The sequence below is a fragment of the Nicotiana sylvestris genome, chromosome 4 (assembly GCF_000393655.2).
Source record: "Nicotiana sylvestris chromosome 4, ASM39365v2, whole genome shotgun sequence".
NCBI classification, from domain to species: Eukaryota; Viridiplantae; Streptophyta; class Magnoliopsida; order Solanales; family Solanaceae; genus Nicotiana; species Nicotiana sylvestris.
In genome coordinates, this window is record NC_091060.1 from 157778388 (window position 1) to 157850476 (window position 72089).

Genomic DNA, 72089 nt, shown 5'->3' on the forward strand with positions numbered 1-72089 from the left:
AAAAGCAAACATTCTACTTTAGAGATTAAAGTAATTCTAAATTCCCACCTTTTGTCATTCTTTTTTGCTTCTGGTAATTCTTTCATTCATTCTATTTAGTTAAGTTCTTGTGATTAAAGAATCAAAGAGTACTAATTTAAATTGATACTAACAATGGTCACAACAGTACAACCGTATTAGTAGAAAAAACATACACCAAGACTATTAAGTAAGATATGACTATTATATATTTGTATCTTATGGGACAGATTAATGTACTTAAAAATATTTAACTAACTTAATTAAATGCTTCTTCATTGATGATCCATATGATATTTAAAACTTTTGAATTCATGTAGCAGTTTAGCTTTGATTTGAATGGCAAAGTCACGTTAGTTTTGATTTAATAAATATGTTACACGTCAGTTGATTCTATATATTAAGTTTTATATATAGTTTAAATAAAAAAAGTTAATAAGTAAATTTTTTGCTAATTTTAAAGTCCTAAAAAACTAGAAAAATAATTAAATGATTGTTTTGAGTGTAAAATTAATTTTCTAAGAAAAATACATCTATTGAGTTGCGGCACACGCGCAACGTGCGTGCCGAAAGACTAGTATATATATATATATATATATATTGTTTGACTTAAAAGATATTAAAATCTTTTTGAACAAATCAATCAAAGAAAATGAAAGGGTAAATCCTAGTTTAAGATAATTAACTCTAGATCCGAGATGAATAATATGAATAGAAAAACATAGCCGAGTATAAATATTGTCCGTGATTATGGCCAGATTTAATAGCATAAAGAAAGATGCTTTAAGTAACATTAAGTGGCAATAAAATATAAATAAAGGAAAAGATTCACCCAATCTTGAGTGAGACGGATCTTCTTTTATTTGATAAAGATGAATGATAGACAAATACAAGAACTTTAGGATCCTTTTTGGATCCGATGAAGGTATGGGATCACAGATCCTCCAGAGAGGTGTGTTTACATATTTTCTAGAGGGAGGGAGAGAGAGAGAGAGACCCCCTTTATGGAGGTCCTATCTTCCTATTTATAAGGGGTATCCATAGAAAATCCTAAAAAAGTACAATTAGAGGGAATATTTAGTAGAATATTCCCTTTGAGGATTCCAAAGCAAACTAGTTATTTCATCACTGTCCGACCTCAGCCTTAGTGATGACTGTCCGACCTCGGCCTGTCCGACCTTGGCTATTGACGACTGTCCGACCTCGACCTTATATCTCCACGTGCCGAATTTCTCTGATCTAATTTTGACCCATACAGTTAGTCCCTCCGCTTATTGAGGTCGTCTCGTGGTCAAGCTCGGTGAGTGGACTTCATTAATCATAGTTCCAAGAAATTCAGATGGGGAGGTTGACTAGTGTGGATCGCGGGTGAGGGTGCCGATCTTTAGGTCAAAGTGGTATCCCCGCGGGCTGAACTTTAGCAGAGTTCAATCAGGGCCAATGACTCGAGTGATGAGTCGATCGAGAAGACGGTAGAGTTGGGGAAGGCCGTCGAGGCCGGGATGGTGGCATCGGAGGAGGTTATTCGCGTCCTCGGATCTGGACGGGCGAGTAGGCCGAATGAGAATTCGGGCAAGGTCGCCGAATGTGAATTCGGACGAGGTCGAAGGTTGATTCGGTCGAGGCCGAAGGTTGGTTTGGTCGAGGTCGAATATTGATTTGGACGAGGCCGAATTCTTCTTTTTGGCAATGGCCTTTGGCCGTAGGGGTGTTATTTCGAGCTTGTAGAAATGTTAACCCGTCGTGGTTCGAACGAGGTCGACCTCCTCTTTTTGGCGATGGCCCTTGGCCGTAGGGGTCGACCTCCTCTTTTTTGGCGATGGCTCTTGGCCGTAACGGGTCGACCTCCTATTTTTTGGCGATGGCCCTTGGCCGTAAGGGGTCGACCTCCTCTTTTTTGGTAATGGCCCTTGGCCGTAGGGGTCGACCTCCTCTTTTTTGGCGATGGCTCTTGGCCGTAGGGGCCGACCTCGTCTTTTTTGGCGATGGCCCTTGGCCGTACGAGGTGTTATTTCTAGCTTGTCAAAATGTTAACCCGTTGTGGTTCGAACGAGGTCGGTCTCCTCTTTTTGGCAATGGCCCTTGGCCGTAGGGGTCAGCCTCATCTTTTTTGGCGATGACTCTTGGCCGTAAGGGGTCGACCTCCTCTTTTTGGCGATGGCCCGTGGCCGTAAGGGGTTGACCTCCTCTTTTTGGCGATGGCCCTTAGCCGTAGGGGTCGACCTCCTCTTTTTTGGCGATGGCTATTGGTCGTAGTGGTCGACCTCCTCTTTTTTGGCGATGTCCCTTAGCCGTACGAGGTTTTATTTCGAGCTTGTCGAAATGTTAACCCGTCGTGATTTGAACGAGGTCGATCTCCTCTTTTGGGGGATGGCCCTTTGCCGTAGGGGTTGACCTCCTCTTTTTTGGCGATGGCTCTTGGTCGTAAAGGGTCGACCTCCTCTTTTTTGGCGATGGCCCTTGGCCGTAAGGGGTCGACCTCCTCTTTTTTGGTGATGGCCCTTGGCCGTAGGGGTCGACCTCCTCTTTTTTGGTGATGGCTCTTGGTCGTAGGGGTCGACCTCCTCTTTTTTGGCGATGGCCCTTGACCGTACGAAGTGTTATTTCGATCTTGTCGAAATGTTAACCCGTCGTGATTCAAACGAGGTTGACTTCCTCTTTTTGGCGATGGCCCTTGGCCATAGGGGTCGACCTCCTCTTTTTTGGCGATGGCTTTTGGTCGTAAGGGGTCGACCTCCTCTTTTTTAGCTATGGCCCTTGGCCGTAGGGGTCGGCCTCCTCTTTTTGGCGATGACTCTTGGCCGTAGGGGTCGACCTCCTCTTTTTTGGCGATGGCCCTTGGCCGTACAAGGTCGACCTCCTCTTTTTTGGCGATGGCTTTTGGCCGTAAGGGGTCGACCTCCTCTTTTTTGGCGATGGCCCTTGGCCGTAAGGGGTCGACCTCCTTTTTTTTGGCGATGGCCCTTGGCCGTACGTGGTTGACCTCATCTTTTTTTGCGATGGCTCTTGGCCGTAAGGGGTGTTATTTCGAGCTTGTCGAAATGTTAACCCGTTGTGGTTCGAATGGGGTCGACCTTCTCTTTTTGGCGATGGCCCTTGGCTGTAGGGGTCGACCTCCTCTTTTTTGGCGATGACTCTTGGCCGTAAGGGGTCGACGTTCTCTTTTTTGGCAATGGCCCTTGGCCGTAAGGGGTCGACCTCCTCTTTTTTGGCGATGGCTCTTGGCCGTAGGGGTCGACCTCCTCTTTTTTGGCGATGGCTCTTAGCTGTAAGGGGTCGACCTCCTCTTTTTTGTTAATGGCCGTTGGCCGTAAGGGTTGACCTCTTATTTTTTGGCGATGGCTCTTGGCCGTAGGGGTCGACCTTCTCTTTTTTGGCGATGGCCCTTGGCCTTAAAGGGTGTTCCCTGGGGGAGTCCCAATTTGCTTAATTTTGCTTTAATTGAAGAATATGATGCATTTCCTGGGGGAGTCCCAGTTTGCTTAATTTTGCTTGCGCTGGAGAATATGATGTATTTCCTGGGGGAGTCCCAATTTGCTTAATTTTGCTTGCGCTGGAGAATATGATGCATTTCCTGGGGGAGTCAGTTTGCTTAGCTGCTGCGTTTCTTGGGTGAGTCCCAGTTTGCTAAATTTTGCTTGCATTGGAGAGTACAATGCGTTTCCTGGGTGATTGCTCCTGCTTCTATTCCACTTAGAGAAATAGTCAGTTAAAACAAATTAAAGCGTTCGTTACCTCGATTTGATCGGTCGACGAGTGGAGAGGAGTGACCGCATTCCCTCCTCCGGTTATGTTTTCAGTGGCCGCTACCAATTTGGCGTGGCTGTCTACTTTAGTAAAGTTTTATGTCTACTATTGGGTTTGTTGTAGAGGCTATGAAGATTTTATCTTCTGCGGAAGATGAAACATATGTTTCCATTGAGTTGAATAAACTGTAACTTGGTATGGCAGCTCAGATGGGTCTGTGAGATATGGGCAGAGAGGTTCCATTTTTGGTGTTTGGTTCTCCGTCTCACAAGGCTTACTGACGCTTGTCGTTTGTCAACTAAGGATCCTTGGATAATGCATATTTCATCGCGTGGATGGTGTAGTAGTTCAAGGATAATGTCAACCAACAAAAATTCTGTTACCAAGTTAAGATATGTAGGTCCAACCAGTATATCCTTCTTTAGACTAATAATGTTTTGGTCCATTTTTCCTGTGGAGCTTTCTACTAAATTTTACTTAATAAATGGCTTTCTGAAATTACAGTGCCACTTGATAATCGAGGGAAAATATTGGAAAAACCCAAACCACAAAAGAGTTTCTTAACGGAACTAACACAAGTTGCAAATCAAGATAAAAAGCTGAGAATCAAGGAAAGTACTCATTGTGTAGCAAAAACGATTTCTTGAAATCACGATTCCTTCTTTCCATGTTATGGTAGACAGTTGTACTAGGAAATATCTACCATGAACAGAACGTGGAACTAGAATTGAATTCTAGATCTAGAGGAAACTAAAGTTTTAACTAGAAAATTCCCACAGACAGAGCCAAATTGTTTGACTCAAAAGATACTAAAACTTTTTTAAACAAATCAATCAAAGAAAATGAAAGAGTAAATCCTAGTTAAAGATAATTAACTCTTGATCCGAGATGAATAATATGAATAGAAAAACATAGTCGAGTACAATTAGAGGTCCTCTCTTCCTATTTATAAGGGGTATCCATAGAAAATCCTAAATAAGTACATTAGAGGGAATATTTAGTAGAATATTCTCTTTGAGGATTCCAAAGCAAACTAGTTATTTCATCACTGTCCGACCTCGACCTTAGTAATGACTGTCCGACCTCGGCTTGTCCGTCCTCGATTATTGACAATTGTCCGACCTCGACCTATCCGATCTCGACCTTATATCTCCACATACCGAATTTCTATGATATAATTTTGACCCATACATATATAAGAAAACGTGGTCAAATAGCAATCTCGTAGACTTTGCAAATAGTAATAATGTCAATATTTTAAAAATAGGGGGGAATATATATCAGTAGCATTAGTATTCAAGTGCATCTTAGACTAAAAGTTATTAATAACGAATTTCGAGGAAAATTTGATCAGAGGGAGGCATGTTGTGTTTAAGTGGATTCAGATTGAAAGCGACTGATAATAGATGCGTAAGAGAGCCGAGGCTCCGACAAACTCATACTGTCGTACACATTGCGGAATATGTAATGATGATACATCCAACTGATATAATGCTTGTCTTGTACATGCGAAGTTCTGGCTAGAATTCAAATAGGCGAGGATATGAGGAGGGTTAGGTGAATCTGCCCAAGGAAGAACTCGTACCTTCTACAGAAGCCAAGAATTATAGGGTTCACCGGGGTGAGCGTGAAGAGATAAGTGTAAACACTTAAATACCTCTCCACCTGAGTGGTGATGTCCTCATCGGACCCAGAAAGAGCCACCTCCTTGCCCTCCCAGTTGCAGTCCACCCGGACCGTGGGGAGTATATCTTCGGTAATAGAGGATATATACCTCCCTACCCCCTCGCCTTAGAAGATGCCTGGCCAAATACAGGACATAACACCTGATGACCTTAAAAATTGATGGTCTTAATATTTTGATCCTCACTTGCCCCATGGGCAAATCATTAAGGTCATAAGTCAAAAGTACAGACCTCTCTATAATAACATACTTATATAACAACGCTTCTCTATAAAAACCAAATTTTTTTGGAACCAAATCTCTTGCTCTATTATAATATATGTTTTCTATAACAGTAATTCGCTATAACATCCAAAAATATTCGGAACAAACGAGCCTGTTATAGAGAAGTTTGACTGCTTCGAAGGGCAACACTTGTTAAAGTTGAAGTTCGGCCGGTTAAAAAATCAAGATCACCTGCTTCGAAGGCCGTTCTTGCAAATCACCAGGCAAAATAAGATCACAGGCCCAGTCAAGAAATACTGGCGTGAAACTACACTATTCCTGCAAATCCAGCACTCATTTAAATGTAAAAACTTGGGCCTAAGCCCAACTTAATTTGTAGCGTATTGGAAGGTAAACAAGCAAATGAGCGCCAATTCTCACTTAAATTTTACAAAAAAATAATAAATGCACGAAAATTAATTTATCAAAATTATACACTAAAGTTAAGATATAGTATTAATATTATAAAGACATTACATAAACATAATTAGGTATATATAAAGAGATAAATTAAATAATAAAATAATAAAAAATAATTAATGAATAGTAACGGAGAGATGAATACTGTAGCATATTTGATGGAACATTATTATAAAAATGGAGGAGGGTTGTAAGCTAAATTCCCCGAAAGTTTTCCATTATGGGGATGGGGTAAGGTTGGAGATGGCGTTATAGCGAACTCCTCAAGTTCCCTCTCGGACAGAATCAAAATCGGTATGTTCTACTTTTCCCTTGCGTTCAGATATTTTCCTCTCTGTCTGGTTTCCATTCGTAGAATTTCAAGTTTACAATTGTGAACATAAGGCTTCTGGTGTAATTTTTTTTCGTCTTTTCTTTTCAAATTTTTCAATTCATGGTCTAACAGAGTTTGAAAGTGATTCTCTCTGTGAATACCGTTCAATTTTTAATTTTTTTAAGTATTGGTATGATAGAATTTTCAGTTTTATTAGGTCGACAATCTGTATTAGCTTGGAATTGAATTTTGCATTTTAAGGTCTAAGGTACTATGTTTTAGGCTAATGAGGGCTCGTTTGATTTGATGTATGAGTTTCAGTATAAACTTTATGCAGTAATGTATGTATTATTTATGTTATAGTGGTATATGAATTGTGTATTAGCAATCTATTTAGATAAAAGCACCTAAACATGAACAAAATTCTCTTATAGCAAATTCTTTAGCTTGGTATTGTAATTCAATTTTTGACTCAGTTCTTTGCTCCATGTATGTGTAAAAATTTGGCGCAGATTTATTAGTAAAATATGCTAGTTTGTCATCTGGAAAACATTATATGATGTAGTCAATATTTATTTTCTTTGTTAATCCGGGCCACTAATCATTTGATCCAACTGGTCTGAAAAACATTTATGGATAGGTTCATGTATGTGCTTAATTAAAAGAAATGAGTAGTGTCATTGTTATAACTATATTTAGGAATGGAAATAATATCTATTGGTTGCTACCCTGGTTTTGCTTCTCAAAGTTGCAACATGTTATTCCAGTATGGTTTGCAAGTTCCTTGCTTTATAATTATTGCTTCTATTGTCCCCAGATTCCTCTATTGATTCCCAAGAATGATGGAATCAAAAATCACAGAAGTGTCACGCCGAAAATCTTCTGATATAATTAGCAACCTTCCAGGCGATGTGATTAATGCCATTTTAATGTGTTTGCCCCTGCGAGATGCTGTTAGGACTAGTATCTTGTCGAGGAAATGGCGGTATAACTGGGTCAAACTTCCAAAACTAACACTTGATCACACACTGTGGAAAGAAACCAAGCAAAACATATCAACTACTAGAGTTAAATTTGCAGTGATTCTCTATCAGCTCTTGTCACTTCATCAAGGACCAATTACTAAGTGTATACTCTCCATTCCTGATCTGAAAGATTGCCCTGAGATTGACAACTTTATGTTTTTCCTGTAAAAGAATGGGGTCGAGTCTCTCGTTCTTGAACTTCCGGAGGTGAAAAATACAAATTGCCCCCTGCAATTTTCACGTGTTCAAAGGTGAGGTATTTGGTTCTGCACCATTGTCAAATCAATCCACCACCTTCCTTTGAAGAATTTAGTAGGCTACTTTGTCTGAAATTGTTTAACGTCGCTATTTCTGCCAAATCGCTTGAGAATTTAATCTCTTGTTGCCCACTTCTCGAGTGTCTGGAGCTGGAAATCTTAGACCCCTTGAACTTTATCGAAGTCAATGCTCCTCAATTAAGATACTTTTACTTTGGAAGCAAAATAAATTCTTTATGTTTCAAGAATACCACTCTTCTTGCTGATGTTGCAATAGCAATGGGACATCCTTTAGATCATGGATCTTCTGTGGAGAGAGGAAAATGTGATTTTGCCGAGTTTTTTGGTTCCTTGCCTGCTGTTAAGGATCTCCGCTTGGATATATGTATTATCAAGGTAAAAGTGAATGGAACTAATAATATTTATCATGTTCTTTCACACACCATGTCTCTGCTGCCCTGACTTTAGTATTTTCTTTGGAAGGCCATGATAGCAGGACTAGATGAAATCCCAGTAAGGCTTCCCATGCCTCTTCTCTCTCTTCGACAGTTTTACCTGTTCGATATTTGTCTAAGTGGATTTGATGAAGTTTGCTGTCTTGTTTGCTTGATTAGAAGCTCCCCATATTTAGAAGAAATTGAAATTGAGGTTTGAAACAACTAACTTGATTTAATTCCTCCTTTTCCTTTGGTTTCCTCTCGCTGTATGTTCTAGTTTATTGTGTTCTTTTCCTCATTTTGTGATCTTTCTTCAGACATTTAATGACAAAGGAGATGAACTTCCTGCTCAGGAATTTTTGGAAGCTGAATACTATTCTGACATAAAGCTGAATCAGCTTACCAAAGTTAAACTGAAAGCAATTAGTGGCACAAAGCCTGAGATTGAATTGATCAAGCTTCTGTTGGCCAAGTCTCCGTTGTTGGAGACAATGATTATTGAGACTTGCACATTATCTAAGCAAACATTGATCGATATAATGAAACAGGTTACGAAATTCGGAAGGTCATCACCTCGAGCAGAAGTCATCTTTTAAGATGGAAATGTTAATCTGGTATGATCTCCGAGCTACCTCTATTTGAATTATTTGAGTGCTATTGATTATGTAATATGCTACGGTAAAGAGATAGATACATTGGTTAAATTAGGTTGCAGGTGAGGCTTAAAGTCAGCACGCATGTGCTTGCTTAATATTAAAACTTGGAAATCTTAAGCAGAACAATGTGTTAACGCACTGACTGTCTTTCTGTAGTATGGCTTAGTAGGTTTACTTTACTATTATGGAAAGGGCACAATAGCCTGGGAAATCCTTGTACTTGTTCCAGATTGTCATCCCGGTCCCTATACTCCACAAAGTTTCATCCAGACACCTCAACTTGATCAAAACAAGACTTTTAAATGAGTGATTCTTCTTCGTTAGATTTTTTCCTTGGTATGTATTTTTTCTTCCATCATGTCATCTTCCCCTTCTATGTGGCTCTTCCATATTTTCCGATGGACTAAGTGTCACGACCCAAATCCTACCTGTCGTGATGGTGTCTATCGTGATACTAGGCAAGCCGACATTTCCAAAATATTTCCAACATTTAACAGAAAATGAATCAAGTAATTTTAAATAACCAAAGTTTTCATAAAAACGGGGTAAGAACCCAAAACACAAATGCGGAAAACAACTCCCAAATCGGGGTGTCACTAAGCTCATGAACGTCTATATATCACCAGTCTAGAAAAGAAATGTCTATGGAAGTCTGGATCAAAATACAATAAAAGAAAATGATAAGGAAGGAGAAACAAGGACTGTGAACGCCGGGCAGCTACCTCGAAGTCTCCGACGATCAACCGTGCGAAAGATCAACATCCACCGTGTCCAGAAACACCTGGATCTGCACACGAAGTGCAGGGTGTTGCGTGAGTACAACCAACTCAGTAAGTAACAATACTAAATAAAGAACTGAAGATAGTGACGAGCTACATAGTTATAGTTCATTTTTCAGTAGTCTCAATAAAAGAAAGTAGGCATGCTTTCAAATTCGGCAATTTAAGTCAAATCAGTTTATTCATGTCAAGTTCAAGCAAAAATCGGATATAATATCTCCCAGAAGTTTCAAAACAGTGACATATAGCAGTTGTGTGCAACAGCAATGAACGTAAATACAGTCTGTCAAGGCAACAATCACTCAGCCTTTCTCAATAGTTCATCACTCGGCACTCAGCCCTCAATACTCGCACTCAATAGATACTTGCGCTCACGGGGAGTGTAAAGACTCCGAAGGGGCTCCTACAACCCAAGCGTTATCTTCGTACGGACAACTCACGCGCTATAATATCATATCAGGATCCGCATGGACAACTCACGTGCTACAGTATAAATACCTAGATCCACACAGACAACTCACATGCTATGGTATCAATATCTCACGATCAGGCCCCCAGCCTCACTCCGTCATCAACCTCTCTAGTCTCACGGGCTCTCAGTAATCATGGAAATCAGCCCAAAACAGAAGTGATATAACGTATCAACAAGGAATAATAGAGACTGAGGTAATATATGCAAGTAAGACTACGACTGAGTACAAGTAGCAATTAACAAGTAATTCAACAGGTATCACGGCCTTTGTAGGTCCCTACGGTACCATCACATAGCCTAAACATGATTTCTAACATGATTTGCAGTCAAATTTCTATAACACATGGAGAGCATACAACTAACAAGAAGTTATTCAACTTTACAGTTCCACAGAAGGGACCAAGTCATAATTCCCACAGTATGCCTCCTTCGCGAACGCGGAAGAACCCTCGCGTTCGCGAAGCACAATATTGCCTCTGACCAAAATCCTTCTACACGAACGCGTTAAACCACTCGCGAACGCGTAGCTTTACTGACCCCTCTCATCGTGAACACGGCCTCACCCTCGCGAATGCGTAGGCCAAAAGTTTGGGGTCCCCAGCTGCCTCATTTCTTCTTCGCGAACGCGTCCGCCCCCTTGAGTTCGCGATTCACTCTCAGTCCAAACCTTCGCATTCACGTCCTCTTCTTCGCGAACGCGAAGAACAAAACTTTCTCAGCCAATAGATGCGTTTCGCGAACGCGAGACCTCTCTCGCGAACGCGTAAGAAGAAACCAAAAATTTACACCAACAATCTTCAGCCATCAAGCTAAGTCCAGAAATGATCCGTTAACCACCCGAAACTCACCCCGAGGTCCTCGAGACCTCAACCAAACATACCATCAAGTTCCAAAACATCATACAACTTAGTCGAACCCTCAAATCACCTCAAACAACATCAAAAACACGAATTGCACGTGGATTCAAGCCTAATGAACTTTGAAATGTCCAAATTTGACAAACAACGTCGAAACCTATCAAATCACGTCCGATTGACTTCAAATTTTGCACACAAGTTACAAATGACACCACGGACCTACTCCAACTTCCAGAATTTGTCATCCTTCACCTCGAAGAAAGTTGTCTCCCTATCAGCATCTCCATGGATAGTAAGAATTCCCCCATCAGATTTCGCGATCCGCTGCCGAATTTGTTCCAATTCCAAGAGCAATCCAACCCCGATATCAAAAAGTTCACTCCCGGTGAAACTTTCCAAAAATTCCTATTTTCGCCATTTCAAGCCTAATTATGAACCTCCAAATCACAATTCGAACGCGCCCCTAAGTCCAAAATCACCTAACAGAGCTAACGGAACCATCAAAACTCCATTCTGGAGTCGTTTACACATAAGTCAACATCCGGTCAACTTTTCCAACTTAAGCTTTCAATTATGAGACTAAGTGTCTCAATTCACTCTGAAATCTCTCCGGACCCGAACCAACCAACCCGGTAAGTCATATAACAGCTGTAGAGCACAAAGGAGCAGAAAATGAGTAACAGGGCTACAACTCTCGAAACAACCAGCCAGGTCGTTACACTAAGCTTACAATTTTTTTCACATCCCTCCAAATTGGGGTAGAGGAATAAGTCAAAATTCAAAAGAATTAATTGTCTGCTCATGTATTTTACGAGGATTTTTCATGGATGGATAACTTTCTTTAAAAGAGGAGTGAAGGTGAGATTATAAGTAAAAAGAATTGATATTGGAGGTGGTGGTACCCATGGCGGAGGAGCCATGGCAGGTGGCGTGATTCTTTAAAGAAGATGAGTTTGAAGAAGAAAGGAGGGGGTTTTCTTTAATTTTAATTGTTTGGCTTTCTCCTTTTATTTTTTTATTTATGAAATTAGAATTTTGTTAAATTATGAAAATTTAATTATTATTTTGGCATAGAATCTGACGTGGATGCTGATTTGTCATCCACATCAAGCAAGTGAGCATCACACGAATCCGAAGGGGTTTAAAAGTCTTATTTTGATCAAGTTGAGGTGTCTGGAAGAAACTTTGTGGAGTATAGGGACCGGGAGGACAATCCGGAACAAGTACAAGTGTCTCCCAGGCCATTCTGCCTTATGGAAAGTCAAATATAAATTTACTAATGAACAATGTGTTGATGCAGTGACTGATGACCGTCTTTTTGGAGTATGCCTCTGTAGCTTTAGTTAACTATTATGGGAAGTCAAATGTAAACAAACTTATAGGCTATAAAATGCCTTTTGGGTCAAATGCTTATGTAACCTTAAAGGCCCCGCCCTGTTTGCCACCCTCACTTATAGTGCACAACCATGCTGACTATATATGACTCGTGCAAAACTTAGTTGAACCCTGATGGGTAAATGCTTATGTAAAATTAACTTGTCAGTGAGTAGATGCTCCTTTAAATAGCTAAGATGGACAGAAGCAGAGGTCTCTTTGAGTAATTACTTAAATAATATAGTTACACATGCCATAATCTATGAATTCCTCAGTATTTTCATCACATGTCAAGTACCTCAAGCCAAATCATCTTGAAACAAGAGTTTTAGCAAGTGTAATGACAAGCAGTACTCAAACAGCTAGATAAGAGATGTAAGAGACCCGAGATGTCTGAGTGGCCCTTGCATTGCATATAAAGTAAAGATGATTCCTAGCTCAATAATAATGCATGGTGGATTCAGAATTGAAAGCGACTAATAAGGGATGTAAGAGACCCCAGGCTCCGGCAAACTCATACACCATTGCGGAATATGTAGTGATATATCCACTTCATTTCATAAAGTTTATTTCTTCTTTTTTTCCTTCAGTGAACAGAAGTAAACTTTATTAAATGTTCCAGGAACTAGACATATTATTATTTTGCGTTATAGATAAGCACAACATTTTCTTCCAACATACTTAACGCTTTTCATCGAAGTTCATCTCTTAAACGCAGATCACGGCATTATTAACCTTTGATTACAAGCTTTCACACAATGCACATGAATTGTTGGATTTAAGCTTGTATCAATTTTTTACACACTATTGAAATTAGCTAATGAAAATGTTGGTTTATGTTTAGTTAACAATGGTATGCTGAAAATGTTGGTTTATGTTTAGTCAACAATGGCATGCCAATTGGAAGAGTTGGTGGAAAGAGTTGGTGTGGATGCTAGGAGGAAGCTTCCTCCTTTGATGTCACCCATGACATCAAGAGGAGGTAGTTTGATGTCAGCAATGACATCAAGAGGAGGTCTTTACCTCTATAAATAGATGCACTCCTTCACTTGTAGAAATCATCCCAAAATAATACAATACATTGTAGTGAGTAGAGAGTTAAGAGAGAAATTCTCTTAAGTGTAATTGGGAAATCTCCCCTTCCTTTGTTAATATTAAAAGGGCAATTGTTCTCTGGTGGACGTAGGATTATTTTGATCCGAACCACGTTAAATCTTGTGTTCTTTCTTTTACGTTTCCGCTAACAATTGGTATCAGAGCGACATGATTCTTTAACGATCCAAGGAGAAAGAACAAGCAAATATGAGTTCCATGAAGTTTGAAATTGATAGATTCAATGGACGCAACAACTTCAATATCTGGAAGATCCAGATGATGGCGTTACTGCGGAGGGAAGGTTCAATCCATGCTATTGACGGAAAGTATCCTACGGATATATCAGCTCCCGACAAGGAGAAGATTGAAGGGGATGCATTGAGTGCAATCCAACTATCCCTTGCACCTAACGTGCTTTGTGAAGTGAGTACGGGTACCGAAGAGACGGCCAAACAGTTGTGGGAAAAGCTAGAAGGGCTATACCAAGACCGATCAGTGACAACAAGAATGTTGTTACAACGGCGTCTTCACACATTTAAGATGGGGTCAGGTACTTCGTTACAAGATCATTTAGATGCGTTTAATAAACTTGTCATGGACTTACAGATTGCAGGAATTAAAAGGGAGGAGGAGACGCTTGCATGTGCTTTGCTATTTTCATTGACTTCAGGATATCGTGATATTGAGAATTCAATGATGTATAGCAAGGAGCCTATCAAGCTTGAGCAAGTGCGGCAGACACTTAACTCTAGTGATGTGCGGAGGCACATTGAAGGAGATAGAGATGACCAGGCAAGTGGCCTCTTTGTAAGAGGCCGGACTAGCCAACAGGGAAAGACCAAATCAAAGCACAGATCAAAGTCTCGTGTGAACAAGAAGAATACAGAGTGTTGGGGTTGTGGCAAGAAGGGGCACTTTGAACGAGATTGCCCAATGTCAAAGTCCAAGGAAAAGGCGAGTGCATCTACAGTTGAACAGGTACATAATTTTGATAATGATTATGTACTAACAACATCGTGTAATAATAATAGTAGTTATGAAAACAAATGGGTGTTAGACTCTGCTTGTACTCTGCATATGACGTTCCGAAAAGACTGGTTTAGCAGCTACGAGAAAAGTGGAGGAACCGTAGTAATGGGCAATAATGCAACTTGTGCAATAGTTGGCATTGGCTCAGTTCGGGTTCGCTGCCATGATGGAATCGTGAGGACTATTACACAAGTCCGTCATGTTCCTGATCTGAAGAAGAATTTGATCTCCTTGGGTACTCTGGATGAACAAGGCTACAGGTACATGAGCGAAGCAGGAACTATGAAGGTGACTAAAGGTTCTTTAGTCATGCTGAAAGGCAAGCTGGAGAACGGCCTTTACACATTGGCCGGAAGCACCATTGTTGGCTCTGCAAATGCATCTACAGTGCAGTTATCTAATGATGACAAGGCAAGACTATGGCACATGAGACTGGGTCATATGAGCGCACGTGGACTGGAGATGTTGAGCAATCGTAAACTTTTGGAAGGTGAGAAGATCAGCACGCTTGACTTCTGTGAGCACTGCGTTCTAGGGAAGCAGAAGAAGGTCAGCTTCAGCACTGGCAAACACAAGACAAGAGGAGTGCTAGACTACATCCATTCAGATTTATGGGGTCCTTCTAAACTTCCATCGAAGGGCGGAAAGAGGTATCTTCTCATTTTTATTGATGATTTCTCACGAAAGGTTTGGGTGTATTTTTTGAAGGCAAAAAGTGATGCTTTTGAAGCATTTAAAGAGTGGAAGATTTTGGTTGAAAATCAAATGGAGCGGAAAATCAAGTATCTTCGCACAGAACAATGGCTTGGAGTTTTGCAATGAAGAGTTTAATGAATTCTGCAAGGTTCATGGGATCTCAAGACATAGGACTGTCAGGCATACCCCACAGCAGAATGGAGTTGCCGAGAGAATGAACAGAACTCTTCTTGAAAAGGCTCGTTGTATGCTCCTACAAGCCAAAATGTCCAAAGTATTTTGGGCTGAAGCAGTTCACACTGCTGCTCATATTGTCAATCGATCTCCAGCATCGGCAATTGACTTTAAGACTCCGAATGAGGTATGGTCAGGTGAACCCTCTAACTATTCATACTTACGAGTATTTGGGTGTCCAGCTTATTATCACGTTAATGAAGGAAAGCTTGAACCAAGGGCTAAGAAGGCCATATTCGTAGGGTATGTGGATGGAGTAAAAGGGTACAAACTTTGGTGTTTGTCTTTACTCAAATTTATAGTTAGTAGAGATGTCACCTTCGATGAATCCTCTATACTTGATCCCCGTAAAGTTTCCGTGGAGTTTTCAGGAAACAAGAACAACGAGCAGGTGGAGCTTCCGGTGGAGCTTGCCAAGGAAAAGGATCAAGAGACTCAGGTTAAAGATGAGTCAGAAGATGTAGGCGTTGAAGAACTTGCTGTCAATGAACCATACACAATTGCGAAGGGGAGGGAGAAGAGGCAGACACGAGAACCGGAACGCCTTATAAATCAAGCAAACTTGATTGCATATGCGTTCGTAGCTGCACAAGAAGAGATTAAAGATCTGGAGCCCTCCTCGTATATTGAAGCAACTTCTTGCAAGGATGCCGCACAATGGCGGTTAGCCATGACTGAAGAGATGGAGTCTCTTCACAAGAATCAGACATGGGTCTTAGTGAAAAGACAAAAGGGGAAGAGGACAGTTGGATGCAAGTGGGTCTACCGAAAGAAAGAGGGAATTCCTGAAGTGGAAGATGCTAGGTTCAAGGCGAGATTGGTTGCAAAAGGTTTCAGCCAAAAGGAGGGAATTGACTACAATGAGATTTTCTCTCCGGTCGTGAAGCATAGCTCAATTCGCGTGCTACTAGCATTGGTTGCACAATTTGACTTGGAGCTTCAACAGCTTGATGTCAAAACTGCTTTCTTACACGGTGATCTAGAAGAGACAATCTATATGGATCAACCTGAAGGTTTCCTAGCTGAGGGAAAAGAAGATCACGTATGCCAACTAAAGAAGTCTTTGTATGGTTTGAAGCAATCCCCTAGACAGTGGTACAAGAGGTTTGATGCATTCATGACTACACATGAATTCTCAAGGAGTGCATTTGATAGTTGTGTGTATCACAAGAAGATGTCTGGTAACTCAATGATTTATTTACTGTTGTATGTTGATGATATGCTTATTGCTGCTAACAACATTACAGAGATAAATGCTTTGAAGAAACTATTGAGTAAGGAATTTGACATGAAGGATTTAGGAGCTGCAAAGAAAATCCTTGGTATGGAGATTTCAAGAGAAGACGATGTTGTACATCTTTCTCAGAAGAGGTATATTGAAAGGGTTCTCGAAAGATTCAATATGCAAACGTGCAAGCCTGTAAGTACACCATTAGCTCCTCATTTTAAACTTTCAGAGTCACAAATGCCTCAGTCCGAGGATGAGGTGGAGCATATGTCAAAGATTCCTTATGCCAGTGCAGTTGGTAGTATTATGTATGCTATGGTATGCACACGTCCAGATATTGCTCAATCTGTAGGTGTGGTAAGTAGATACATGTCCAACCCAGGAAAGAGGCATTGGGAAGTTGTCAAGTGGATATTGAGATATCTCAAAGGAGCTTCTGGTGTTGGTCTTACCTTTCGAAAAAGTGGTACAGGTATTTCAATTCTCGGTTATGTGGATTCTGACTATGCAGGAGATCTTGACAGAAGAAGGTCCACAACTGGATACATCTTTACCCTCGTTGGCAGTGCCGTCAGTTGGAAGTCGACTTTGCAGTCGATTGTCGCTTTGTCTACGACAGAAGCAGAATACATGGCAGCAGCGGAGGCGGTAAAGGAAGCTATCTGGTTGAAAAGTTTAGTAGCGGAATTGAGTTTGGTTCAGCTGGAATCAACTCTTAGATGTGATAGTCAGAGTGCTATTCATCTAATGAAAAATCAGAGATTTCATGAGCGCACTAAACACATTGATGTCAGATTTCATTTTATTCGAGATGTTATTGATGAGGGAACTATCAAGGTCGTGAAGGTTATCACAGACGATAATGCTGCAGACATGTTGACCAAGATAGTCCCGCTCGCTAAGTTTGCACACTGCAAGGACTTGGCGGGGGTGTGCATCAACTGATGCAACTCCGAAGAGAACAGTTGCTAGGTGGAGGTGGTATGTTCAACAATGGTTTGATTCTTCTTGTTTCTTACAACGGGGTTGCCCAGTAAGCTTAGAAGTTTTGGCCAGAGTTGTTCACACGCTCGAAACGCAAACCAAGGTGGAGATTGAAAATGTTGGTTTATGTTTAGTTAACAATGGCATGCTGAAAATGTTGGTTTATGTTTAGTCAACAATGACATGCCAATTGGAAGAGTTGGTGGAAAGAGTTGGTGTGGATGCTAGGAGGAAGCTTCCTCCTTTGATGTCAGCAATGACATCAAGAGGAGGTAGTTTGATGTCAGCAATGACATCAAGAGGAGGTCTTTACCTCTATAAATAGATGCACTCCTTCACTTGTAGAAATCATCCCAAAATAATAAAATACATTGTAGTGAGTAGAGAGTTAAGAGAGAAATTCTCTTAAGTGTAATTGGGAAATCTCCCCTTCCTTTGTTAATATTAAAAGGGCAATTATTCTCTGGTGGACGTAGGATTATTTTGATCCGAACCACGTTAAATCTTGTGTTTTTTCTTTTACGTTTCCGCTAACAGCTAATCTAGCTAATCAGTTGTAACATGTAACTATCTTATTTTTACATAACCACTTTACGTTCCTATCGATAGTCACTTCAAATTGGCGTTTAATAGGGTGCATAATGTCAGGTTTTCACATTATCCGAGTGTATAATTTAAATCCATACTAATAATGAGTAAACCCCAACCACCTCCTCTCCCCGCGCGGGTAAATGACGGTTTTAATGGTGGTTCATCTGACAGGTTGTGATATCTTAAACTTTTTTAGATCACAAGCTTCCGAAGTTCAGAGTAGTGAAGAGCCCCAGCTAGATCATCTTATAAAGTAGTTTGGAACAGTGCTCTTACCTCTTGGGATTGACTTATCAAATCCGGGAACTATTAGGTGAAAGTTACATATAGTGCTGCACATGCAAATTTCTGGCTAGAAATAGGCAGGGTATGAAAGAGGAAGCTGCAGTGAATCATCAATATTGCCATTTCTAGTTCATTCATTTGATCCCCTTTCTCCTTGACAACAGTGGAGGAGATGTTTAGCAGCATAATGACTAATAGAATGATATTTCCTTTTAAATTTTCGTAAAAGAAAGACATGTCAACAGTATATGCTGTAATTCCTCCGTGCTTAAAAATCATTCATAAGTCCCACAAGCCAGGCTAGGCCCAAAATAGTTGTCGAGGGGGGATCACATAAGTAACGTTTTGTTGCACTCCGTTATCATTCGTAACACCCATCTTGGCTCAAAGGATTGTCACGTTTCGCTTTCCAAAGTCAAAATACATATATTTGATCTAATTTCTGATTTAATCATGACACTTCATCTAAGTTCTGAATTTATCAATTCTCATTTTACTTCAAAAATAAATTGGCTAGTAATTTGTGAATTGCATACTTTCGATCGCTGTGGGGTTAACTCAAATCTAATTAATTAGGCCATCTCAAAAATCGGGGGAAGTGCACGGTTGGCCACTAATAACACATGTATTTACTTTTAAGCCACCGTTTAAAATGTCTTTAGCCTTTAGTCACTGCTTTAATAAACTTTAACTGCCCGGACGAAAATACTCTTCTGCTCATGTCCTTAACATTTGTACTTAACTTCAAGACTTCGGGACTACATGTCCTTAACTTTTGAACTTGGAACTCTAAGTTCAGGACTTCAGGACTACATGTCCTTAACTTTTGAACTTGTAACTCTAAGTTCAGGACTTCAAGGCTACATGTCCTTCACTTTTGAACTTGAAACTCTAGGTTCAGGACTTCAAGGCTACATGTCCTTAACTTTTGAACTTGGAACTCAAACTTCAGGACCAAACGTCCTTAACTTTTGAACTTGTAAGTCAAAGTTAAGGACCTATTGTCCTTAACTTTTGAACTTGTAACTGTAAGTTAATGACTACTTGTCCTTAACTTTTGAACGTGTAACTGTAAGTTAAGGACTGTCTGTCCTTAACTTTTGAACTTAGAAATCAAAGTTAAGGACCTATTGTCCTTAACTTTTGAACTTGTAATTGTAATTTAAGGACTGCATGTCCTTAACTTTTGAACTTGTAACTGTAAGTTCAGGACCAAGTGTCCTTAACTGTTGAGCTTGTTAGTCTAAGTTCATGACCTATTGTCCTTAACTTTTGGGCTTCTTAACCTAAGTTCAGGACCTATTGTCCTTAACTTTTGAACTTGTTAGTCTAAGTTCAGGACTTCAGGACCTATTGTCCTTAACTTTTGAACTTGTAACTGTAAGTTCAGGACCAAGTGTCCTTAACTTTTGGGCTTCTTAACCTAAGTTCAGGACCTATTGTCCTTAACTTTTGAACTTGTTAGTCTAAGTTCAGGACTTCAGGACCTATTGTCCTTAACTTTTGAACTTGTAACTGTAAGTTCAGGACCTATTGTCCTTAACTTTTGAGCTTGTTAGTTTAAGTTCAGGACTAAGTGTCCTTAACTTTTGATTTCCTTCTTCTTTATAATTTTTTTTATGATGCCTAACCAAAAGGCTAATCTTCAGAACACAAATTAAACTGATAATAACAGAGAGAAATTTAAACAGAACTTTTTGAACAGAAATTCTCCCATTCTTGCCATAGAAGGGGCTAAGAAACTTCAGTTGGCTCAACACCGTGCAATAACCAGGGGCGAAGGCACACTTGGGTTAGGGTGGTCAACTGACCACCCTTTGTTGGAAAATTGCGCTGCTTATATAGGTAAACTATTAGATTTTAGAGGTACATAACATGTATTGAACACCTTTTGTCGCATTATTTTTTTTACTTATTTCAAGTTTGAACATCCTTGACAAAATTCCTGGCTTCGCTACTGGCAATAACAATTGAAAGACTAAGGTCAACGTTAATTAGTAGGAGTATTAAAGAAGAAAAAGAGATTAACAAATTGGTAGAAGTCTCTTTTCCGGTATTTGATTTGACAATTTTGTTAATCTCTTTTCTTTTCTTCTTCAAATACTGAAAAAGAGACTTCTACTTATTGCTTGTATCGCCGCCAAGTCTAGCTCCGCCCACCCGGTCTTTCCAATCCACTGTAATTTCGTTTGGGAAGGAAAAGGTAACTCAGTCTTTTCATATTAATTTTAATAGACTAGTGACTACTTTTGCTCAATATTAAAAATGATGAATAAAAAGTAAATATAACTTTAAATAGTGGCTACTCCACACAATTTTTAATCAAAAATCGTAATTAGATCAATTATTAATGGCAAGCCCAATCAAGAATGGGCCAACAGTCAAGTATATAATCTTATCACTGGACCATGTTACCCATGAAGAACAGACCTCAACTTCATACAACTAAAATTGGGTGATTTGCAGTCATACCTTATATTTATGTCACATTTTAACCTATACCTTATTTTTAAAAATTATTAATTTTGTAACCAACTAACAAAAAATCCGTAATAATATGACCATTATACCCCTTCCAAAACATATAAAAGATGCATCAAGCATACCAGATTTAAATTCCATATCGCCTCCGTATTTCCTCATATCGCCTCTCACAAACCAGATTTGAACCAGATTCAAAATTACAAAATACATTGTAAGTATTCAAATTCATCTTTAGAATTCAAAAGAGTTTTTGAAACTGGTTGATTTCATGATATATGTTTTCTGATTGATTGATTGAAGTTGTTTGACGAACTTCACTGATATGCTGAATTTGCATTCTAAATCTGTTTGACGTTGAATTAACATTCTAATCCGACAAATTTAAATATGTTGAAGTTTTTCACTACATAATATGCTGAAATTTTTGGTTTATTTGCTAAACAAGCTGAGCCTTTACATATGCTGAAGTATATGTCTTGTTTATTTGCTAAATAAGCGGAAGTTATTTAGTTCATATTTAAAAAATTCAGCAAAACGAGCTGAAGTTTTAAAGTATTTACACCTTTAGCAAAACTTCAGGATAGGTGCTGAAGTTTGTTAGTTAATCTTTAAAAAATTCAGCAAGACGAGCTGAGGTTTTCCTCATGCACTGAGTAAAAAATAAAACATAAATTAAAATTTCATAATGCACAAAAACTTCAGCATTAGGTGCTGAAGTTTTTTAATTAACTTTTAAAACCTTCAGCAATACTAGCTGGAGTTTTCCTCCTACACTGGGTAAAAAAAATAAAATATAAATTAAAATTACATATTGCACAAAAACTCCAGCATAGGTGCTGAAGCTTTTAGTTAATCTTTAAAAACTTCAGCAAGACGAGCTAAAGTTTTCCTCCTACACTGGGTAAAAAATAAAACATAAATTAAAATTTCATATTGCACAAAAACTTCAGCATTAGGTACTTAAATTTTTTAGTTAATCTTTAAAAACTTCAGCAAGACGAGCTGAAATTTTTCTCCTACACTGGGTAAAAAATAAAACATAAATTAAAATTTCATATTGCACAAAAACTTCAGCATTAGGTGCTGAAGTTTTTTAGTTAATCTTTAAAAATTTTAGCAATACGAGCTGAAGGCTAATACAACAAATCACTTGTTTCTCTTCTTTTTATTTTCAACTAGTGAAATGATCCGCGCTTCGCGCGGCCTTAAAAGACATCTATAAAATTTCAAAAATGATGAGATATTCTTGAAATTTTGTTGAAGCAAAAATATGCTATTACTCATAATGTCCTCAACTACAATCTAGAAGAATAAATGGACTAAAAAAATTATAACAAAATAAAATAAAATAATAAAGGTGACCATAATAGAGTAATCACAAAGAAGTTAGTATTACGAAGCAAAATGTGATAAAAGTATCTCAAAGTATTCGTAACCGACTGGTCTGCTGGGTAAAAATGAGAGCAAATTAAAACGTACATGGCATATTTAAATAATAGCAAAGTATGGAGTGTCACAAAATTAATCATTAATTTTGTGAAAGAAAAGAAAAGAGAAAGAGTAAGAACCTCCGCTCATTAATCAGAATCCACATTCATATACAAGGCTTTGGCTCAAAATTTAAAGGATGCCAACCGTTGGTAACCGGTTTGAAGCGGAAAATAGGTTACAAAATTAAAAATGAAAATAAAAAGATACAATCCTTCTCTTTCGTACAAATAAAAAAAAATCATAGAGAGAAAGCACATAAAAGAAAAAGATCGATTGGCGCATCTCTACAGTTCTGCCTTTGTTGCCATCACCTCTGCCTCCTTTATGGCCGCACTGCCACTTTTTTTCCGTTAAAATCCTTATTTTGTCATGTTGAAACCTCTCCTCCTTTATATCCTTTAGATCTGAATGCAATCATTAATTTGTCCAAATCAACAGAATAAAATACAATTTAAAAAATATGGAATGGAAAACCTCTGTAACCTCATGAGAAATCTACATTTGGTTGCATGCTAATTTAGTGTCACCCGACTTCTACAGTTGGGAGTTTTGGGATGCAGTGTATGCACTTGTCCTTAACCTTGCTTCTTGGCAATGTTTGGCAATGCTAGATATAGCATAAACAATTCTTACACAACCATGTTGCATATTAGACTTATCATAGTAAGATGCTCTCTCCATTTCTGTTTCTCTAATCCTTTTATTGCTATTCTTCTTTATTATATCTTTGTTGCATCAAAAGATTTTCTTTTATAATTTTGTTCCAAGAACAACTTTAACAGGATTCTTCGCAGCATTACAAACAACCACACTCGCTAACCAAATAGGATTAATTGAAAGTTAAACCATACAAGTGTGGATATCATCACTTCTAATAAAAGTTAAATGACAATAACAGACAAATTCATTAATGCATATCTACTGTTGACACTAAACAGAAAAGTAAAAGAAGTCCAAACACTTTTATTTAAGCTAACACAATATGCTAGAAGCAATGCTAAAGACTCTTCTGTTTGCAAATATTGGTGTCTCTATCGCTAAATTCATCGTCATCTATGATTATGTTTCTTCTCTTTCTATTCTTTACAACATCACTAACATGTTGATCTTTGCCAGAGTGTTCCAAGTTATCCAATGAGACATCGGCAGCCTGTTTGGTTCTTAAAAAGAAAAGTTCACATATCTATTAAACATGTCCAATTTTAAATCTGAAAAAGATAGGTTATTCAGATACCTATTAAACTGTAAATCAACTTACCTTTTTTTTATTAATCTTTTTGACTATCGCTCCTCTGGTTCTTTTTCATCCCCCAATAAGCTTTTTCCCTACAAAAGCAACAAAAATAAAGCTTATTTATAGATATTTATACATGTCCAATACAATTATGGATTAAAAGTTCTTATAAAGTACATAACTGATAACACTACCTTCTTATCTTTCCTCGATTGGTATTGCATTTCCAAATTTTCAACAAGAATGAAAATCTTTGATACGGTAAAATTTTCAAGCCCCTCTTGCAAATTGTAACTGTTTAATTTTAGCTTGAAAATAAAATCTTTTCCGATAAGGCTTTGGATTTGGGCAGGTACATCATTGTTATCCGATGATGACAGCCTGCTGAACAACTTGTGAGCTGATGTATCAAGTAGCTTCTCTGCAACAACATTAAATAGGACAACACTGCTCTCCCCAGTTTTGTCTTTGACTTTTACGTGTATCTTATACCTTATTTTACAAAATAAGTTAGTTTAGATAACAACATCAATCAAATTCACATTACAAATTGGTTCCTTACTTCACCAAGGGAAACTTGCATTTTTTGTTGCAAATCGAGCAATTATAGACACCATTAACAGGTTCGATCTTCTTTGAACACGCATTGTATGAAATATAATACCAACCAAAACGGTTGTCTATTTTTGTAGTCTCTCCCCTCATGATAACAATGTATTCCTACCATTTAAAAGACTATATATTAGCGGCATCTTAAAATTTTGAGAAAAAGAAAACTTAAGAAGCAAAATAGGAAAATAACCTCTAGTTCAGGACTCCAGTCATAATCCAACAACTCCTTGATGTTCATCCTGTTCAAAAACATCTCTTCCTCAATCGGAATGTTGTTAACATTAGAGCGTTCAATAGTTTGTACTCCAGCAGACATGGTCGCAAACTTTTGGATCAAAGAAGTTATGTAGTCTACCTTGAGATTCACATATATTTTGCTTGCGTAGCTGGTGGCGAAGCTAACCTCACCTATTGACAATGAATGCAATAATTAATAGCTTCATTATAATGTTCAATGTATCAGAGTAGATAACTTTAATCATTAAATCTAAAACAATTACCACTGAATTCTTTAACTGTTGTAGCGGTTACTATCACGATATACAGGTCAGAATCCCTCTTGTACAAATAAGGATCAAATTTCTCACCAAGTTCTTCCCATAAAGTAATTTTTGATTTGACAGAACTACAACAAAATGATGGATCGGACACTAATAGAAGAAAAATTCATATGATTCATGTAAATATAATCAAAAGATATATGCAATAGAATAATTGGTAAAAGAGCAGGTGAATTTTTTTAGTTTAGGCAATATTGGTTCCTATAGACAGGAATCCTATTTTCTCCAAACCAAATTAACAGATTTGTTTGAAAGGTTTTACTCCCCGAACCAAACTAACAAATTTGTTTGAAAGGTTTTACTCTACCAAGACCGCACATTTGAGGAAGAGGCATTGAAACATAATAGGAAATGAAAATTCTGGAAGATTTACAAATTAAAGGAACATAAAATGGGAAGCGACTCACTAATCAGTAATAATATGGTTGCCCCTTTTTTTCCACCTCGAGCCAGCAGTCTCCATGTCTCCAACTCCGCACAAACAACGCACCACATCTACAAATGAAGAGCAGAAAGTTGTTATTTTAGAATTACATGAATATTTAAAAAAAATATAGATTTTTTAATAAATATACCTGATACCACAGTATTATTGTTCACCCTTGAGTCAATCATATCTGGTGTGATAAAGTGAAATCCATTTACAAGAATACTAACAATATCTTCCTCTAGACTTTTGACGGTGGTTTTAAGTAAAAAAATAATTTTAAAATTACTTTCAACAGGCCTATATCCACCAGTACTTTCAACAACTTTGAAGTTTTTGATAACAAACAAAGAACCTTTGGTCAACTTATCGTTGAACTTGTTATTTAATTTCTTGTTGATTGTAGCATGCATCAAATTTTCCTGATAAAAGAAAAGACGTAAATATTTTGAGATGAAAAGACACGAAGAGAATCTGTGTATAAAAGTATAAGAATCATGAAGGTACCTTTTCGTCAATAAATATCATATCCAAGCCAATCAACTCTCCATTTTCTTGAGATTAAAAGAATCCTACATTCTGCAAATTCTAACCCTTATCAACTAATTATCCCTATGAAGACCTAACTCTGAAAGAAAAGAGTATGTCATTCTAAGAAAATAATGAAAAGCAAGAGAAAGCAAGCTAGTTACAGTATGAATAACATTCATCACCATCTATATATAATCCATCAAAAAAGAGGATCAATAGGTAGAAGATTAATCATCAATTTAATAATTAGAAATTAATACACAATAAATATCATTGTAATTAGGAATTATGAGGATAAATGGAGAATTATTAGGAGAAGATAGTAGAAAAAATCAAACGACTACAACATGCCATAAACTGAAGAATGGATTTTACCTTGGCATGAAGCTGTGAAACGTGGGGTGTGTTAAGAGGAAACAAAAAAACGGCAAATTAGAATTTTATCGTGAAAGGGTAAAACAAAACGGTTAGTGGGCTTAATGTTTGGGATGTTTAGTAGCATTTTAATAGCAGTTATTATTTGGAGTAGTGGGCTAATAAAGTACTATTAGAAATAAATGGAGAAAAGGAGTGAAATAACAGAAAAAATTCAAAAAAAAACCAGGAAAAAGAAAAATATGAAAGCTGACCATTCAGGGATGCCACATCAGCTGACCATTTCCCAACTTTATATATATATATATATATATATATATATATAATACCATTTATATTACATATTTAAATATAGTATGAAGCAAAATATTTGTATAAACTGTGCCGACCAGTTAGAATTATCTTAGAAAACCTCAAATATTGATTATTAAATTTAAATAATTTAAATAAAGATAATAAAATTCATATAATCAGCATCAACTAACTTGAAAACAAAATAATTATCGATTTAGTTAGATGCATTAGGATCTTTAGATGCTTTAGGTGCCATCTGTTAAAAAAAGAGAGTAAAAGTTACAAAAAATAATATCAAAACATTATCAAAAAGATCAGTTAAAACTTCAATCTCTAAGAAGGCTGAAGTTCCATAGTTACAAAACAAAAACTTCAGCTCTAGAGCTGAAGTTCGACATTACAAAAACAAAAACTTCAGCTCTAGAGCTGAAGTTCACCAGTTACAAAACAAAACATTCAGCAAAAAAATATGATGTAGTTTTTACAAAACACAAAACACAAATTCAAATCCAAAAATAATGCCAAAACATGAAAAAATTTCAGCTCATATCTAAGGTATCATTGAACTATTATAAACTTCACACTTTAATAGTATCATCTATTTAACTCTCAAAATTTTTAAAAGTTTTGACGTCTAATCACTGAAGAATTTATAGAATTTTCATCAATAACACAAACACTCGTTCAAAAAACCTAAAAACACAATCGTAAAAGTAAAACTAATGCACTTATCAAATAAACCCTAAGAAACTATTTTATCATAAATACATGACTATCAAAACTAAAACTAGAAATTAAATCGTAAAGATTAATACTAAAATAAAACCCAGAAAGTTAATGCAATGTACCTGTGATTAAATCGTAATGTTGGAAACAACGACGACTAGCAGTTGAAAAATAAAAAACAACGACGAAAACCGTTTGATTTCAGAGAAGAACAAATCAAAAAACGCGAATAACGGGAGAGAGAGACAAAGACAGTAGATGACTAGCATATACTTGAAGAGAAAGTAGTCTTTTAATAAAAAAGGACAAAATAGTCTTTTTAAAAGGCTTTTAATAAAAAAACAGGTACAAATACAAATAGAAAAATAAAGTGCCTACAGATTAAAAAGGGGCGTTCCACGCAATTTTTACACTAAAATATGAGATGGCCCACTAAAGAATTTTCCTAATCAATTTGGTTAACATAATAGAGTACCCATAAAACGACCGATTTTGTGATGGACCAGATACTATTTCAGTTGACAACGTATCAAATACGACTCCAAAAACAACAGAAGCTACTGAGTAGTGTAGTACTACTATAATAATTTTCACAGATGGCCATGGCTGACACAGAAACAGAGAGAGAAGTAGCCAGGCTAATATTGGAAGTCCCCACCCTCCTTTTTTTCACTTTCATTTCTCTTTTTCTTTCCCATATATCTTCACGTGAATCTGACTGTGCCTTTGCCATATCCTCTCTTCAGTCTTTCACCTCTTTTGTCACGTATTGCACCTCTAAACCTCTCTGCATAATGTAAGACCATTGCTACATTATAGAGCTAGCAAAGAAAAGAAAACCAAAAAAAGGGTCGTAAAAATTCAATCTTTGAACCCCCAACAACTCTTTTCCCTTCTCGCACTGAGAGAAGATGAAAATACATCAACTCTTAGTAGTAGTTGTTAATCTCTTATGTTTATCTTCTTTAGCCACTGGTTCTTCTCATTTACAATCCCCTTCCACTAGTTTGTTAGTTCCTTCAGATGCTTCAGCATTGTTAGCATTCAAATACAAAGCTGACTTAGGAAACAAACTTGAGTTTTCTGCTAATAAAAGCTTCAGATTCTGCAAATGGAAAGGTGTACAATGTGCAGAAAAGAAAGTGGTTCGTGTTACATTTGAAGGTTTAAGCTTAGGTGGTATATTTCCTCCTAATACATTGTCTAAACTTGATCAACTACGTGTTTTGAGTCTTCAAAATAACTCACTTACTGGTCCCATTCCTGATCTTTCTTCCCTTGTTAATCTCAAAGTTCTTTTCCTTGACCATAATTTATTCACTGGTTCAATACCACTTTCTATATTTACTCTTCACAGGCTCAAAACTCTTGATCTGTCCTACAACAATCTCACCGGTTCATTACCCATTTCAGTCAACAACTTGAACCGGTTGTACTATCTCCGGCTTGACTCGAACCGGATAAACGGTTCAGTTCCACCGCTGAACCAATCTTCACTTCAAATCTTTAACATTTCTCACAATACCCTCTCCGGTCCTATTCCAGTAACTAAAACACTATCCCGGTTTAAAACGGCATCGTTCTCAGATAATAAAGGACTTTGTGGCGAAATCATACACAAAGAATGCCGTCCAATACAACCCTTTTTCAGCCCGTCTACTGACGCCGCTACCAAAATTAAACCGCCGCCACCAAAAACTCCAGCAGAACTCGGCCAAAACGAGGATTTACAAAATGGGGTTGCTTTAAAAAGTAAAGAAAACAAAACCCATAAAAGATATTTACTCATTATTGGGGTTTCCACAGCTTGTTTAGTCCTTATATGTTCAGTAATATTATTAGCATTAGCGACGAAAAAGCACAAGAACTCGAAAAAATTGGGCGAAAAAACCCAGAAAGGTGCATTTGATCCAAGTGTTAGTGGCAATGCAGAAGCAGTAATGAGGATTGAAGAAGACAATAATGAGTTAGAAGAGAAGGTGAAAAGAGTGCAACAAGGAATGCAGCAAGTGATTGGGAAAAGTGGGAGCTTAATGTTCTGTGCAGGTGAGGTGCAGGTGTATACGCTGGAGCAGCTGATGAGAGCTTCTGCTGAGCTTTTGGGTAGAGGGACAATGGGGACCACTTATAAAGCAGTGCTTGATAACCGTTTGATTGTTTGTGTGAAGAGATTGGATGGTGGGAGATTAGCGGGTACAAGTAAGGAAGAGTTTGAGCAGCATATGGAATCAGTGGGCGGGCTTAGGCACCCGAATTTGGTTCCACTTCGGGCGTATTTTCAGGCAAGGGAAGAAAGGCTTTTGGTCTATGATTATCAGCCCAATGGTAGCTTGTTCTCTCTTGTTCATGGTACGTTCCTTTTCTATTTGTTCTTATTCCTTTTTTTTCTAATACGCTTACTGGAGTAATTCACCAGTGGTATTAAATAATTCTATCCTTCAAAGCTTAAATAGATGAAAAGAAATGATCCAATATTTTGCTTTCGCCGGATTTGAGCCTACTTCTGTTTATTCTTAATCTTCAATAAATGAACGTAAAGAGAACATGACATTAATGTGAATGAGAAAAAGAATTGAAATGGATAGATTGGGATATCAGAACTATTATTGGTTTCGCTGTAATTAGTCTAACTTAATTTGTCGGAATAAAATGCCTACGCTATATGTAATGTAGGGACAATATCTTAGATTTTCTTCTTTTCTTCTTCGTCATTTTTGTTTTTGGTTTTAAATTGTTCTTGGAAAGGGCTTGGTTATGATAGAATTGAGGGTCTTTTGGTTGGAAACAAGTTATTCTAAGGTTAATTATATCGCCATTAATATTATTATTGTACCTATATGGATAAAAATAACACTCAGTTTCTGCCTCCGCCCTTCCTCAACCCCAAGGTTTTCACAGACACAGAGCATCTTGCAGCTGACCCTGACGACATTGGAAACCGATTTCTATCTTCGTAAAATATTTTTATGTTTGTTTAGTGTCCTAATCATAGGTAGTAGTGTTATTAAACTTATTTAATCTGATTTAAGAATATAACTTTAATTTTGTTTCACGTGTGATTGCGTAACTTGAAGTTAATAGTATTGTGGGGGTCAGCTCTCGGCATTGCTCAAGTAATAAAGAATACTGTTATTGCATGTTCAGTACCACCGTCGCATATTTAATACAAAGCCTTATAATTATTCTTTATTGAATTTAGTTAGTTTTATCAAACTTGGTCGATCTGACGTGGCATCCGAAACATACTTTGACTGGTCAATGTGCCACGTGTTCAGGTTCCAAGTCATCAAGAGCAAAGCCACTTCACTGGACTTCATGCTTGAAAATAGCAGAGGACGTAGCTCAAGGACTTTCCTACATTCACCAAGCATGGAGGCTTGTTCATGGCAATCTCAAGTCCTCTAACGTCCTCCTCGGCTCCGATTTCGAGGCGTGCATAGCCGACTATTGCCTCTCGGTCCTCGCTGTCCCCTCGGACGACGAGGACCCTGATTCTGCAGCCTACAAGGCTCCAGAAATCCGAAAGTTGAGTCACAACCACCACCATCACCGCCAAGCCAGTGCAAAATCCGATGTTTATTCATTTGGCATTCTTTTACTTGAGCTTCTAACAGGAAAACATCCCTCAGAACATCCATATTTAATGCCAGATGATATGATCCATTGGGTGAAATCTACTAGAGAAGATCATGAGGGAAGTGGAGAAGATAATAAGTTGGAAATGCTTCTTGAAGTAGCTATGGCTTGTAGAGTGACATCACCAGAGCAAAGACCAACAATGTGGCAAGTGTTAAAGATGATACAAGAGATCAAAGAATCTGTAATAATGGAAGATAGTCGTGATATGGACCTCCTCACTGGCACCTCCTAGTTCTTTCTAGTTACTAAATCTTAGTTATAAAGTTAAATCTGTATTATATTCTAAATACCTTTTATTGTCCATTGGAAAAGAAAAGATAAAAAAGGGGAAACTAAAAAGGCAGAAACATCTAGACTATATACGGATTTTCATTTGCTTAAGTTTTTGGGGCTCTTAGTTGGGGGAAATTAAAGACTATACCTTTGTTAGCATGTTCATAAGTAGCTCGTCTTATTTAAATTAGGCAAAATACCTTAAACCACCCCTAAATTTGGCTCAGATTATTAGTATCCTTTCCGAACTATGCCCGGTCTTAATTACCCCCCTCAACTTGGCCTTTTGAGGGCCAATACCCCCTAGATGCTGATGTGGCAAAAAGTGTGGGTACACTCCCCTGCCACGTGGATTTTTCTGTCTGTGGTATTTTTTTGAAAAATAAAATATTTTTTTACCCTTTCGAATAAAATTTATAATAAAACTTGGATATAACTACATTATTTAGGCTAAATATTTTTGTTTGGCCAAAATAATAAAGTTTTAGTTAATCTTTTTTTGAATTTGACCTGAAAATAAAGATTTATACTATTGAAATAAATAGTCAAAGCATCTAAAAAGTTATAAAAAATACATAGTTGAAATAATAGTCATTGCACCAAAAGAAGAAATAAAAAGAGTGTACAATTGCAAGACTATTTATTTCAACGGTGTATTTTTACTTTTTTAGGTAAAATCTATTAAAAAAATAAAAATAAAATTAGAGCACCGTAATTTAGAGCTATATAAAAAATTATAGCCAAAATAATTAATTTCAAATTATGTATTTTTTATATCTTTTTAAATGCCTTGACTATTTATTTCAATTGTATAAATCTTTATTTTCAGGTCAAAGTCAAAAAAAGATTAACTAAAACATTATTATTTTTGGCCAAGTAAAAATATTTAACCTAAATAATGTAGTTATATCCAGGTTTTATTATAAATTATATTCGAAAAAAATATCTACAAAATAATATTCTTAAAAAGGTAAAAAAAATATTTTATTTTTCAAAAAAATGCCACATAGACAGAAAAATCCACGTGGCAGGTGAGTGCACCCACACTTTTTGCCACATCAGCATCTAGGGAGGTAATGACTCTCAAAAGGCCAAGTTAAGGGGGGTAATTAAGACTGGACATAGTTTAGGGATGATACTAATAATTTAAGTCAAGTTTAGGGGTAATTTAATGTATTTTGCCTTTAAATTACTATCCCCTTATTTCAAATTGGGTATTCCCCGGCCCATTTCTTTTCTCAAGAGTCTAAGTTGATTTATTTTCTCTATACCCTTTTTAAAAACTTTATGATGTTATAAATTGAATCTTGGTAGTAGATGGGAGTCTTAATAATTTTAGGGAAAAAGGTAGCAAGTTTAGCCGCTTCCAGTAAAAAGTGGTAGAATATTTAATGTACATCTTCAAGAAAAAAATACAGCTTGCCATCTAGTTGGTTGTTGGAGCTACTTCTCTTTCAGTACTTGGAAGGTTGAGTTTGTAAAATAATTATTGTTGAAGGCCGTACACATTCTTCAGACTGGCAATATTTTTTTGTGGCTTAATAGAGGTGAGTACGTGTCTATATTAAAGAGATGACGTAAAACTCAATTGTATTAGCTGGACAAATGAATATATTCACCCATGAACAAATTAATATGGAAAATTTTATTTTGTGTCTCGTACAACTGACACTAGTTGTATAAGATAACTTTTTGTCTTACAGTTTTGTAGACCCAAAAATGTAGGATTGTGGTCCGTAAATTTGTGAGACAAAAATGAGCCTCATACAACTAATGTAAGTTGTATGATGCACAAAATAAAACTTCTCAATTAATATGGTGTGCACAACCTGATCTACCACACAGTATTTTCCACTCGAATTGAGCTTCCATTTAACTCCTTCCCCTTTTCTTTTTGGTTCCTGCAATGGAAAATTGAACCAGTGAAACCATCTTAAGTTGTCAATATAATCCTAGCAAGCATGTTGTTGCTCTGCACAGCTGGATGCTCGTATTCATGTCCCGCTAAAGCCCTCTATCTCTTTGTTTTTTGTTCCAAGTATGATACACTTCATTAAACGTGAATGATACACTAATAAATATGAAGAGTGGATTTAGATTTGGGAATTTTTAGTTTCTAAGTTGCACAGACTCTTCGGAAATATCACCGAATGTGCGTCGAATCCTTTAAAAGTAATGTATGTTTGGAGGATCCAACAAAGGTGCAGTAGCATTTTAAAAAGTCCGCACAACATAATTGAATCCTATGAGCTCCATGAGAAGGGCAATGAACAAAACTGACCATGGTGTATTTTTTTATAGCAAATTGTATGGGTCAAAATTAAGTCTAGTTTAGCAAATACAGACAGACGAGCTGAGGCCGAGGTCGAAACCAAGCACGACCCAGTGGCGAGGAGTTGCTCAGAGAGAGAGAGAGACCAGTGCCGAGGTCGAGTAGAGAACAAACGGCTACAACTGTTAGAATATTCCTAGGATTATGAATAGGAATATTCCATTGAATATTCCCCCATATTGTGTTTTTTTAGGGTTTTCTAGAGATATCCCTTATAAATAGGAAGAGAGAGGAAACAAAAAGTGGATTCGGAACTTTTATGAAAGAACATCTTGTAAAGAGTTGATTATCAAAAGTATACAAAAAGCTTGTCTTGTCTCCTCTGTTTGATTCCATTACATAACATTCCTCTTTTATTCACAAGATCCAAGAACACGTTGTTTACTTCCATAATCTGATGTCACACGCTATAGTCAGAAAAATGAATCATCCATCCCATTCAACATTTGGGTGATAAATTCCTTCTTATTACATTTAATGCCATTTGTCATATTTATTGCATGTTTTTATCCTTATATTTATTGACAGTCATCGAGCATTAACTTGGCATTTGTTGACTTGAGCACGATTACGTACCTTCAACTTTAGATCTGGGATTTATTACTTTTAGCTTGGATTCACTCTTTGTCAATTTATTAAATTGGTTTAACAAACATGTCTTAAAATTTTTTGGTCAAATAATTTGGCTCCGTCTGTGGGGAAGTCCTAGTTAAAAAGTTTAGTTTCTTCTAGATCTGAAAAAAACACACAACAAAAGCTCCATTTTTCTTGTTTGCACAAGCTAACAATGACAGGAAAAGGAGAGGAAAGACTGAAAGCAATGATGGGTGTCACCACTAATCTCCTAGGCACCATCAACGAGGTGGACAGGGAAGACGAGGAGAATTTGACGCCGAGGGCCTCACCCAAGCAAAGTGATTCACCTCCCCATCATGGGAGTGTAACCGCTTCACATGAAAAGGAAGCCTCCACGTCCATGATGGAAGAAGCGCCGCCCGGAGTGAAAAAGTTATTGGAGGCATGGCTGACAAGTACCCTAAGCAGTATACTCGACAAACCCGTTCAAGGGGCGAGTAGGAACACCGCACGAGTTGACACCCAAATAACCATCAACGAGCAACACGCCATCCCCCAATAGGTAACACTCACACCATTGTTGATGCAGGTAACGATGCCCTCATATCTGTTCTAAAGAAAATGGAAGAAATGGAGAATGAGAATAAAGCGCTCCGCGACCAAATGAGGGAGCACCAAAAAAGAGTTGATAAGATACCAGGCACCCCAAAACTCCTGCCAAAATGGGATGTCGGTTGGTTCGTGGAACAACCATACAGCGAGGAGGCAGTCCTACATGCCATACCCAAAACCTTCACAATGCCACCATATCTATATATGACGGCACAACGTACCCTGAAGACCATATCATTCACTACGCCACGGTGGTAAAAGGCAAAGACCTCTCGAAAGAGTAGGTATCGTCGATGCTGCTGAAGAAGTTCGGTGAAACCCTAACAGGAGAAGCCTTAACATAGTACTCGTAATTACCAGCACACTCCATAATGACGTTCGAGGAAATGGCCAACAAATTCGTCACCACCGATGTCGGGGCCAAGAAAGCAGAAGCCAGAGTGAATGACATATTCACCATCAAACAATCGCCTGGCGAAGGACTCAGGGACTTCCTCGCCCGGTTCAATAGAGTAAGAATGAACATGCCAAACGTGTCATAAGGGATGTCGGTAGTGGCCTTTCAAAACGGGTTAAATAGGAACGGGTCGAGGGAGATTAGAAAATTATTAAGCGGACTCATGAAATACCCTTCGCACCACTCGGGAAGAAATTCACAACGCTTACTGTGCCGAGGTGAGAGCAGATGAAGACGAACTCAATGGTCCAATCCAACGGCTAACAACAGTCCAAATGGAATCAAGGAAAGATCGTCGGAATGACAGCCGAAGAGATCACGCAGGTCCACGCCTCAATGGGGAAAGGCACCAACCATACATCAGAGTGACCATCCCACTACCTCCCTGCTAAGCCGAAGGGGCGTTCAAGCCACAAACAAGAATTCACCGAAATGAAAGAGGTATGCCTCCACATTTATCTGCTCACAATTTTTGTGTTTCTCCTTCAGAAATAGTTTACGCCCTAGAGAAGCTCGGTCCCAAGGTGAAATGGCCACAAAAGATGAAGTCGGACCCAAATTCTAGAAAGTCGAATGCCCTCTGCGAGTCCTACTACAAGAAGTAGTGAACATGCTCCACCAAGGACATTTAAAAGAGCTTATGAGCGATCGAGGGAGAGCCAATTTTGCCCGTGGAAGAGAACCACATCAAGGCCCCCCAAAGCCAACTTTCCCCGCCTGCACCATCCAAATGATCACCGGCGGAGGTGACGAAGCAACAATTAACCATGTGAAGTTCACCACCACACACAAATTGAAACGGTCGATCACCTATGAACGGTATGATGACCTCGAAGATAGTATCATCTTTGATAAGTCAGATACCCACGGTTTGACCTTTCCTTATTTCGACGCTCTTGTCATTACTTTACAAATTTCAAATAGCGATGTAAAAAGAATCATGGTAGACGACGAGAGGGGCGCATGTATTATCCACCCTAGAGTTCTTACACAAATGAGACTCGAGGATTAGATAGTACCATGCTGCATAACTCTAACAGGTTTTAACAATGCAGTTGAACAAACCTCCGGAGAGATAACATTTCCCGTTTTGGCCGGGGGAATCACCCTGGAAAAACTATTCCATTTCATGAACCAAGACACTTCCTACAACACCATTATAGGGCGACCCTGGATACACGTCATGAGGGCCATCCCGTCCAGTTTATATCTGGTCATCAAGTTCCCTACCCCATGGGGAATATTCAGCATCTGCGGTGAATAGCGCACAACTCAACAATGCTACCACATCGCCCAAGATTTCACATACACCCAATAGTTAAGAGAGGAGGGCTTAGGAGCATAGTAATTACCGAAGTCGGGGGTTGAGTCCGACGAACAAACAAACATTTTCAGAGACCCCGATATCGTAGAAGCCACAGGGTCAATAGTGGAAGAACTCGATCCCATCTAGCTGAACGAAAGCGACCCCAACAAAAAAGCCTACATCGGCTACAAACTCACAAAACTAAGTAAATTCCATAAATTTTTAACTAACAATGCCGATCTGTTTGCTTTCTCCCATATAGATATGCCAGGTATCCCGAAAGATATTGCAACACACAAGCTGAACATCGCTCCACCCTACCCGTTGGTATGATAAATCAGAAGAAAGTTCAATACAACAATCAATGAGGCCATCCACCAAGAGGTAGAAAAATTGCTCTCTGACGGTTCCATTCGAGAATCAAAGTACCCCCAATGGGTCGCTAACGTGCTCATGGTGAAAAAGAAAAACGGGAAATGGCGCATGTGCGTAGACTTCACGGACATAAACAAAGCCTGCCCAAAAGAATCCTTCACGTTGCCTCACATCGATCACCTCATCAATGCAACAACAGGGCACGAGTTATTAAGCTTCTTGAATGCCTACTCAGGCTACAACCAAATCCTCATAGAGGAAGAGGACTAGGAAAAAAGCACATTCATCATCCATCAAGGGACGTACTACTATAGAGTCATGCCATTCGGGTTGAAAAATGCAGGGGCGACCTATCCGAGGATGGTCGCCAAGATGTTCAAAGAGCAACTCAGCAAAACGATGGAAGTCTATATAGGCGACATGTTAGTCAAATCAAAAAGAAAAGAGGACCACATCGACCATCTGAGGGAAGCCTTCGACATACTTAGACGATACGACATGAAGATGAACCCTGAGAAGTGTGCTTTTGAAGTCACCTTGGGAAAGTTCCTCGGTTTTTTGGTATCGTAGAGAGGCATTGAGGTCAATCCTGACCAAATCAAGGCCATAGAGGGAATACCTGAAATTTTGACCAGGAAGAAACAGGTGCAGAAGCTGACCGATTGTATAGCCGTCGTGTCGAGGTTCATCTCACGATCCTCTGACAGATGCCACAAATTCTTCAACGTACTCAAAAAGGACAACATATTCTAGTGGAATTCCGAATGCATCAACGCCCTAAGAGAATTAAAGGCATACTTGTCCTCGCCCCTACTACTCGCCAAGGCAGAACCAGGCGAACGTCTCTTAATCTACCTGGTCGTATCCGACGTTGCAGTAAGTGCAGTCTTGGTCTATGAAAATAAAGGTACGCAATCTCTAATCTATTACATTAGCAAAGACCTGGTCGATGCCGAAACGAGGTATCCCTACCTCGACAAACTGACCCTGGCATTAGTCGTATCTTCACGAAAGTTGAGACCCTATTTTCAATGCCACCCCCATCTCGGTGGCCACGACCTTCCCCCTAAGAAGCATCGTACATAAATCTGAGTTGTCGGGTAGATTGGCCAAGTGGGCCATCGAATTAAGCGAGCATGATATAACATATCAACTGCGAACAGCGATAAAGTCGCAAGTACTTGCCGACTTTGTCGCTCACTTCAACGCCAAAATACTGCCTAAGGCCGACCATAAAGTTGCCCGTACCTCCCCCAAATTATCCGACCTATGGGTCATGTACATCGATGATGCCTCCAATGCGCCAGGATTTGGACTGGGACTCGTGCTCGAGGTCCCAACAGGCGAAGTCATCCGCCAGTCCATACAGTGTCCCGACATGACTAACAATGAGGCCGAGTATGAGGCCGTAATTGTAGGACTGAAACTAGCTCTCAAGTATGGAGCACGGCGAGTCATCCTCCGATGTGACTCACAATGCGTCGTCAACCAAGTCACAGGGACTTTCCAAATCAAAGAACAAAGGTTACAGAAATATCACACAGAAATTCATAAGCTACTACCCGATTTCGACGAGTTCCAACTCTACCAGATACCCCGAGCACAAAACATCAAAGCATACGGCCTTGCCAAATAAGCAGCGGCCACCAAGAACATAAGCGTAAAAAAAACGTGGCCACCCTCCTTCGTTCGTCGATAGACCAAATTGAGGTACACACTATAAACCTGACTTGTGACTGGTGCAACCGTATTATGTCATATTTGTAGGAGTGATTGCTCTCACCCGACAAAAAAGAAGCCTAGAAGCTTCGAATGCTGACGGCTAGATATAATCATCAACCATGACCTGTACAAAAGAACATTTGGCGCTCCCTTGACGAAGTGCCTAGGACTAAACTAAACTAGGCGCGTCCTCGAAGAAGTACATGAAGGCCAGTGTAGAGCCCATACCGGCAATTGAACCTTGGTTAGATGCCTCATACGGGCTGGCTATTACTGGCCCACTATGAAAAAGAAAGTCGCCGACTTCGTTAGAAAGTGCGAGTAATGCCAAAAATACGCCCCAATGATCCAAAAGGAGGGAGAGCATCTCCACTCAGTCACATCGCCTTGTCCATTCATCAAATGGAGGATGGACATCCCTTCCAGCAGGACGAGGTAATATACGATTTCTTTTAGTTTTAACTGACTATTTTTCCAAGTGGGTAGAAGTAGGTGCATTCGCCCAAATACACGAACATGAAGTTATCACATTCATATGGAGGAATATCATATGACGCTTCAGTATTCCCAAAGAAATTAGTTGTGACAACGGACCCCAATTCACCAGAAAAAAGACCGCCGAATTCTTCGAGAAATGGCACATCAAGCGAATACTCTCCATGACATATCATCCCACAGGAAACGGTTAGGCGGAGTCCTCCCACAAAACAAATATTGAACATCATGAAGAAGAATCTTGAGGACGCCAAGGGACTGTGGCCGGAAGTGCTATGGGCATATCGCACCAAGCCAAAAACAAGCACTTGAGAAATGCCATATTCGCTAGTATATGGGACTGATGCAGTGATACGAGTCGAAGTCGGGGAACCAAGTTTGAGATACTCCAATGAGAGAGGACCAAGTAACGATGAAAGCAAAAGGCAAGACCTCGACGAAACAAATGAGCATAGAGACATGGCCTACGTAAGAATGATAGCTCAAAAACAGCAAGCAGAATGGTACTACAACAAAAAAGCCAAAGTCAGACCACTCAAGGTAGGGGACTATGTACTCAAAGTCAAAACACAAGCGAGCAAAGACCCACGGGAAGGTAAACTGGGAACCAATTGGGACGGACCACACAAAATCACGGCAACAGCAAACAAAGGGTCATTCCAACTAGAAACAATTAAGGGAAAGCTACTTCAAAACAATTGGAACGTCGCCCACCTCAAATACTTCAACTTCTAAAGATGGACGTCCTCCAAGTCGTACTCTTCTTCCCTCACCCGAGTTTTGTCCCAATTGGGTTTTCTTGGGGAGGTTTTTAATGAGGCGACGAAGGGGGTGTCTCGAAGTTTAGGTATTCAGTTCACCTCTCTGCCTATCGACTACTTCTCTAGGCCAAGCGATGAAGGGACTAGATAGACTAGGACTCCTCAATTTTATGTACGGACTGAACATAAATATGTAATATTCTCCAATGAATAAACAAAGCAGTATATGACATTCTTACACAACTCCACCAAATTTACACATCACGCCAACACAAAAGAAATGTACATTCGACCTCACTCGAATTAACTTACATTCGACCTTGTTCGAATCGATATACATTCGGCCTCGTTTGAATCGATCTAAATTCAACCTTGTTCGGATCGATATACATTCAACCTCGCTCGAATCGATATACTTCGACCTCGTTCGGATCGATCTACATTCGACCTCATTCGAATCAATTTACAATCGACATCACTCGAATTAACTTACATTCGACCTCGTTCGAATCGATATACGTTCGACCTCATTTGAATTGATCTACATTCGATCTCGTTCAAATCGATCTACATCCAACCTCGTTCGAATCGATCTACATTCGACCTCACTCGAATTAACTCACATTCGACCTCGTTCGAATCAATATACATTTGACCTCGTTTAAATTGATCTACATCCAACCTCGTTCGAATCGATCTACATTCAATCTCGTTCGAATCAACTTACATTCAACCGACCAAAAGTCAGGGACTTTTTCACAAAAGAACACTTACGAAAGAAAAAATAAAGAAGAGCTAGAAATACACAACAAAAGACAACTGTTCCATTTCATTCATTCTATTCCAATACATTTTTACAAAGGGCTGGAAAGACGCCCTCACAAAAAAAAGTAAAACACAAAAAAGCAAAAACCAAGTACAAAGACTTCATGCCGCATCATCCCCCCAATCACTAACGTCACTGACATACTCATCGTCGTACCAAGGGTCGGAGGTAATCCCATCTAAGGCATCTTTATCATCCTCCCCTCTGGGCGTACCAGGATCATAACTACAGGCGTCACGAGCTGCACGTGCCTTGACACGAATATCCTTAAATTTTGCCTCGGAAATCTTCCCAACCGTCTTCAGAGACCTATATATGTCAAGTTGGGCCTCAGCATGAACCCACATTTCATACAACTTCCGTGACACACCGGGAGAAACAGAAGTATGAGAAATAGACAGCTTGGCCTGTTGTTATGCCTTCTCGGCTCTTATAGCGAGAACCTGCTCATTCAGCTCAGATAGCTTCGCCTCCAAACTCCCAATCCGCTCCTCAAACCTTGCCTCCATGAGCGCCGAAGTCTCCGCCTCAGTAGTTCGCTCAGACCTGCAAACATGGAGGGCGCCCCCTAGGGCTGCCGCCTCCACTACAAGCAGTCATTCTTGCTTTCTCAGCTCGACCCAGCTCTTCGACCCTGGTGCTCAACTCACTTCTCAAGTTGACTTCTCTTGCTTCGCTGTACTCGAGCTTGACCCCTAAAGACGCCATATGTGCCTGAAGGTCAGTATTTTGGGCCATCACTCCCTTGCTCACCTCGAGCTCATCTTCCTTAGCCCTCCACTCCCCTCAAGCACACTGCACCTACCGATGTCCCTCATAAGATCCTCATCCTTCTCCCTTAGCTCCCCATCCTTCTACTTGAGCCCGTCGCGAAGCGTCTGAAACTGGTTGTCCTGGCTAAGTAAGTCGACTAGCGTTCGGTGCTTAGAACGGTACTCTATGTACTTGGATACAATCTTCTTAAAGAGAGTCATCCTACACTTTTCCCACCGATCATGCTCAATATCCATAATGAGGGTCTGACAAGCAAAAAAAAGACAGGTCAGCAGAAGTAAATTACACATACAAAATAAACTAATCTAACATGGGAAAAGCAAACTTACTCGCAAGGCCATGCCAGATATACCCAATGACAGATCCACGTCCTTCAGTATTTGTAGCTTCCTCTTTTCAGAATCCGTACATAGAGGAGCGAAGGCCGACACCGTCTATTCTGAATTGGCCAAGAGGTCATAATCTACGGGGATGACTATGTGCCGATCAGGCCCCTCTGTCCTTATCTCCACTCGGGTGAACCTCTCTCAAAAGTCCGCACCTCCTCAGGGTCGACATCGGAGCCCGATCCATCATCTTCTATGAGGACGGTTTTATCCCTTCTATCCGTTGATGATGAGCTGACCCTGACTATTCATGCAGGTTCCCATCTATCGAAGGTCCCTTCAACTTCTGACGGCCTTTCCTTTGTGATAATAGCCGGCGTGGGAGAAACCGCAATGCCTAGTAAAGGCGCCGCCTCCGCATCCAAAACATTGGGCCTTTCCGACTCGGTATCAGCATCACCAACCTTTCTAGTCTCCACCCTTTGCCTTTTACTTGGTACCACCTCCCCCTCATCATGAGATGACTCGTTAATTAGGTGCAGCACACGGTGACCGGAGGTCTCAGCTAACATAATGGCTGCCTGTAGGGCGGAATCAACCAACGGCGGAGCTAGAGTTTGACCATCTCATATAGATTCAGCCAGTACGAATTGTATTCCAGCCGAAGCAATTGCCTGGCAGAATACGGACACCAGAGCCTTCGCCTTCTTGGAAGCTCGCCGACATGGCGCAAAAAGAAAATCATGTTTAACAAAAAAATGATGACAAGATGGTGGTAAGCTATAACGAAAACGAAAGGGTCGGGAAAATGAGAATCAGACTCACTAGTCGAAGGCTTGGGCCCGAACCGCTTGTTAAAGGACGTCTAGTCGTGAATTCCCACAGTATGAGGTAAGACGTGAGTTTCCCAATCTTCGATATCAAGTACCAAGGAAGGTGGACGCCTACCAACTGAAAGTAGAAAGACATAAGCAAGTCAGAACAAAAAGAGGAGGGATAAACAAAATATATGAGACGGTAAAAGACCCTTATGGTTGAAGTTCGACTACTCGGGAAATCCGGCTGGGTCCGCAAATACGTGTTCAGTCCTGACTAAGGGTGTTAAACGGGTGGGCCGGGCCGATCCGGGTTGGAAAAAAATGAAACATGCCGGTTTCCAATCTGGGACGGTTACGGGTTAGTCTTAATCGGGCTTAGCGTGTCCGGGTCCATCCGGGTAAAAAATGAACCGTAAGGGTTACGAGTGTAAGGGGGTGGGTCGGGTCGGGTTAGTGTTTTTGTTTGTATTTTGTATAACTATTGTAATTTATATTAATATAAAGTAAAAATATAAAGAATACAATGAAGATGGAAAAAATTTGCAGTTATAAATTGCAAGTGCTTTTTTATTTCAAACTCCAAACTTACAAATTGAAGTTTACATTTAACAACAAGTAAATTAACGAAAAAAGAGTAAATTCAAAGTTTATGCATTGCCTTAGTAAGTTCTTCATAATCAATATGAACTTCTTGGCCATCTTCTGAAGTGTTAAATTCAGATGGATTACCATGTCTTAATATATCTCAAAGTTCCTCGTCTTTTGGGCTATCAACATCTTCACGTCCCTAATTTCTTCGTTCCGATCTAATCTAATCTCTGAAACATACTAAAACTTCCAAAACATTGCTTTCCAATGAGTGACGGGTGTCTCCAAGTTGTTGTCTTTCTTGACTAAATGCACTCTCTGATGCAACAGTTGAAATTGGCACATTCAGCACGTCCTGAGCCATAGCGGAAAGAACAGGAAATTGCTTTTCATTCTCATGTCACCATCTTAACGGTTAAAATTCCTTTGTGCGAGACTCTTTTTGTTTTTGCAAGTAGAATTGAAGTTCATCAATGTTCCTGCTACTGGTTTGAATGTTAGAAAATATAGAAAAAATATTAAAACTATCAAGGCCTTCATCATCATCCATAGTAGTAGAAGTGGTACAATACATAGTGGGATTAACATTGCCTATATTAAGAGCATAATCATCAAATATATTTGCATAATAATTATATAATTATTGTAAATAATCATTTAGCTTGTTCATACAAACACACACACACACACACACACACACACACACACACATATATATATATATATATATATATATATATGGGGTTTCAGTTGGTCCAATCTCTATATAAGTATATAAAGCATTGATTAATTGGTGACAATCAGACATCTTAATAGAAGGATTTAAAACAACACCAATTAAGTAAATCGGAGGAATTGGAAAGAAATATTTTTTGAATTTTGCTTGCATTTTTTCAACAACATCCCTATATTTTTCTTTCTTCTTAAATTCAAAGAGTAGAAAAGAAATTTCAGCTATATGTACTAAAGCCATAGTAACAGTAGGGTAATATGCTCCAGAAAACTCAACAGTAGCTGTATAAAATTTATGTAAAAATTTAACAACATCATTAATGACCTCCCAAGTAGTAGTTGTTAACATACGGTTTGGATCAGTACAATGCGCATTATCAACTTCAGTTATTGACAATCTACATTTTTAGCAACATTTTAAAAATATATATGTATAATTCCATCTAGTAACAATTTCGTCTGGCATGAATCTGGGCTTAAGGTTATGCTTGGTACACTTATACTTATATTCCCTAATTCTAGATTGTCTATTATTTCCTTGAATAACACCAACTGCTCTTCTAGCATGAGTAATCTCATTTGAAAATAAATCAAGGCCACTTTTAACAATTAAATTATAAACATGACATGCACACCTATCAAGTGGTGGTTGCAAATGCAGTTTTAATATTGAAATTGCGGCATTATTGTTAGAAGCACTATCAAAAGACATACACAATACTATTTTTTTAAGATTATAAAATTTAATAACTTCGCAAATAGTAGTACTTATAAACACAATAGTATGACTCTGATCTTCATCATATTTAAAAGTGATAATACATTTTTGCATATAATAATTATCATCTATCCAGTGACATGTAATTGTCAAATAATCATTTCCATTAACAGCATGGCCAATATCAGAAGTTAGAGAAACTCTACAAGGAAGGTGGTCAAACAAATAACGTATGTATGTTTGATATTATCCATAAAGTCTAAAGATATCAGATCTACAAGTACTTCTAGGGATGCCTTTAAATAAAGGATTATTAAATCCTTTGAATATACATATTAAGATATGATGAAAAAGTAAAAGAAAAAGGTAGACAACGCAAAACAATCATTTTTGCTAACTCCTCACGATCCTTCATTTTATCATATTTCATAAGTTCTCTAGCAGTAGGGTTTAGAGTTGCTTGATTTTGATCTAAATCAGAGCTCCATTTTATAGGATGCTCAATTCTCATATGTCTACTAAGTATCTCAGTCCCCCTAATTGTCCTCTAGTCTTATATTTAAAATCATCATTACAAAGTCTGCATTTAACTCTATCAATACCTACTATTTTATCAAAAAAAATTCAAACCTTACTTCTTTTTCTCCGATTAGTAATCGGGACCACAGGTAGTCTACTACTAGCACCACGACCATCACCCCTGCTATCAACTCCAACACTACTAGGTGTAAGTGGTGTCTCATCTTTAATTTCTAATTCATTATCTTCTATACCAAAATCTTCCTGTGATTATTCATAATCTATATTATTATCAGGTAATATTTCAGAAATATGTGTAGAGCCACTTAAATTACTACCACATGTTGAAGTAGTACCTCTTTTCCTATTTCCCTGATTACTCTGATTAGTAACCTTATTACAAACTTTTTTTCCAGTATTAAACATATTGTGAAAATTTAACTTGTTACAACCCAAAATCTACTAAGGGGAGTGATGGCGCTGGACACCACTGTCAGGCAAGCCAACCAAAATACTCAATTAAATTCTCATTTTAATAATTTTTGAAAACTACGATTTTCCTTCAATTTTACTAGTAAAAGGTAATCATTTCAAATTAAATATAAATGTTAAGAAGTTAATACAAGATACCCCATAATCATCCCAGAACCCGGTGTCACAAGTACATGAACATTTACTAGAGAATGCAATAAAATATAGTAACTGTCCGGAATACAAGTGGACAGAAATAGAAAATACAGTAAAATACTCTAAAGGGGACTCTGTTGGCTGCGGGTCATCTCGATAAATGCATCTCACCTAAGTCTCTGTATCAACCATGTCGCTATGCCACTAACCCACTAGCTACACTTGAACCTGTGCAACAAAAATGCACAGCAAATACAGTATGAGTACGAAAATAACGTGTACCCAATGAGTATCCCGTCTAATATCGAAGAAGTAGAGACGAGAGGTCGACTTCTACACTTACTAATGGTCCAATGATAATATAGAAAAAATGTGAGGAATTCATGGATTTCATAAAGCAAAATTTAACTCATAAAGCCGGAAAGCAGGTAAACAACTTCTCAAATAATAAATGATTTCCAAAGGTTTACTTTTCATTATCTTTATCAATTTATCTCTAGAAAGGAAGGAACAATTATCAACATTTAAAATTCTCCAGCAAGCAATACAGGCATGTGCATATCATGTCGAGGTCGTACAACCCGATCCAACAATATTTAAACTGTGCACTACCAGAGGGTCAAATGGCGCAAACCATAGATACATCTATTTAATCTACCGAGGCGTTCGACCCGTTCCGAAATTAAACACATACAGACAGTCAATCAAGAAGTCAACAGGCAACAATTATCCAAAGAAAAGCCAATTCTCTTTTAACAATTTTATAAAATGAAGTTTAATCCTTTTAGAAATTCATTTACCAATTCGAAAGGATTTAAGCAATTCAACTGTCAATAAGATTACAAATATTCCAAGTATAGCATGTTTTTGGGTCCTAGACTACCCGAACTTAAACATAATAGTAGCTACGCACGGGCTCTCGTCACCTCGCGCGTACGTAGCCCCCACAAATAGGAGCACAAATCCAATTAATTCATCTATGGGGACAATTTCCTCTTACAAGGTTAGAAACGAGACTCACCTCGCTCCGAGGTTCCATAACCGACTTCCAAGCCTTTCTGACGACTCAAATCGATGCGCAACGCTCTAAAACTAGCCAAGAAATGAGAAAATCCATAAATACAGGCTCTAATACTCACAACAATTCAATTTAGATAAATTCCTAATTCCGCTCGAAGAGTTGACAAAATCGCCCTCGGGCCCACATGCCCGAATTTCAAAAAAACTCACAAATCTGACAACCCATTCCGATACGAGTTCAACCATACCAATTTTATCAAATTCCGATAACAAATCGACCTCCAAATCTAGAATTTTTGTTTTTGAAAAGTTTACAAATTTTCTCCAATTTCTTCCATTTGATTCACTAATACTTGATGAAAATAACCATGGAATCATTAAATATAATTACTTTGGGATATAAAACACTTACACCAATCCATATGGTGAAAATTGCCTCAAATATCGCTTTAATCCGAGCTTCATAGCTCCAAAAATGAGTAAAAATCTCGGACTGCTCGATTTATACATTGTCCAGCATTTTCGCACCTGCGGTTATTGTTCACGCACCTGCGAAAAACACAGCAGTTGCCCAGAAATTTAAGTAGTTTTTAATTTCACTAAAAATGCCCTAACTCCATCATACGAACTCGGAATTCGACGATTCTTATTCCTATGCATCACAAATAATAATACGAACCTATTCCTTTAATCGAAACTCAATTCAGATCTCATCTACTCAATGCGATACCAATTTTGCTCGTTAAACAATTAACTCATATTTTGCGCTAAAAACTCAATCGCGACTTGATGAAATTAGACCAAACTTTCCAGATCACTCCTATAATTAATTATCAAAATCCCCGAAGTCTCGAAATCAAGTTTCAATCTCTAGAACTAAAAATGGAGCCATTACATGCTTATGCTCAAAACGCCAAACTCTTCCAAAAATTCCTCCAAAACTCATCCAAGCCCCATGGGATCCCAACCAAGTATACTAACAAGTCCCATAACATGACACGAACTTAGTCGATGCCTCAGAATCACACTCCAATTCAAGCTTAATGAACTTTAGAATTTCAAACTTCTACATTCGATGTTGAAACTTATTAGATCACGTCTGATTGACCTCAAATTATGCATACAAGTCGCATTCAACTTTATGGACCTACTCCAACTTCCGGAATTGGAATCCGACCCCCGATATCAAAAAGTCCTCTTCCGGTCAAACTCCTTAAAAACCTTCAAATTTCTATCTTTAGTCAAATGACTCCGAAATGACCCCCGGACCTCCGAATTCACTTCCGATCGCGCTCCTAATACCAGAATCACCATACGGAGCTATTACTAGACTTGAAATCCCAAGAAAATATCGATAACATTAAAATACACTTCAACCCAAACTTATGAAATTCTTCAAAAAATGCTAACTTCCACTATAGGCGTCGGCCCAAGTCCGAAATCATCATACGAACCTGCTGGAACATTCGAATCCCGATTCCGAGGTCGTTTACTCAAAAATCCAATCTTAGTCAATTCATTCAACTTAAAGCTTCCGAAATGAGAATTCTCTCTCCAAATCAACTCTGAATTTCCCAGAACTCAATTCCGACCATGCGTACAAGTCACAATACCTGAAGTGAAACTACTCAGGGCTTCAAACCGCTGAGCAATGCGCTAGAGCTCAAAACGACCTGTCGGGTCATTACATTCTCTCCCACTTAAACATACGTTCGTCCTCGAACATGTTGAGAACTACACCGGAGTGGTCCGAAATCACTGTTTAACACCTTGAGCACCTACCCGTGCTACCACAGCTTAGTTGAGCACAATAATTCGATCAAATATGAAGATATTCTCTTTTATTCAAACAATTAAGCTTAGAACCCAATTCCAACACCCGAAATTCTCCGTCAGGCCTACTTCTATGAGCACTGTATCAATCACATCACAAGGTACCAGAACATGATTGCATACCTTTGCTGAATTCTCACCATGCACCACGTCATACGCAGGAACATAATAACATTCTCTGATCATAACAACCGACATTCCTCTAGTCTAATGCTCACAATGCCCCACATGACATGTATAAGTCTTGACCCAACTCCTACAATACTGCCACGACGGAAGAGACATGTAGAAATTCATAACCAACTGTCGGGTCAACAATCATTAAGTTTATAATTCTGACAAGAACAATACCTCATTCTGAACCAAATAATAATCCTTGCTCTTTAATATACTTCATACAATCCGATTGCACTGATCCTAGATCCAATAACCTTGCCTCACTCGGTACGAACTGCTCAAGCAACAAGCCACCCAGACATGACCAAAAGTCTCATATGATGCCACAATGTGCCAATAGGCTACCAACTCAAACTTGATACATAAGAAAGCCGAGACCTGGAAGTGACTACCCCACTCACGCAGCTAATATGAACTTTCCTCAGAAAATGGAAACAAAACACACAGAATAAAATATAAGGGACTGTAATCATCATCACACTCGCCCAATCCACACATAAAATTCACATAAAGAGATACACATTGAGCCAAATTGCTCATTATAATACAATACCAAATATCGGCCACAAACACGCTAAGTGCATAATACCATCCCTGAAGGAACATGCAACACCATAAATTAACAAACTCAAGCATAACTGAGGTGCGATATATGTTCTGAAACTAAAGAGCCATCATGCTCACATAACACCATCACTACGCGGAACCTTAGCACATAAGAAATTTACCAAGCCGTTTCGCAACTCACACGGCACAATATAGCATTATATGAAATAGTCGGTGACGAAATAACATCCAATGTCCGAATACTCCTCCGTAAGGAGAGCTATGTTGAACTAAACACATTCGGCCTGATATAAAGCCCATATTCACATTTAAATCCATCCACATGCCTCAAGCTGATTCTGATCGTACCGAACTAGGCCAACAATCTTTCTGGGTCCATAATAGCAATCGTTATATCCAGAGCAAACCTCCACAGTCCACAACCTAATAAACCAAGTGCCCTCCATATATAAATTCTCAAATTAGTGATATTATCACAATCTTCATGCTCGGTTTAAATCTTTAATCAATCAAGTGACTACACGTCACACTCATACAATATTCCTGTGAGATACGCTTCCACGATCTCGTGCACCAGGTAGCAAGTACGCACTTCCATACCACCGGCCACACAAATGTTGTAAAGTAATTCAAGAATCTGTAACCAGGATGCAAAACCTCTTTCACAAAGTACCAATCTCAGGTGACACTAAAGACAATGCCAGCTTACTCTAATCATTCAAATCCCTTTCACGCTCATCCGAGCTCGTGACATCCTCGTCAACACCAAACCGCAACCTTGATCCTCACCTTCAAATTCCATACACTCACTGCACCTAACATGTCAACATGCGATAGTACTAGAATTTCATCACAACTCATAAACAACTAACATGGTAAACACTTCCTCACATAGAAACTTTTTACTTAACTCATTACAAGAAAACCATAGCAACATACGAGTGAATTCTCATAACCGTAGAACATTCAAATCTTCAAGTAGTGGCCTAAACCACCACAACCTTCCGGGATCCGCCTCCACATCACAGGCCATAACACTTGAATACTTCCGAATAAAATCAATTACGGTGGCTGACAAGCCTCACACGTACTATCGCAAATCACTAGCATAACTTAATCACGCTGAAGGAACTGATCACTACCACCAGCATGCCAATTCAACCATGGCTGACCAATCAAACCTCTTGCAATTTATTCTTAATTGCCTTAGAATAATAATAACTTCATTCAAAACATAATGCGCTCAACCCAAATGGCCTTGTAACACGAGACCATGCTGTCTCGAATCCCACGAACCACCCCATACCTTCCTTGTGCGCATATTCGCACCTTGACTAGTACATCCATTCTGATAATTCTTCTACGATTCCAAAGTCTTTTCCTCCTTTTCCTCCCAATGCTACACTGCAAGTCAAAACATCATATAACGTTCTAAGCCTCTTACCATAAGCTAATACAAAAAGCTTGATTCTTAACCATACTGCAGGCTTAAACCCTTAGGCACCGATTTTTGACCCTTGAATTTACTAGGATCGTTATTGAGAGTCACCCACTCTGACATGGTCCCGAAAATAATCACCTGCAAGGCCCCGCTAGCACATGACTACCCTCTCAAAGAAACACCCGGTCGAATCACCTTCCTTGCAATTCACTTCTACGCGAAGCATAACTCCTGAGTCTTCCCAAAGCCTGAACATGAATCGATGATGCCAATTATAGAACACATTCTTCAATTCCTTTTTTGAAATTACTACCGATGTTCTTTTTTTCTTAGCCGAAACAACTTACCAATACACCGATAACCCAAAACCTCACAAGAAGATAATCATACAACCCAATTGTAGGCGGTGGGACTCTCCCACTTAGCTTGAAGCTACCATTACGCTACTCTGGAATCCAACAAGATCCTTTCTTCATTGTTGACATGATCTAGCACAACCAACCCGCCAAACTTGTCGAAATATTTCTATAAACTATTTATGAATTCTCTGAATCATTAACCACATTCACATGTTCGACCTCCTTACCAGATAGCCAGAAGGATTCTTCGCAGAAGATTCGCCAACCACGCGACTGCTGATCTGCCCACAGGAAATAACCCACATGTGGAGATTACACGCCGACATCTTTCAGCGCCGCTGCACAAAGCACCATCACTACGCCGTTCATAACATATCATGAACCCGTGCTCATTCGCCAATTGTACTAGTTCGTTCACTTCTTAGGGACATTAACCAAATGTGCGACAATATCTTCCAATTCAAAGTTATGTTGTATCCTTCTTCATATCAAGCAACTCCTTTCCGTCATATCAAATCTCCCGCCGTTATGCTAGCCAATATTTCAAAATAAGCTCGTAGACCCAATCATCGTCTACTAAAAATTCCCAAATCACTTCAACTTTCCTCAAGGGTGTAGTTATCCTGCCACTGAATCCATGTGCTGCTCTGCCACTCTCCCGCTTTGGATGGACCCTCTTCTTTAAGCAACTATTCGACTTCTGCTTCTTACACTTGGCCTTCTAGAAATTTAACCACCTCCTGACACTTCCCACATGTCCTTCCTCATCCTTTGCTGCTCAGCCGATGCCTTAAATCAAAGTCTAATTCGGTAGCACTTGAACCAATAGATCGCTACTAACCTTTAAACCTTTCCGAAGATCATCTTTCTCGAGCCGTCAGTATTAGAAATACACATTAAATCCTGAACCACCGCACCCCGTGATCTTTGACAGTCGCTTCTCAAATACTATCTTACAATATCCTGCCTAAAAGATGAATTATTGAAGGTCTTAACACTGGCTTAGTACATTCAACAAGGACAACAACACCTCATCACAGGTGAAAATTCTACCACGCTCGCAAATACCAAGCCTCGTTATTCCATCAACCCAAATCTGACTCCATAGCCCGATTGCCTTTCCCCCGCCGGGAATAAAATATTGGATCTCTAAATCATGCACTGAGTAAACCTCCTTTCAAGTCGTTCACTACCCCGACACATAGGCAAGCATTCTACCATCACATTAATACTGCGCGATAATCGTTCATAACTATCATGGCAACTTGTGCCTAGCCTCAGAGCTCTCAGAAGTACAACTACTGAGCTGAAATGACAGAATATCCTTCCACAAGGCGACGACAATAGTCAAATCAACTACGCCAGGAGAAACATCCCGTACCACCTCTGTAGTACTTTTAAAATTTCTCAATTCCTGATTTATAATAAGCGCTCCATGTCGCATAAGATTGAATAGGAAGAAAATAAAGGCATAAGCCTCAAAGGAATCAAATCACACGATGAGGAAATCAAGAAGGGAAGTGCTCCTAACACCCCTGTAGCCTCCCAAAGATAAGTACAGACGTCTCCGTACCAATTCGCGAGACTTTACTAGACTTGATTACGACTCGTGAGACCTAAGGGAACCTAGTGCTCTGATACCATATTATCACAACCCAAAATCCACTAAGGGTCGTGATGGCGTCGGACACCGCTGCCAGGCAAGCCAACCAAAATACTCAATTAAATTCTCGTTTTAATAATTTTTGAAAACTACGATTTTCCTTCAATTTTACTGGTAAAAGGTAATCATTTCAAATTAAATATAAATGTTAAAAAGTTAATACAAGATACCTCATAATCATCTCAGAATCCGGTGTCACAAGTGTATGAGCATTTAATAGAGAATGCAATAAAATACAGTAACTGTCCGAAATACAAGTGGACAGAAATGGAAAACACAGTAAAATACTCTAAAGGGGACTCTGCTGGCTGCGGGTCATCTCGATAAATGCAGCTCACCTAAGTCTCCGTATCAACCATGCCGCTATGCCACTAACCCACTAGCCACACTTGAACCTGTGCAACAAAAATGCACAGCAAGTGTAGTATGAGTACGAAAACAACATGTACCCAATGAGTATCCCGTCTAATGTCGAAAAAGAATATATGAGAGGTCAACTTCGACACTTACTAATGGTCCAATGATAATATAGAAAAAATGTGAGGAATTCATGGATTTCATAAAGCAAAATTTAACTCATAAAACCGGAAAGCAGGTAAACAACTTCTCAAATAATAAAGGATTTCCAAAGGTTTACTTTTCATTATCTTTATCAATTTATCTCTGTAAAGGAAGGGGCAATTATCAATATTTAAAATTCTCAAGCAAGCAATACAAGCATACGCATATCATGCCGAGGTCGTACGGCTCGATCCACCAATATTTAAACTGTGCACTGCCAGAGGGTCGAATGGCGCGAATCATAAATGCATCTATTTAATCTACCGAGACGTTCGAATAGTTTCAAAAATAAACACATACATATAGTCAATCAAGAAGTCAACAGGGAACAATTATCCAAATAAAAGCCAATTCTCTTATAACAATTTTATAAAATGAAGTTTAATCCATTTAGAAATTCATTTACCAATTCGATAGGATTTAAGCAATTCACCTGTCAATAAGATTACAAATATTCCAAGTATAGCATGTTTTTGGGTCCTAGACTACCCGGACTTAAATATAATAGTAGCTACGCACGGGCTATCTTCACCTCGCGCGTACCTAGCCCCCATAAATAGGAGCACAAATACAATTAATTCACCTTTGGGGACAATTCCCTCTTACAAGGCTAGAAATGAGACTCTCCTCGCTCCGAGGTTCCATAACCGGCTTCCAAGCCCTTCCGACGACTCAAATCAATGCGCAACGCTCCAAAATTAGCCAAAAAATGAGAAAATCCATAAATATAGGCTCTAATAGTCACAACAATTCAATTTAGATAAATTCCTAACTCCGCTCGAAGAGTTGACAAAATTGCCCTCAGGCCCACGTGCCCGGATTCCAAAAAAATTCACAATATCCGATAACCCATTCCAATACGAGTTCAACCATACCAATTTTATCAACTTCCGATAACGAATCGACCTCCAAATCTAGAATTTTTGTTTTTGAAAAGTTTGCAGATTTTCTCCAAGTTTTTCCATTTGATTCACTTATACTTGATGAAAATAACCATGGAATCATTAAATATAATCACTTTTGGATATAGAATACTTACCCCAATCCATATGGTGAAAATCGCCTAAAAATCGCTTTAATCTGAGCTTCATAGCTCCAAAAAATGAGTAAAAATCTCGGACTGCTCGATTTATACACTGTCCAGCATTTTTGCACCTCGGTTACTGTTCACGCAGGTGAGGTACTGTTCACTCACCTGCAGTTACTGTTCATGCACCTACGGTTACTATTCACGCACCTGCGAAAAACACAGCAGTTGCCCAGAAATTTCAGCCGCTTTTAATTTCACTAAAAATGATCTAACTCTATCATACGAACTCAGAATTCGACGATTCTTGCTCCTATGAGTCACAAATAATAATATGAACATATTCCTTTTATCGAAACTTAATTAGGATCTCATTTACCAATGCGATACCAATTTCGTTCGTTAAACAATTAACTCATGTTTTGCGCTAAAAACTCAATCGCAACTTGATGAAAGTAGACCAAACTTTCCAGATCACTCCTATAATTCATTATCAAACTCTTGGAAGTCTCGAAATCAAGTTTCGATCTTTAAAACTAAAAATGGACCTTTGGATCATTACATGCTTACGCTCAAAATGCCAAACTCTTCCAAAAACTCTTCCAAAACTCATTCGAGCCCCATGGGATCCCAACCAAGTATACTAACAAGTCCCATAACATGACATGAACTTAGTAGATGCCTCAAATTACATTGAACAACACTAAAACATGAATCACACTCCAATTTAAGCTTAATGAACTTAAGAATTTCAAACTTCTACATTCGATGTTGAAACCTATTAGATCACGTTCGATTGACCTCAAATTTTGCATACAAGTCGTATTCGACGTTACGGGCCTACTCCAACTTCCGGAATTGGATTCCGACCCCGATATTAAAAAGTCCACTTCCGGATAAATTCCTTAAAAACCTTCAAATTTCTATTTTTAGTCAAATGACTCTAAAATGACCCCCGGACCTCCGAATTCACTTCCGATCGCGCTCCCAACACCAGAATCACCATACGGAGCTATTCCGAGACTCGAAATCCCAAGAAAATATCGATAACATTAAAATGCACTTCAACCCAAACTTATGAAATTCTTCCAAAAATGTTAACTTCCACTATAGGTGCCAAAACGTCTCTGGGTCTTCCAAAACTCGATCCGGACATACGCCCAAGTTCGAAATCATCATACGAACCTGCTAGAACCTTTGAATCCCGATTCCGAGGTAGTTTACTCAAAAATCCAATCTTAGTCAATTCTTTCAACTTAAAGCTTCCGAAATGAGAATTCTCTCTCCAAATCAACTCCGAACTTCCCAGAACTCAATTCCGACCATGCGTACAAGTCATAATACCTGAAGTGAAGCTACTCAAGGCTTCAAACTGTTGAACGATGCACTAGAGCTCAAAATGACCGATCAGGTCATTACATAACTACTAGCAAAAATTAAATATGCAAATAAAATACTCCATCCGTTTCATATTAAATGAGGTACTTTCCTTTTTAGTTTGTTCCAAAATAAATGACACAATTCTAAATTTGGATTCAACTTTAAACTCTTTCATTTTACCCTTTTACCTTTAAAGAGAAGCTTTTATAGCCACACAAATGTCATGGTCCCACAAACTTTTTACCCCTTAAGCTTTTAAGACCACAAGTTTCAAAAGTCTTCTTTTTTTTTCTTAAACTCCATGTCGAGTCAAACTACCTCATCTAATATGAAACAGAGGGAGTAGTAAATAAGAGAAAAAGTTGGAGGGAGTGCACCGAATTCGGCAATAAAACACTTGATGATTTGGCAACTCCAGTGTTACCACGAAGAAACGTCAATTATTAAAATTTTGAAGTTCAATTGTTCAAACTTCAAATAATAAATAATCCGATAAATTAAATTCCAAAAAAATGAGAGCCAAATACTTGATTGCACTTTAGGTGAAGAATGAGAGAATGATAATTGAGAATATGAGTTTGAGAAATGAGAGATGAGTGAAGAAATAAAGAAGAGGGAGGGTATATTTATAGTTTTTCAAAGGGCTAAATTAATAATTACAAAAAGTGTTGTTGTTTTTTTAAAATTGCCCAAAAGGGCTATTTGTGCAATCCAGCCAATAGGCAACGGCCAAAATCCAACTGACCATTGCCAACGGTCTAAAACCTTTAAAAAAATATATAATTTTAGAAATCTAGCCATTAAACCGATTCGGGCCGGGTCGGGTCGAGCAGGTTAACCGGTTCTATAGGAATTTTGGTTGACCGGGTTTGACCGGTCCGGTTAACCGGATCAATTTATGTGAACGGACCAACCACTCATATCCTAGTAACCCAGCACACCCGGCCCACTAAGTACCGGTCCGGGCTGGTCCGGATTTTAACTGGTCTGGGCCTGTCCGGAAAATGGGTCAACCTGGCCCGTTGGACACCTTTAGTCTTGACAAAGAAGTAATTGAACCAGAACCGGCAGTTCGCCTTGTCATCCATCCCCATCACCAATCCTTTGGTCCCACGATGGCGGAGATAAATCAGCGTGTCTCGGTAGAATCTAGGCGAGAAGAGATGCACCAGATGACGGATGGAGTCTTCGTAGCCGGCCAACTCTACGAACTTCGCCAGCATATAAAAGACTTTGTATAGGTAATGGGAAAGGTGTGCCGGGCAGAACTCCTCAGCTAGTAGGGAAGAGGAAGAGAGTAACCTGCCAAAAACGGGTAAGCGTAAAAAGCGCAATACCCAGGTCGGCAAACTTGTATTGCATCATTCCCCACCGGAACAATATCGACATGAGCAGGAATACAGAATTTAGACCGTATGTCAGATATTTGTTTTGACCCCATGACTTATAGTACATGCTTAGGACCAGGGGCAGGTTCTTTCGGGAAGTCATTTCTGACTGATGGGTTCCGAGGAATTATCTCCTCCATGGTGGGAAAACTTTCGTCCGTAATCGTGGGTTCACCGCTACCAGAAAGCATGGCTACCGACAAAGGGGTGGCATCGGAGACTATGTCAGAAGTGTGAGAGGAATTTGTCATTTCTGCAGTAACATGTATACAGTAGAGCCGGAAGGAGAGTATCAACGGGAAAAGAAACCGTAAGCTAGAGTTGAAAAGCAGAAGGAAATCGGAAGCAAGGGTTAGAGAAGAAGCAGAAAAAGTGCGAAAAGTTTCATTTTTGAATCTCCCTTCTCCTATTTATAAGATATTGAGGCGCCTAGATCGATGCAAGAAACTGCCATGGACACTAAAATAGAAGCAAGATAGGCACTGGAATCGACGCATTGAATCGGGATGATACGTAATAATGACGTACGTGGCCATGACATCATCCTATGTTAGCCACGCTAACTACAACCTTTGAGCCGATCCGCCATTAATGCGGCATCAACCAACGGCGGAATGTTTTATGATTAGATATAGATAAAATTCGCTCATCGAGGACTCCCAAGAGGATGACCACAATAAGCAGAGGGACTAATTGTATGGGTCAAAATTAAGTCTAGTGTAGCTAATAAAGACGGACGATCTGAGGCCGAGGTCGAAACCAAGCACGACCCAGTGGCGAGGAGTCGCTCAGAGAGAGAAAGAGAGACCAGTGCCGAGGTCGAGTAGAGAACAAACGGCTACAACTGTTAGATTATTCCTAGGATTATCTATGATTAGGAATATTCCATTGAATATTCCCCCATATTGTACCTTTTTAGGGTTTTCTAGGGATATCCCTTATAAATATGAAGATAGAGGAAACAAAAAGGGGATTCAGAACTTTTATAAAAAATATTTTGTAAACAGTTGACTATCAAAAGTATACAAAAAGTTTGTCTTGTCTCCTCTGTTTGATTCCATTACATAACATTCCTCCTTTATTCACAAGATCCAAGAACATGTTGTTTACTTCCATAGTCTGCTGTCACACGCTATAGTCAAAAGAAGGAATCATCCATCTCATTCAACATTTGGGTGACAAATTCCTTCTTATTACATTTAATGTCATTTGTCACATTTATTGCATATTTTTATCCTTATATTTATTGACAGTCATCGGGCATTAACTTGACATTTGTTGACTTGAGCACGATTACGTACTTTCCAAGTTGTAGAACTTTAGATCTGGAATTTATTACTTTTAACTTGGATTCATCCTTTGTCAATTTATTAAATTAATTTAACAAAAAAAAAGCTTAAAACTCTTTGATCAAACACACGTAATGTTATGCTTCATGACATGTGATGAAACGTATACTTCACCGATCAACATAACAATTGAAAGGAAAGAAACTTTTTCCCTTTTCAACGGTCCCTTTGCCATGTACCTTCACTATGTATGTCTTAACCAAAATTACTAACTATTCCATGGCGCACTTTTGCTTTAGCTTACTTGAATTGATTTTGATGTATACCTATGAGCAAATAACAATCGCAATCTAGTCATTCCATCCATTTGCCCAAATGAGAAATAATCATGGACTACATATACCCGATAAGACCATTTCCCAACCTTGCCGAACTACCTATTCATCTGCTTAAAGTTGGAAACAAAGTCCTCTGCTTGTTTATCATTGTTGATTCCTAAATTGTGCGAGTCAATAAACTTTGGTACCATATATTAGTTTTCACGGAAAATGTAAATATTATGTAAGTGAGTAATTGGTTGGGATATGCATAAGTCGGGTTAGTTCAGATTTTTTAATTACCAAGCCAAATCAATGGTGTCTGATTTTTAAATCTATACTATAAACCAAACCAAACTAACAAAGTCGGGTTTTTCAATCTCGGTTTTTCTCCAATTTTTCGGATTTTTTCGGGTTTATTTCCGATAAAGTCTTCTTAACACAAAATATGTAAGTTGTGCTCCAAATATTTCTTTAGTCTTAGTAAGATACAACTATATAATATATTTTCTAAGAAAATAACACAATATTATGAGCTAAGTCATAGCATTATACTAAAATAGTCAATAATAAAAATAATAAAATTGCATAAAATAAATATTGCTTATAATTAATAAGCCATAATAAAAATTAACACAATTTAAAAATACTATATAGGTCATTCTAAAATAAGTGTAGCTAATAAATACTACTATTAAATATATAACTAAGCATTAAAGAAAAAGATAAACTAAGTTATGCATTTCTATTATAAATCAATGTAAAACTAAAAAATAGATATCCAACATTATTGTCATTCTCAGTATTGCATTGAATTTCTTTTGTTAGCATTAGCATTGATTTGAACTTTGTTAGAGTAACTACATTTATGGGCTATAAAATTTATTTACCATTCAAGAATGTTAAGTTCAAACTTGAAATAACATGTTAAAAGATAAAACTGTGAAAAAGTTTAAGAAATATTTATAAATTACAGCACAATAAATATTTATATGTATAAAATATTTTTAAAAACTATATAAATGTATTATCGGGTTGGTTTGGCTTCGGGTCGACTTTTTTAGTTAAAACCAAACCAATTATGATCGGGGTTTTTTTTTTCCAATACCAAATCAACTCAAACCAAACCATAATCGGATTTTTTTTCACCGGTTTAACTCGAATTATCGTTTGATGCGATTTATCGATTTTCTTTGTACACCCCTATTAACGAGTCACTAGTTCGATCACCAAAGATCATAATTAATTTAAACAATAGTGTCACGACTTCGAATTTAGCAATCTCTTCACCATTGTTTGCCTTGTTCAAACTTTTCGTGTAGCAGAAGAGTTAGCAACACAAATACACAATTAATTCGATCTAACCACTAAACACACATGTCCGTTTCAGGTTAATATATGCCTGCTTGACCTCGAGGAGTGGCAAAAAATACATAACTTTAATCAATTAAATGCCTCAATATTAGATGTGAGACTTCCCAACCTTTATATACTTTTTCTTTGTCGAATTCCCTACCTTTGTATAGGAAGAATTTTTATAAAGCAATACAGTTTAGAGTTTAATACAGTGATACACATAATTACTGTAACATTGTATGTGACTCCATGCACCGTATATACTGTATTTACCTTGCTACAAAATACAAAAAATAGCTACGAATTATAATTATTTAAAGTGTATTTATGTATGATAAATACAGTGTATACATTAGTTATACCATGTAATTTTTAGAGAAATTTTCAGAAATGACTATTGTTTAATGGCTATTAATTTGCTATAGCTATCATTTATTTAATTATTTCCTATAACTATGTTTTCACTTGTTATAGAGAGTATTCGATGTATTCAGGCTATTGTATTCATGAATACAGTAGCAAAACTTGGCGAAAAACAAGAAAGTCCAGCTAAACATAGACTGTATTCATATGTATTCGCGAGCTGTATTCGCGAGAAGTATATCAGGTTATCTATAGTGCAAAACATATGAATACATACTGCAGATACATTTGAATACATATATACATATGAATACATAAATTATATTAATTAAAAAAATATATGAATACATTCTACAATATATTGAATACAGACTACTGAATATATAATGCTGCACAAAACAGTGAAACAAAGTGAAGCTTTGAAATTATATAATTACATTGAATACAATTAAATACAGTGAATATATTAAAAAAGTAGAAAAAACCTAAAGACGGTGAATACAATGAAATACATGAAATACGACGAGATATATTGAATACAATGAAAATAAAGTATCTTTTCCCTTAACCCCTGAATCATCATCCATAAGTTTTCTTCTCTTTTCCGCATCAGAAAGTGTTGATTCTTTCGAAGATTTCTCAAATTGGGCTTGTTTCGATGTCGGGTAACCCTCTTGTGAGTTGTTGAATCAGCTATTGGAGATGAAATTTTGAGTTTTCTGGTAAAAGCATAACAATGGTGATTATTTCTAAAAAATTAGTAAAGGGAAACAGAAGAAGCAATGTACTAGCGAAAATCTAACAACTTTAACACTTATCACAACTTTTTGGAGCAAAAAAATTTAAAAATTTCGCGAGATAATTTGAGAGAGAGAGAGATCATGGTTTCTGAAATTATATACTATACGGTGGTCTTGTGAGAGAAAGAACATAAAGTAGGAGAGAGAAAAATATTACTCAGCGTATTTAATGGCTAAACGGTAGGGAGTGACCATAAATACATAATTTGCTATAAAACCTAAAAGATAGCTGTAGAAAATAATATTTTAAAAGAATATTTATTTATAATAAATAAGGTGTAAAATTTTGCTATAGGAGGTAAAATTTCCTAATTTTTAGGCACAAAGAAATGAATTAATGCGTCACTGGACTGTAGTTTAATTGGGCCTAGGCGTGAAAAGCCCATAAAATAAAAGGCCCAATAAGAGAACAATCAGCCGAGGGGATGATGATAGAAGAGCCGAGGAGGAAAGACGAGTGTTGGGGGTGGGAAGGGGCAAATATTCCAGAAATTGCTAGAAACATCTGCTTGTCTCTTCGCCATTTCTCTTATCTTCATCTCTTTTTACTAATACCTTCAATCAAATACCAACCCTTCAGTACAATAAGAGTCAGAAATAAAATACTCTTCAGCGACAAAAGTGCAGATCGCAAATTGCAACTGAAATGCCATGGACAGTACGGACACTGACATGATGGAGGCGGAGTCCGCGGCGGCGCCACCGCAACCTCCACGGTCACAACTGCATTCCAGTTCGGGCAAACACGACGTCGTTAGAGGCATGCTCACTACTGCTCGCCAGCTTATCGATCAAGGCAAGCCTTCTCAGGCTCTCCAAGCGGTAATCTCATTTCTCCCTACCTTTAGCCTCGTCTTCTGAAATTTTATATGATTTTAAATTCTTTATTTGACTGGAAATGAATGCTAACTGTCTCTTAATTTAACTATTGAGTGAGCGGTGAGTTTTTATGTAAATGCTAGTGTTGTTTTTTGTGTGGCCATTTTTAACAGACTTAATTTCACTTTTTGGTTTATACTAATTTTCATGATCATATTCACTATTAGGTTATTTTGACAGAAAATTTATTCTTTATCTAATAACCAACTATAAGCTGATTTAATCTAATCAATTTTTTCTTTAATAATCAGCAATCTAAATAATCTCAGATACTTATATAATTTAAACCAGACAGACGAAGTACACTGTAATAACTTGGATTTAGCTGACAATTCTAGGCTACACATCCTGACATTCAGGTGTCTCATAGGATTGGCGTTATGAAGTTGTGTAGATTTTACAAGAGTATTTTTGAAATATGTAAGAAAGATATTCATACCTACCTATTGTGGAATGTGAGATACACTATCCTGTAATCATTGTCAGCGAAGATTCACTAAGAGAGTCTCCGTTGATGGATAAATAGATTGTTAGACGTGCTAGAATTGACACTTCATGGACAACTTCTAAGAGCTTAGCTGAATTCTTATTGCCTGTCAACTCTGTTGCTTATGTCAATGAAGGGTGAGTACATGATTAGTGGAGAAATGTAACGTAGTTAACATGCTAAGATATCATTAAATATTTTAGTGCCGGCAGTGTGAGCTTTTTTATTGGGATGTCTCAAACAGTTCCAGTATAACTGAAGTAGCAATCTGCTACTCCATACTGTGATGATATACGATTCTGTAGTAGACTCTCTGTTTCACTGCCTAAGATTTAAGAAACAAAAAGTTTTTGTAGTGGTGTTATTGTAAAAAAGATACTCTAGTGGTGTTATTGTCACCTCATAAACCTCCTTAGGTTTGAGGCCTAATTGGTATGATCTAAAACTTTTTGATAAGTGTTACTATTAATTATTCTGCATTTTACTGTTCAAGTCCATTAGCTACCTCACATAGATTTTGTGCATGGATGTCACATTTCATGCACAAGCCACTTTTGCCAAATCCTTTGAAGTATCTCTTAATTGACAATATCGTTGACAACATTTCAAACGATTTTTTACAAATGGCTTCATGCATGAGAGTTATGGACAAGTGGCTCAAGAGATTAGCGAACTGGCTTCATGCATGGGGTTACAGACAAGTGGCTTCATAACATATGGCATTTGTTATGATAAGAGGCCGTTTCACAGCTAATAAATAACTAGTCGAAATCCTATTATTCTGCAATCATAAGCGTCCTTCAACAACTCTTGTACGCCTGGTGTTTCTTCCTGTGATTTTTTTCTTCAACAAACTATTAACTGTTCCTGTTGTTATTCCTCTTTTCTGACTTGCTGAATTGTTATTTAAATTTTGTTGCTCCTACTGCCTCATAGAGGCAAACTTGTTTAATCCGGGATGAAATAGTTTCTTTGATTGTTGAAAGCAAGGAAAAATATTGACAATATTTATATATGAGGATTCATACCGTCAACCCCAACTTTGTTTGGGACTAAGGCGTAATTGTTGGTTTTGTTATTGCTATTTATATATGAGCAGATATATGTGGAGTTTGTGTCGTGTTAGACACTGTCCTAAAACAGGACGATGTCTAGTATGACTCAAGCTCCTTGTTATCTCCTCATAAATAAATAACTATTTTAGTGTCATTATTTATCACTTACTTATTTCAGCAGTATGAAACTTCTCTCAGGATTAAAGTAGCCTTCCTCTTATGGAAAAAGGAGTACCCGAACATCAAAATTTAAATAACAGCCAACAACTTATGAGTGGAAAAGAAGAAAAGATATAGTAGCTAAGCATTTGTATGGAGATTAATTGTATAGAAAATAAGGCTAAAGAGAGTAGATATTAGGATAAAGTAATAATTCTGATGCACGAGGAAGCCATAATTAGGCCAATTTTTTGTATGTTCATGAAGGAGTAAAAATGGGGTATTTATAGGAAGAGGAGATGTTTCTAACCATGCCATTTGTTATGGTTACATGTTAAGTGGCAAGACACTTGATTATGTCCACTTGCCACTTAGCAAAACATGAAGTCACTCATCCATATACATTTTCCACTTAAACAAATAGCTTATGCGTAGATTCACCTTCAAGCGCTTGTCAAACATCTTTTACATTTGAAAAACTGGGCATGAGAGAGCTGTTGAAGGAAGGCTTATGAGTGCGTGTGATTGCAAATAATGTAGTTATGATTAGCTAATTATAGGATGTAAAATGGTCCCTTGGCATGACGAGTGTCATAGGCCATGAAGTCACTTGTCCATAACATACTTGAAGGGCCGGACTACAAAGGTCTATTGTGGCGCAACCTTGTCCGGACTACAATCTTTTGAAATATTGGTAATTTAGAGATATTTCAAAAGATTTGGGACAAATGGCTTGTGCATAGAAATGTAGCATCCATGCGTAAGATCTATTCTAGGTTGTTAATGGCCTTGAACAAATGGCTAAAGGACCGCTTACACTTGGCAAGATAGAGATTGATGTTAAGGTGCTTTTAGCAGTTAAATGGACCTCATGACTCTGAGTTGCAAAAATTAGTGGGGTATACCCAATTAGTTCTGTACCATATATATATTCAGATTTTTCACTGACATTATAGTGTTATGAAAAATTCTCATTTTCCTTTTGTGTTCATGTTAATCTTGGTATTAATTAAATGCGGTAACAGGTGGTGATGGCCATGAGAACCAAAGGCGGTGAGCAAGCTGTATTTCAAGCCCTGAATCGTGCTCAGGAACTGTACAGAAATAAAGTACAGGCAAGTGTGGCTGCAGATGAGCTGGCTTCTTTATTTGCTGAGTGTGCCATTGCTGAGGCCATGCCTCCTGTATCCCAACCGTCTGAACATAATACAGTGGATAAACCAATTGAAGTAGATGTTGATGGAATGTCAATACTAGCTGAAACTGGCAGAAAACAGATAATGCTTGATGCATTCTCTGATGGAACCAGCTTTGTCTGCTTACACTGTGGGGGTCTAGTTAGCACGCACCGCAAAGATGAGCACTACTCATTCTGGTGTTGCAAAATGTGACATAGTTTGCTACTTGATTGGGTTACATCTCCTTGCTCGGTCTTGGACTGAGTGCTACATTTTTCATGTCATTACTCATCATGAGAGGCTTATATCTCGTGCATGGTGCTTGTGCACCATAGGTGGTAGTTTCTACTATATACATAACCTGCTCTTGGTTCCAGATGTACTCTCCTTAAAGGCAAGTTGCTGTAAGCGTTACATGGCCAATTTGGTGGCTGAAGTTATGAATGCCTGAGGTAGTACTCATTACTTAACGTCATATGGTTAGATATTGGTTACAGCAAATGTATTCGGTTCTAGGAGTGTGTTTGTGCACATTTGTGCTGTTTAAGATGTTTTCAAATAATACGCATGTCCCTTGTGTGAGCTTGTAAGTTATGGTTGTGTCAAACTTAAAGGTGTCAAAGGGGTGGGCCGGGCCCGGTCGGAAAAAAAGTGACCGTCCGGTCACCAATCCGGGCCAGTTACTGGTTTTTCCATACCGGGTTTAATGGGTTCGGGCCCATCCGGTTAAATATTGAACCGGAATTGGGTTTATTTAAATTTTTTTTTTGTATTTTGTATAACTATCGTAATTTATATTAATATAAAGTAAAAATATAAAACAGAAAAACAATTTTATAAAAAGAGTGTTTGAATAAATTTCAAAGACTTTAAAACTCTTATATTTGAAATATTCATTAGGAATTTAAGATAATACAATGAACATGAAAAAAATATAACTTATAGTATAAATCTTATATTGGATACTTAAGCGCTATAATAACTTGATATATAAGGATAAAACTTCAAAGGCTTTCATAGTTCCATTTCAAATTTTCATTGCATAATAATATTTTAAATTAATCTAACAAACTAAAACATTAAGCATAAATACGTCTAATAATTTTAAAATAACACAAATTGTCTCAAATCAACTTAAATACGAATTTATGAAGGACACTCAAGACAACTCTTCATATGCCTCCTTAAACAGCTCGTGCCCACCCACTTTAGACGAAGATTTAAGACTTGACCACAGTTCTTGTACTTTACTTTGTGAACTTCTTCATTTTCTTCTACCACCTCAAAGTGTTCCCAGACATATGAGTGCACTCTAGAAGCACAGGGCATGATTTAACTTGAATTGAGAATTTAAGTTTGAGAAATGAGAGATGAGTGAAGAAATGAGGGGGGGGGGGAGTGTATTTATAGTTTTTCAAAGGGCTAAATTAGTAATTACTTAAAGTGTTATTTTTAAAAAAAAAAATTACCCAAAAACGAGCTATTCTTGCAAAATATCTGTTGGCCATTGGTCAAATTTGAAGCTGACGGTTGCCAACGGTCAAATGGATTTAAAAAATATTCAGAAAATAACCGTTGAAATTATCCAGGCTGGTCCGGTTAACTGGTTCAATAGTGTTTTCCCTTGGTCGGAGTTGACCGGTCTGGTTTACCGTGAAGAAAAATGTAAACGTCCCAACCCCCTAACCCCCCAAACCCAGCGCTACTCGGCCCCATACTACCGGTCTAGGTTAATACCGGTTTGGGCCGGTCCGGAAACAGGTCAACCCGACCCGTTAAACACCCATAGTCAAACTTGTGCTTAACAATTTTTTCACATCTGAAGATTAGCATACTGGCCTCATTTGTTTTTTTAAGATTAAGACATCTGAATCTGAATATACATATGAATATTAAGATATGTATTAAGATCTGAATACTAAATGATTACGATTATTTGATTTTTAATATCTGAATGTATAAACTTTATCTTTATTTGAAAATTAATGAACATAAAATTCAAATGAAATATTAATTAATCTAATATTCTATCAATAAAATATATAAAAAAAAATTAAAATATGGCAGTTGCTGGTGGCGATGGCTAACGATGGTGTTTATGAATGTCGACTATAGCCGGTGGTTGGTGGTAGGTTTGGTTGATGATTGTGGTTCAGGGTAGTAGCTAGTGGTGACGATTATGATTGAGGATGCTGGTGGTGAGTGATGATAGTTAATAGTGGCGGAAGGTGGTAGTAGATGTGATTGAAGAAAATGGTGGTGGGTAGTGGTAGTTAATAATGATGTGTAGTGTAGGTTATGGTTGTTGATGGTGATGGGGTAGTTAGTTGTGGTAGTTGAGGTGAATGAGTGTTGTTTGTGTTTGAGAATGATGACGGTGGGAATGATGCGGATGATAGGTGGTGGTAATCGATTATGGTGGCGGCTATGATTGAGAATGATGGTGGTGGTGGTTGAGTATGGTGGCGGTGATGGTAGAATGGTGGTAGTTGATAATGGTAGGCGATGGCGACAATTAACAATGGACATGGATGATAGCACTTAATGAAATTAAATCTTTGTTATGAATCTTAATCATACAACATATTCGGACCCATTAAGTGGTTGTGAAGTAAAAAAAAACAAACACATTTAATGATTAAGATCTGAATAATTAAGATTCAGAAAAAACAAATGCACTTAAATGTCTGAGATCTGAATGATTAAGATTCAGACCTCCATTAAGTGGAAACAAATGAGGCTGCTATGCTGGTATAAGTAGCATGACCCCCAACTTCCAGAACATATCACCAAAAGAAATGCAAAATACCCTCACTCTAACATAGCATTCCATTGCAAATGCACTCACGTACACTGCAACTGGTTGCTCGTTTAACTAGCTTGGTTCAGGTGAAGAGACAAAAGAGGGGGGGGGGGGGGGTCTCTATAAGCTATGTTCTCCATAAATACATAAAGTGAAATGTTATTACACTACCATTTTGATACAACAAGAAAAAGGGACCAAAAGAAGTAAGTCCAGCTGCTATAGAAAATGCTGCATATTTCATTATACTTTAACCAAAATCAATGTTGTGCTTACACAATGTACATTACACAAATTTATCAAGAATGACCAAAACAAATTCAAACAATAGGATCTTTTGACATGCTTCTGTGACCTGACGGAGGAATTCCTTCAAGTTTATGTTATTTGCCAAAATGTATACACAAATCTCCTATAACTAAAATCTACTGGCAACTTCACCATCCACTTTCTAAGTATTGTTCAGTAATTACTGAGGCAATCCTAATGTAGCTTCAATATATTCACAAGATGCTGCTGATGAATAACCACAGTTTAAAAATTCAAAGATCTAGCAACTCCAACTAAACCACTCCTTTAAGAACACCCTAATACCAAAATCCCCTCCACGGCTCGACCACTTGAACTGCAACCTGCACATATAATACCTGTATTGCAAATGGCATTAACCCATGTTCTTGAAAATAAGTTACTACCTAATAAATAGATAAAGGCTCAATAGATATAGCAAATTGAAGTGCGTCTATGACTAGGCAATTTGACCTTTATGTCAATGCTTCTCGTTTTTTACATTTTCCCTTCAAGTAAGAAACGACAGAATTTTATGCTTCTTGATAAACCATAATATAGCTCCCAATTCACTGTTTATGTTGCAATGTTAGTTATCCAAGTTAAGCATAAGTGTGGCCACGCGTCGGACACTCCTACTGTAATTTATTCCTTGAATAAATTTTTTTTTTGTCCATAAAAAGGACGAAATGCTTCCATTACCAAAATATGGGACCATGTGAAATCAGTCAAACGAGTGTTCATTTATCAATTTTATGGAGGCAAAGGCAGTTAAAATCTCAGAAAATAAGAGACAAATCACAGTATAATTAAAAAAATAGAACTTACCAGCACTTATTTCCAGCTTCTTCCTGTACCATGTGTTGGGGTCAAAAGAGATCAGAATAGAATATACAGTTGGCATGAATAAGCTAGTGACCATTTCTGCACATAATATCTGGCAGAGCCTGGGTACGGGGCCGTGATCTCATAATTGTTTCATCACTGTGTCTAATCCACTCAGAGAGTTTCCAAGGTTTTTGCCACTTCCATTTGAACTGTAATAGCCACTGATGATGACTTCTCTTCCACCTCCACAGCTTCCCACCTTGTCCTGCTACTGTTAATTTCTTCATCGTCAATTGGCCTAGTGGCACCATCTGCATCATTAGAGCTTATTATCAGCCATTTTTGTTAATAATGGTAAACTTGAGTTCGGCAACTGTCAAAGAGGTAGGAAAAAAAACATTAGAGCAACCTTTCGTGTTTGATCTATAAAGGCTGCTGCCTCTCTGACTGACGCATTAGCAATGCCAGCTGAATATTTGAGCTGTTTTTGTGCTGGTACAGGGATTGGAGACGGTGGACCGCTCATCTCATCAACAAATTGCTTGTTAGAGATAACCTGTTTCTCATGGCAACATCATCAGTATAGGGAAAATGTAAAACATAAGAATGTAATCCATTCTGATCTTGTAACTACAGTTCAACAGTATGCATAAACATGATGCACTTAACCATATAGCACGCAGACTCAATCAGGCATTTCTTTCAAAACTCAAAAAATATTACTATCTAAAAGCCTTGCATGTTTCCCTTAAAATAAGATCTAAAACACTTGATATATAATCTGGGACTAAAGAAAGTAAAATCCTACCGAAGCTGGGGAAGCCAATGCATCTTGAACAGCTTGCTTAAGCTCCTTTTCAACTTCCTTTCTCCTGATTTCACTCTGCCGCAATAGACCAATGAGTTCTTTCATCTGCTCTTTCATTTCCTTGGTCTCAAGTTCCTTCTCCCAAAGTTGGCATCTGGATGACATAATGAGGGGTTAAAGCAAAAAAAATCCCGCGGGCTGCCGCAAATAGAACTAAATGAGATGTTGCTTCTTCAAATTTGTTTTTAGTTAATAGCTGGACGTCATGTCAGAAATCATCCAGAATTCATATGCACTTTGAGGTAGAGACAGTTATCCCAAGCTATGTTGCTCGGATACGGTTGCGGGTGTCCGACACGGGCGCAGATCTAGAGATTGGATCCTTCAAGATGTAAATTCTAAATTTCGGGGATACAGATCCTAGTACGGATACGGGTGCAGGGATACGTCTAAAAATAATTGAAAAAATAAAAAACATAAAAATATCTCTAAATTATGAAAATTTTGTGGAATATTTACGAATATCTTGTAAAGTGTGGATTTTTTTTTATTCTCAAGTTATAGATAAGTAAATGATTGATTTCCTAGATAAGGTATGCTATTTTCTTCAAATTTACCCTAGATTTGGTTCTGATTTCGGGAATCAAATTGTATCTCGTCTCGAATTTTTCCGTCTGTCATGGTCAAAGTACCCAAAATTGTTTGACCACATCCGGTACGGATCCCATACCCACACCCATACTAGTTTCGTGTCGACACGGGTGCGGCACCTAAGGTGAGCAACTTAGACCCCAAGTACCATATGAGATAGTGTTCAGTTGGGGTATCGTATGCACTCATTCCTAAGGAAATCTTCCAAGGTTCTGTCTTCCTTCCTTTTTTTTTTTTTGAGTGGAACTTTTTTGACTGGGATGATGTGGAATTTTACACTTGTGTAAACATATGGAGACTAAATGAACTCTCTAAGGTAAAGACAAGACCTGCTTACCCTTTTGGAACCCGCTTTCATAACCTTTCCAAGATACAAAATCTTTTTGGGTTGAAAACTCTCACTACTGGACCTAAGCAGTATGCTCCTAATCCACATTCCACAGCTAAGCTCAAAAGACCTATCTAGTGTTTCAGATAGTTTTAGTTGCAGTAGACCTTCAGTTTCTCTATTTCCTTTCGCAATTCCTTCTTTAATACAGAGCATAAAGATTCTAGTTATTTCTACTTATCAAGCTTCAGATAATAACAACTCATACTACAAGATGCAAAACACATCAGCAGATACCTTGCATCAGCAAGAGAATTGAACATATATTGGAGTAAACTTTTTGCATCCCCCATTGAGCGGAGCTGGTTCCAACGCCCACGATTGCTGAAGGCACGCTCTCGTTCTTCTGCTTCTGAAAGTTGTGAAGCCATGGCAACTAGAGAATTGGATGAAATGCTTAACATATTCTCAAGGGAAGCAATTCGTGCCGTTCTAGCATTTGGCGACATTGAAGATGCCCTGAACAGATAACCATGAATAGAAATCCATTACACCGAACTTGCTTTAGTAGTTTAATGTAGTTAATGCTCTTCCAGCTGCATTTTGGAGAATTAAAGAATCCACTATTGGCTGAAAGATAAGAAGAGTTTAGTATACACACCTAGAGAAACCATTTTTACCCCTTGGAGGACTCAGTCCTTTTGAGGCAAATTCATCAACTTGTCTCAACACTGCTAGCTCTTCACCCAGTGCAGCTCGTCTGAGATGAAAAGAATCAATTTTAAGAAATTCAAAGAACATGAATTGTTGAGTGTGTACACATTAAGAGAAGATTTCTTTAGGTAAACTAAAGTTTATTACATACACTTGACTTTGCTTCTCATACTCGTGACGAACTTCATGAACATTCACCATCACTTCAAGCTCATGATCAAGCCAACGTTGCAATGATTTCTCATTGCTCTGAATGCAAAAGATACTTGAGTAAATTCTTCGATCGAACAGGTACAGAAACAAAATCCATTAGAGTCCAAAAGAGAGCTAGATTAGTACCTGTCCATTTGCTATGTGGCCATTGCTAGTAATGTGGCCATTGCTAGTAACTGCATGTTAAACACAACATATGTAAAAATGAACAGTTAAAAGTTCAGAACTTAGTAGAACTTCAATGGAACTTTATATGAGAGCAAATTTCTTGATACCCTTTATTATAATTAGAAACAGAAATGCACAGTGATCCACAACAAAGGCATCAGATAAAGCTCAATGCAGTGCAAACCTGAGTTTTCACGACCTGAAGATTTACGTGCTTCTAGCAATTCTTTCAGTCTCTTGGTTGCCATTGCAGCCTCCTCTGTCTTTCTTTGAAGAACCTGAAATAAATCCATGATGTCATATACAATTCAGATATTTACTGTGATCACCTCCT

General features: G+C 38.2%; 5 protein-coding genes across 7 annotated transcripts in view; 3 read left to right on the forward strand and 2 right to left on the reverse strand.

The window, feature by feature from the left end:
• Nucleotides 1–7871: 7871 nt before the first annotated feature.
• Nucleotides 7872–8761, forward strand: LOC104235437 (F-box/FBD/LRR-repeat protein At1g13570-like). The gene is made up of 3 exons (XM_009789196.2): nucleotides 7872–8124; nucleotides 8212–8376; nucleotides 8483–8761. Exons 1-3 carry the CDS (start codon nucleotides 8008–8010, stop codon nucleotides 8759–8761), a joined length of 561 nt encoding a protein of 186 aa, XP_009787498.1. The 5' UTR covers nucleotides 7872–8007.
• A 13865-nt stretch (nucleotides 8762–22626) lies between these two features.
• On the reverse strand, nucleotides 22627–25481 carry LOC104235438 (uncharacterized). 2 transcript variants are annotated; one of them, XM_070171632.1, is made up of 7 exons: nucleotides 25402–25481; nucleotides 25234–25321; nucleotides 24457–24674; nucleotides 24217–24374; nucleotides 23849–24146; nucleotides 23679–23746; nucleotides 22627–22824 (listed from the first exon to the last, which is right to left on the reverse strand). In XM_070171632.1, the coding sequence occupies exons 2-6, from the start codon at nucleotides 25319–25321 to the stop codon at nucleotides 23702–23704; spliced, it is 807 nt and encodes a 268-aa protein (XP_070027733.1). In that variant the 5' UTR covers nucleotides 25402–25481; the 3' UTR covers nucleotides 22627–22824; nucleotides 23679–23701. The 2 variants fall into 2 exon arrangements, with proteins under 2 accessions (XP_070027733.1, XP_009787501.1); XM_009789199.2 differs by lacking the exon at nucleotides 22627–22824 and adding an exon at nucleotides 23531–23580.
• A 2426-nt stretch (nucleotides 25482–27907) lies between these two features.
• On the forward strand, nucleotides 27908–31199 carry LOC104235439 (probable inactive receptor kinase At5g67200). The gene is made up of 2 exons (XM_009789200.2): nucleotides 27908–29528; nucleotides 30455–31199. Exons 1-2 carry the CDS (start codon nucleotides 28091–28093, stop codon nucleotides 31048–31050), a joined length of 2034 nt encoding a protein of 677 aa, XP_009787502.1. The 5' UTR covers nucleotides 27908–28090; the 3' UTR covers nucleotides 31051–31199.
• Nucleotides 31200–61629: 30430 nt separating this feature from the next.
• LOC104235440 (uncharacterized) lies at nucleotides 61630–65536 on the forward strand. Its single transcript, XM_009789201.2, has 2 exons — nucleotides 61630–62018; nucleotides 64802–65536. Exons 1-2 carry the CDS (start codon nucleotides 61848–61850, stop codon nucleotides 65165–65167), a joined length of 537 nt encoding a protein of 178 aa, XP_009787503.1. The 5' UTR covers nucleotides 61630–61847; the 3' UTR covers nucleotides 65168–65536.
• A 2441-nt stretch (nucleotides 65537–67977) lies between these two features.
• The window catches only part of LOC104235441 (kinesin-like protein KIN-4A), a 13574-nt gene continuing 9462 nt past the window's right edge, over nucleotides 67978–72089 (reverse strand). Inside the window, exons 18-26 of one of the 2 annotated variants that reach the window (XM_070172309.1) lie at nucleotides 71955–72033; nucleotides 71714–71763; nucleotides 71526–71623; nucleotides 71322–71420; nucleotides 70958–71179; nucleotides 69682–69835; nucleotides 69283–69429; nucleotides 68874–69184; nucleotides 67978–68404 (exon numbers count right to left, since the gene is read on the reverse strand). In XM_070172309.1, the coding sequence (XP_070028410.1) occupies nucleotides 68957–69184; nucleotides 69283–69429; nucleotides 69682–69835; nucleotides 70958–71179; nucleotides 71322–71420; nucleotides 71526–71623; nucleotides 71714–71763; nucleotides 71955–72033 (1077 nt within the window). In that variant the 3' untranslated portion in view covers nucleotides 67978–68404; nucleotides 68874–68956. Of the gene's footprint in view, nucleotides 68405–68873; nucleotides 69185–69282; nucleotides 69430–69681; nucleotides 69836–70957; nucleotides 71180–71321; nucleotides 71421–71525; nucleotides 71624–71713; nucleotides 71764–71939; nucleotides 72034–72089 lie in introns of both variants that reach the window. The other variant, XM_009789203.2, reaches the window with a different exon arrangement.

Bases quoted from the DNA above. Each gene is read 5' to 3' on its own strand.
- LOC104235440 (XM_009789201.2), top strand. From the start codon at position 61,848: ATGGACAGTACGGACACTGACATGATGGAGGCGGAGTCCGCGGCGGCG. The intron at 62,019-64,801 runs GTAATCTCATTT...ATGCGGTAACAG, and splicing joins CTTCTCAGGCTCTCCAAGCG to GTGGTGATGGCCATGAGAAC.
- LOC104235438 (XM_070171632.1), bottom strand. From the start codon at position 25,321: ATGTGGTGCGTTGTTTGTGCGGAGTTGGAGACATGGAGACTGCTGGCT. The intron at 24,375-24,456 runs GTTATTTTCCTA...TTTAAATGGTAG, and splicing joins ACTGGAGTCCTGAACTAGAG to GAATACATTGTTATCATGAG. The intron at 23,747-23,848 runs GTAGTGTTATCA...TTGCTTTTGTAG, and splicing joins AATCGAGGAAAGATAAGAAG to GGAAAAAGCTTATTGGGGGA.
- LOC104235439 (XM_009789200.2), top strand. From the start codon at position 28,091: ATGAAAATACATCAACTCTTAGTAGTAGTTGTTAATCTCTTATGTTTA. The intron at 29,529-30,454 runs GTACGTTCCTTT...CCACGTGTTCAG, and splicing joins CTTGTTCTCTCTTGTTCATG to GTTCCAAGTCATCAAGAGCA.
- LOC104235437 (XM_009789196.2), top strand. From the start codon at position 8,008: ATGGGACATCCTTTAGATCATGGATCTTCTGTGGAGAGAGGAAAATGT. The intron at 8,125-8,211 runs GTAAAAGTGAAT...TTTCTTTGGAAG, and splicing joins TGGATATATGTATTATCAAG to GCCATGATAGCAGGACTAGA. The intron at 8,377-8,482 runs GTTTGAAACAAC...ATCTTTCTTCAG, and splicing joins TAGAAGAAATTGAAATTGAG to ACATTTAATGACAAAGGAGA.